Here is a 72,089-nt window from a genome sequence, read left to right on the forward strand (position 1 = left end):
GAGAGGCTGTCTCAAATCCAGGCTGCCTTGAATGATAAAGTATATGTACCTTACCAAAGAGTTAAAGGTTGAGCCCTCAAGAGCAATTTTGGCCCTGTCTTCCTTCCAAATCTGGCAATTTGGCATAACTGATTATTTAATTCTGTGAAGGTAAAGCTTATGGCTAGAAGTCAACAAGCAACAATGCCAACCTAACAGCTTGATGCTGCCACAGAAGGTCTCCCTCCTCCTCTCTCCTTTGTGCTTTCCCTCCACAGTCCCTACCCTGTCACAGTTCTGTCCCCACTGCTTTGTCTCACCCTTTACCTCTTTCCTTGAGCCAACCAGGAGAGAATTATCAAAATTTCTCACAATTTTCTTCCAGATTAGGGAGATGAATTGTCTAATGGAGGCATCTGAAGAACACTTCAGTCAGCAAAAAGTATGTGGCAGTACTGCACTGCCAGGACCACAAGTGGAAAACACGTGGGCAGAGGTGGGATTTATGCTTTCTGTCAGCAATGAGCTGTAAGATCCATCCACCACATCTTGCAAAAGTAGATTACATTGGGTCTGATTCTCTGCTATCATAAAATGTATGTAAGTGATTTTACAAAAACACATGGAAAGGTGCCAACAAGTTGGGGTAGCAGTGTTTTACTTTCTTTCATTTGGATTTCTTCTGTCTCCCTTTACAAGTAATGGAAAATCAGACCAAACATACCAACTCTGTTTCTCTTTAACCCCTTTTGGGAATGTCAGATGGCTTTTGAAGTTTTTTTTTTTTTTTTTTTTTTTAAGTTAAAAAAATAGCACCACAAACAACTAAACATGTCAGAAGTACAACAAATTCCTCTAGTCCATCAGCTGTGGTACAGATAAACATCTCAATGAACATCTCAAAGATGTTTACTATGTACGAGTAAATCCAGATGGTTCTTCTATATGTTTTTCACCAGTGAAGCTGGACAGAGAGTAGAATTCAGCTTTCAGTTGTGTTTTGTTTGCTTTGGCTAATCAAAACTGAAGTTTTACTTCCTACTTTCTCCCGTTTGCCAGGCTTTTTTGTTGTACTGTAAAACTAATTAATGAAAAACTTGTATTTAAAAAAAAAAAAAAAGGTCTGGCATGCTGTCCTTGTCTTACGTATATCATTACATATCATTAATGAATGATAATGATGTAAAATATATCAAAACCATAAATGGATTGGCTCATGCATTTTCTAATAACTAGTATATTTTGACTTTTGAACATCTCTACACAAAAGATTACAAAGACTATCTGTTGCTCTCTCAGAGCAGCAGGGTTGTATTATAGAAGTTACAGCACTTTTGATGATGCATGGAATGTATGTATTTGCAGTTCTAAAGCCTGATTTCACCCTTCTTCACCATGCATGTTCCTGTTTACCCATAGCATTTGCTTGTCTTCCATGAGGGAGACATTTCTCAAAAGTGTGTAGTCATTTGGTTGATATAGTTGGACTGAATTCAACTGTTGGCTTACAGGGGAGAGGGCAAGAGAGCTTCAGCATGAGAACTTAGTGATGTGGTGCACTGTCCTGTGTTATGCGATATAATTGTGACTATATGCCTGTACTATGGTCCTCTGTATGAAGTTCAACAAGGCCAAGTGCTGGATCCTGCACCTGGGGCACAATAACCCCAAGCAGAGCTACAGGCTGGGAGATGAGTGGTTGGAGAGCTGCCAGGCGGAGAAGGACCTGGGAGTGATGGTGGACAGTCGGCTGAATATGAGCCAGCAGTGTGCTCAGGTGGCCAAGAAGGCCAACGACATCCTGGCTTGTATCAGAAACAGTGTGACCAGCAGGGCTAGGGAGGTGATTGTCCCCCTGTACTCAGCTCTGGTGAGGCCGCACCTCAAGTACTGTGTTCAGTTTTGGGCCCCTCGCTACAAGAAGGACATTGAGGTGCTCGAGCGAGTCCAGAGAAGGGCGACGAAGCTGGTGAGGGGTCTGGAGGACAAGTCCTATGAGGAGTGGCTGAGGGAGCTGGGTTTGTTCAGCCTGGAGAAGAGGAGGCTCAGAGGTGACCTTATCGCTTTTTACAAGTACATTAAAGGAGGCTGTAGCGAGGTGGGGGTTGGTCTATTCTCCCACATGCCTGGTGACAGGACAAGGGGGAACAGGCTAAAGTTGTGCCAGGGGTGTTTTAGGTTGGATATTAGGAAAAAATTCTTTACTGAGAAGGTTGTGAGGCATTGGAATGGGCTGCCCAGAGAAGTGGTGGAGTCAGCATCCCTGGAGGTCATTAAAAGACGTTTAGATGTTGAACTTAGTGATATGCTTTAGTGGAGGACTGGTTAGGGTTAGGTCAGAGGTTGGACTTGATGATCTTGAGGTCTCTTCCAACCTAGACAGTTCTGTGATTCTTAATATACACTCTTTGTTCTTCATTACTCAACACTTTTCTCCTTACTCTGAATTGTAAAATATACTGAAAAATTATTCATATAAGGGTTACACAAAGAAAAACTGTGAGGGTAGTAGTTGTGGTTGATGGTAGAGAAAATTAAGAGCCAATATAAATTATTCATTGAAAATTTTCCTGTGTGTTATCCAAAATGCTCTCTACAGTCTTTTTTGTACACCATCTTGTTTTCAGTAACTCCCCTGTTTTCTGCCTTATTTTGCTTCAAGGAGTTTTGTGTCCCTGTAAGCATATCTTCATGTGTAGGGAGAGCAGAGTATCTTGCTTAAGCTCTTCAGCATCATTAGAGGAAGTTTTTACTCTGAGCTTGAAACAGTTCTCCAATAAATAGAAATGAGTCTGAAAATGCCTTTTGAAAATAGTTTGTAATGTATTTTCAGGGGGCTGCTAGGAAGGTAAGACCTCTGATTTTAAACTCTGATGCTCCAAACTCTTTTGTCAAATTTCAGATATTTTTGTAATGGTCTGTGACCAGACAGCATGTGAAGGAATGAAATGATTACTCTCTCTGCATTTCCTTGTTGTATTTTATTTTCCCATTTTTGTATTTTATTTTTTATTTGTATTTACTAATAGAAAAAAAAAAAAGACTGGATTTTATGGTGTCTTCTGTCAAGAAATAGGAAAGTTCTTTGTACATATCACACACAACCAAATTAGCTAAAACTGTAGCTAAACTTTTAGCTAAAACAGGCTGCAACACCTATATGAGGTGACACAAGAAAACTATTAACCAATTTAAATTTAGTAGTAAATAGTTCTTTTGAAGCTGAGGGAATATTTTGTGAGGTAGTTTGTAATTGGAATTGGAAATTCCTGAATTGGAAACTGGCCAGGACACCATGGTTAATATTACATGTGTCATGAAAAACTCCAAGATCTGTTTTTTTCTTAAGTGGTTTTCCTTCTTCTTAAGATTCAAATTCATTTTTGGTTATATTTTTATTTTGTATTCCAAATGTTACTTAACCAGAAACCTGCTTCTTTGAACAATAATCTGGTGACACTTATGTTCTCCCAGGACATGCACCCTGAAATACTGCTTATTTCTGTCATAGACCAATGCCCTGGCAGCCCTTGTGAAGTGCCTTTTGTTTTAGGGAAGGGCTAAAGATTTGCATAATGTGGAAAAAAATACAAGAACTGTTATCTTTGAAACCATAATTTTGTAATTCTCTTGCTCAAGATTTTTCACTCTACCTAGTACACGTGGACTCAAATTCAAACCAAAGAGAGAGTTATTTATTTATTTATTTTTCCCCAGGAATATTAAAAGGTGTGACGTATGAAAACTATGTTCCCACTCCTCTCCAGGAAAGACTTCTACCTTTCTTTACTTCCTATTCTTATCTTTGGCTTCACCACCTCTGGAAACTGTAAAATAAATTGGAGTGAACTGACAATTGTAAAATGAAGCCAACACTGCCCAAAGTAGGCCATAGGGCAAAGTGCATGAATACCCTGTCTATGAGGTCTTCTTTATCACCAGCCCATGCAACTATGATGAGGGAAGATTTCTTTACATCACAAAAGGTCAATTTTCTTCTAAGGAAATTTTTGCCATTCTCTCCAGGCTGGCAGAAAGCCATGCCTAGCCAAACCACAGATGCTCATGTTCCTGTAACAAGGAGAAGGGTAGTCCCATGCCACTGCTTTCTGGAGCCACAGCATCTTTGGGCAGGCGGGTCCCATGGGTGTGCCCTGTGTGTTCCCATGGGTGTGCCATGGCTGGCACAGGGGTCTCTACAGGTGTCCATTCTCCTGGAAGACTCAGCCTTGCTGAAGCTGAAAAGAAAAGGAAAGAGGAGACCCCTGGCCCAGTTTCTTGTCTTTTATGTGATAATCGCACTAAGCTTGCTGGAAAAGAATGAAATTTCTGACTTATGAAGAAGTTACCCAGGATTACCACAGAAAGTGTGAGGCACAGCACATAATATTTTGTCCACTGCTATTTAAATTTGCACCCATTTTTTACAAAGACTTTCTCACCTGTATGCCAAAGGTGAAGGTATTAAATATGTTCTTACAAATGGATTCATACACACTTTATTATCTGCATTTTCCTTTTATTTATGCTGTTTTCCACATAAGTACTTATACAGTAGGGTAGGGTAGATTAGAGTTTATTTTAAGTGGATCAAATATTGTAATGTACACTATATAAGTCTATAGGGTGTTTTCACAGGAAATTGCAGACTTGCCATGAGTAGCATATGAGAGCATCAGGGATTTTGTGTAGCGCTACTTATTTTACCAGGGATATAATGCCAGCAAAGGTCAAAATGATACTTGGAACTTTCACAAAAATGTCCTATGTTTTTTTTTAATTATTTTTTTTTTTTTTTTTTTTGAATTTTCCACCTCTTTCATTCTGTGAATTCTTCTGGATATTTAGGTCTGAAAGCTGATGGTCTTTGTCACCCTTACTGTTTAATACTTGGTCCCCTCACAAATACTTTCATGCTCGGGCTATTAGATCAACTGAAGCTGGTTCTAAGAATGCTCTGTCCACCCTACAATGAACAGTTTGTTCCCATTCAAACCACTAGAAATAAGTATTCGAGGACATGGGAAGATTTTGCACTGGACAAAGTTTTAATTAACTGTTGCATACATATGGACAAGCTCAGGGGGAAAAGTACAGTCAGCCAAGAGCTGTATATGAAGAAAAAGGAAACAGATTTGGGTTAAATGATATTGCTTGCCGATCTGTATTATGGAAGATAAAGAAAGCTACATTCAAGAAGAGTATGATAATAATTTTAGGTATCTTTTCTACTGTTGTCAAGGTTCTCTGTTCATTGATGGTGAACTGTCTGTCAGCATTTTCTGCTACTTAATTGTCAAAAACAGGTCAGAACAATTCTCTGATGAAAAAATCTAAAACGTAGAATATAATTATGTATTTTTTACTGTACAGAAAAAAGACGTTAACCACCACCAGTAAATAAAACAGGCCAGACATTTTCCTTCAGTTCTGAAGCCAAATTGGCTTGACATATCTCACATTCCCATAGCTAATCTCTCCCAGCTACCCAAAACAAGGTGACTGTATTTTAACTACTGGGAATGGTCCCAGGGATTTTACTAGTGATTTAAAATCCCATGTAGCAGTGTTTGGTCCGGGCCCCAAGCCATGCTTAGTTAGCTAATAGAGATGTAACCTAAGGCTTTTTGGGTTCTTAGTCATATATGGTCAAGTGTAACCACTATACACACAGCCAGAATTGCCCTGACCTACAGAGGAGGCTGAAAACCAACAGAAAAATGCTGCTTTAGTAGCCATTTTTGGTACAGTTTGTGTAATAGTTTGATGAAGGGAAACTGATTAGGATGGTCTTGTGCAATGACTTTGAACTTGAACAATTTCCCTGCTATTAATCTGTAACTTCAAATGCCTAGTGGATTAATCCAAATTATGAATGATTACTAGGGGTTTCACCTGAGATATTCAAACAATTTTACCTCTCACAGACATTGGCAGTGCTTTGATACAAGAAAGGTGACAGATGATTCTACCTCTTCAGAGACAGAGAAGGAAAACAGGGTAGTTACCATCAACTTTTAAGAGAAATAAGATTTTTATAAATACATGTAGTGCTTATACAAAGCATCAGTCAGACTGTGTGACATACTTTGGCTTGTTTATTGCTGAAATAAAGGTGAAGCTTATAAATGCAAAGACCTTATTTTTAAACATCACATCACAGTAGATAGTGCAGATGGAAGGTTATGCAAACTTCAATATGCTTTAGTAAAGATACTTTACTGAAGGACTTGCAACTATCTCCATGTATGTATTTTTTCCCCCTCTTTGATCATGTGAGCTGCATGTTCTGCAGATACATTGATGATCAAAGAATTACAGATTCTCTTTCTCTCAAAAATCTGCAGAATGGAAGATTCTTCATGAAATGTAGGAAATCCAGAGCTCTTCCGGAGCTACTCTTTTAAATGAGTTTACTTTCTGACCAAGGAGTAATGTAGACCCCTCTGAAGTCAGTGATAGATACAGGAGAAAGAAAACCCCTGCTGTGTATTATCATGTAAAGAATTAAGTATTTACATACTGCAGTAAACAAACACCTATTTAATATCTATCACATTTAAAATATATTACAAGTAAACCTATAAATCACTAAGGTTATCACAACTATACCTGGCTTTAGAATAGGGAATTTTCACATGTACTTAGATTTTGAAATGCAAAGACAGGCCGTGTAAGAAACTTTAAGAATAAAGTTTAATCTTTTATAGATAAGATTAACTAAAAAGTGCAGGAATATTTCAAGTGATATTACAAAGATGTAATGTAAAGGATGAAGTCTAGTTAGGAGAACTCTCATGAGACTATATTGCGATAATAAAGAGCACAGGTGATAACTTTTGTATCTTTTCAAAACATTTAAATTTCTGTTTGAGAGCAGTAAGATAAAAACAAATAAAGCTGGAAAAACAAAATCTGGAAGAATTAAAACCAGCATGTGTGACAAGGATTTAAAGATAAACATTACTGTGATTTTATAGTCACGAAACTAGGGATAATGATTTTATATGGCTGAAATCCTGCAATTCTTCTTCAGGGGTGTCTCCCTCTGACTTTGGCAAGTTTTTTATACTTGATCTACGAAGGCCTGATCCAGCTCCATGTAGAAATATAATAGAACACTGAATTAATTGCCAAAGAAGAACTGATGCAAGTGGTATGTGTTTTATGAAGGATAGTATAATGTTTTAGATATAGTATAACATAAAATCATATTAGATTTTGTAAATGTAATAGTAACATTAAAGAAAAAATAGGTAGCTAATGTCACAAAAAAGGCAGTTTGTTATTCCTACTGTCCTATAAAACACGAAGGAGAGACAAATTTTGTTTCTAAGCTATCTGTAAATTCAAATAGTATAACTTTATTCTGCAAGAATCTCTTTCATATGATGACTTCAAAGCCATTAGATATATATATATATATATATATATATATATACATATATATATATATATATATATATTTTTTTTTCCTCCTGAGAGATTTATCTGCATTTGTGGAAATTCCTTCACATCAAAAGAGTGCAAATGTCCAGTGCTGCAGCTCACTATTTTACACTGCCAGAAGGCCTCATCGTTTTTAACACCCAGCAGTTGTTTCCTGTTAAGGCTCTAACCACTTTAACAAATCCAACAGGCCTTTTCTGTAGGTCAAAGCATTGAGGGTTGTATGTCCATACTATGCATGTTTTGGAGGAGTTTATTTTGGACTAGCCCTTATCCGCTTTTGTGGACTGAAAACTCATTCTAGTTGCATTATGTTACTTGATCTTCTGAAGCATGACTTTTGGTTTAGTTATGTTGCAGATGAATCCATTTGTTGTGCTCTAAGACCACTCCATAGTATGAAAGGAGGACAGAAAGTGGGGATAGCTGCTGCAAATACATGTCTAAAGTGTGATACTGGTTCCTGAAGCAATACTGCTGTTATATGAAGTTCTCTTGCCAGTCTCATGACTTTTGGGTAGATTTTCATTGACCAGAAGAAAAACCTTTTCTATGTGAGCTGGAAGAGCTGCCTTCCTATGGATCCTATGGATATTTGTAAAAATGTTTGCAGCTCACTGTTCTCCTGGAACAGAAAAACCTCATGATCTTTTCTTTGTCTTCTGAAAGATCTTTTTTCAAACAATGTACCAATTATGGATATGAAGGGCAATAACAGCTACCTTCTGAAGAAATACTCTAAGAAATGTGTGGATAAAACCATGGGACTGGAGCAAATTTTCCAAAAATTAGCCAAGCGGTAATGATGCAATTTACTTTTATAAGACAAATAAAAAGGCAAGGCAAGACAAGAAAAGACACTGTTTTGTGAGTACAAAAATTAAAAAGCCAGATTTCCTGTAGATTTCTGCCTTCTGGTTAGAGATTTTGGCATCTAAAGAGGAGTAGACTCTAGCTGAAGTTTCTCCCATTATAGGGTCATTTACAAGAACACTTGTGGGACCTTTCTGATGTTTGTTCATACTTCTCAGCCAGAGTATCTGTGAAATACATCCTTATGCAAACACAGAGTCTGCCCAAACAACCCTCTTTTTTATGGTAACTTTTAATAACACCCATCCTACAGTGTGAAAATCTTTTTTCAAAAGGATAGGAAAACTGGGGTAATTTTTATTACAGTACTACTAAGCATCCATATTAAGTATATACATATATTTAAATAAACATGTTTCACTTGTGCAAGAAAATGCTAATATTCAGAATGGTTTTTATTCAAGGGAAAAATAAAGACACTTCTGTGAATGTACTTCCTTACCTTCATTTTTCAGAAAGGTGGTAGGCTAATATAATTAAATTAACTTCTGTTGGCTTACTAAAGACAGATGCACTGTGAAGAATTTTGATTGTTCATAAAATGAAACTCCAGAAAAAATAAATGTGTGTGAAAGAAAGTGGCTCTGTAATGGAGATTTTTTGGAATTTGACTGGGAGGGCTGTAAGTGGGAGTAGATTGAAATATTCTCTTTTCCTGGATATGAAGAGGCTATATAAGAAGCTATACCAAATTAGTGGAAGATCCAAGAAGCATAGTTCTCCAGGAAGCATAGTTCCTTTTTCATGTTTACCCTGCAGATGAAGGGCATCTCATACACATGTGCATGCACATATACGTGCATGCACACAGACACATAGTATGTTTCTCTGACTTCATGCAAGAAAGACTGGCTGTTACAATGAGCTGAGGTGTAGCAACAAGTGTGGGGCATAGCTCTTTCCCCCAGCTCCTTTTGCAACCTTATAGCAGGTGGCAGTCAAGGTGTACAAGCTGCTGATGTTCATCAGCTCCTGCTGCCCAGCTCCACATGGACATGGCCACGATGCAACTAGAATGATCCCTGACTCTGTCCAGGATTTTTCCTTATTTTGCTTTGAACTTTAAACAGGCATAGCCATTGCTTTCTGTTATATCCTTTGGTCACAGAATAATTTAAGCTCTGCTGAGGTATGATTTTTTTTTCTCCGCAGGCTGACACATGAAAACATGATTTTCATAAATTCCTAGTACAGCTAAGTGTTAAAAGGTCTTTCTTTCGTTTACTCCTGCTAATACTTGATATTAAAGAGCAATAGCTCCAATAATAGTAGAATTTGACAATGGTAATCACATACTCATTGTTTTCATCTTATCTGTCATTGCTATAAGGCATTGATTCTTATCCATGGTGCAACTTTATTGGTTGTTAACATTATGAGGATGCAAGCCAAGTGAACTTTGTAGCTAACCACACTTTTTCTTCAGGAACATGTTTTTTTAAGAAAATAAATTCTTCCATTTGTTTTTGTTCTCCATAATCAGACTTTTTTTCACTTTTTAATTTCCAAAGGTTTTCCTTTCTTCATTAAAAAAGCTTGAAGAATTTCCTCTAATTAGTTTCTAATGGCAAACAACATCTTGACCTCATTTGTCGGAAAACGCAGAACTGAGCTCTGTATTTAACAAGGGAATACCACACATGTATGATTAATGTATGGCACTTTCCATGACCCGATTTGACTCCCTTTGTGAATATTTAATATATATAGCATTGTGTTTTCAATCTCAGATGACATAAAAGTGAAGAGCTCTTAGCGTACAGTGCTTCGTCTTATCAAATAAGCAATAATAAATGAAAATCAGTTTCAAGATATTTTTACACTAATTACAAAAATAAAATACAAAACATGATGGTAGAAAAGACATATATTCAATCCCTCTATATCCCTCACTCTTGAGCATTCATCTTAAATCTAAACAGAAATATGCTGAGACAAAGAAAAGGTGGGAATGCAGAGAGATGTGCATATAAAAAAAATAAAAATCCCCTTGCAGGCAGACTGGGATGCCCTATTACATCAACAGTAATAATTGAGTTGACCTGAACAAACCCATGTCATTTGGGGCCTCTAATCTATTACTAATTTTCCTGCATCTCTAGGATGGGGTCAGCTTCTCCAGAATATAAAAACTTCACTTGATGGAACAACTTGGATACCGTAAAATATAAATACATACCCCTTTGTCTTCTACAGCATACACTGTTCTGCAGGAGAGTGATATCATTTCATAGTCTTCACCTTTGTGCTCCCCAGCCTTGGAACAAAGCCATGCATGCTAGTCGGACAAAACTCTCATTGAAAGCACTGGAATTTTGCTGGAGTCTAACATTAAGAACCAGCTCTTGTTTTGTCTCAAGTACAAAAGGACAAGGAGGATTCCCACTGTTTTTTATTTAACATGAGGCCACATTATAATGCTCAGACCTATCCATATCCTCCTCTGAGCAGCAGGGAGACTATGCAGTCTCTGTATCCTTTTCGAGGTTCAGTCTTGCCTCCATTGAGCCTGTGCTTTCCAAATGGCTTACGCACCTTCAGGAACGAATAAATAATAATAGGACTGGTGTACGCTTTTGTATTAGCACATAGGTGTCCACACTGTAAGATTGGATTTTCTCTGAAATTTTCTTATTCAAGGACTGGCAAGGCTCTGCTCCCTTCATTCACTTAGTGGATCAAAGCTTCATACACTGGTTTATTTCATCTTAACTCAACATGGTTTAAATATGGGCACTCAATACTCAAATTCAGGTGTAGCTGAAGATCATGCCATTGTCAGTGTAATTTGATGCTAATCAGTAATTTGTTGCTGCATCGGTATAATTTGTTGCCTTGTGGTCATATAAACTGACTCAAAGTCAGAGATACATGATATTTGTACACAGTATTTAATAAAAATTAGATATTACTTTTTATTTTTATATTTTTTTTTTTATTTTTTTCAGTGAACTATAGCAGGAACAAGAACAACGGTAAACAGATAAAATATTGGCTTTGTAGGTGTCAGTGACAAAATTCCCAGTCATTGTAGTATGGTCAAATTTTTTCCAAACATGTAAATTTCATAAAATATGTTTGTAACGATATGCCTGTATCTACCTGCAAGTGTGTTGTTGTTGTTTTTGTTTTAACCTTTTCTCATTCCTATCAGATAATATTTATTTTAAGGCTAAATATCTTCCCCAAATGTAGACTTATTGAAATGAGTAACAACAGAAACATGTGGATCAGAAAAAATAATCAGATAAAACAATGTGTAATGGTTTGAGAAGGCCACTTAATAGATACAGATTTTATTAATGGTTATTTTATCAATGCAATGTGCCTATGGCATAATACATCCTTAACAGCACCGAAGAAAAACTAACTGCATGTTCAGGAAGTGAAATATGAACGTGCTGTTGCAGAGTCATTTTCAACAGCAGTTTGTTACATTTCCACACTTGATTTTTAATATGAATGGTGTTCTGTATTTTGAGGTGTGAAATGTGAACTACAGATGCAATGAGAGACTGAATGATCCATGAGCAAGCTTTGTGCAACTGGATCCTTGTGGCCTTCAGCTGGATTCAGGGGACAGGGCCTCTGGACAGCAATGTGGAAGACTGGGATTAGGTTACCTGACAGGAAAGCTTTAAAATGCATTTTTGGGGGCCATGGAGATCCTATAAGTGCTTGTTCTGGGCACTCATAATAAATCCCTTGTTAGGAAATATTATGTGTCTGTCTCTGACTAAATAAAATCAGTTTTGTGTGGAGAAAGAGCCACTGCAGGCCTTCAAAGTTATAGTGGCACCTACATTTTTAAGCCAGTCTTTGAAAACTGAAAACTTTTAAAACCTTTCACTCTATCTACACTCAGCAATCAGAATTATTACTTATTCTATTACTTACTTTTAGTGTTTCACTGTGGCTTACAGATGTTTATATGCAGGATGCTGCTGCCTCAGAGCTCGCCACTGGAATGGATTTTGTGTAATATGCTGACTTGTAAAATATAAATTCAGAGTAAAGCTGATGCTCCCATATAGACCCAGCATCTAACAGAGAGATCATGCTAACAGAAATGAGAGCAAAATTAATATTTTGCAAAACTCCTTAGACCACCTTGAGTTTTAAATGTTGTAAATCAGCTTTATGTTACATTGTACAAGGAACAACTCCCTAGACATCCTTTTCTGAAATAATCTCTTTTCATGTCAGGATAATGTTAGTTGGTATTTTTTATTATAGATGTGAATAGAAATGTACCTGGTCTCTATTACTGTACTGCTAGGTCAAAATTCAGCTTAGACCAACTCTTCCTGGGTGATTAATGGACACTACAACGACAGATATACTTGAATCGTGTCTCTGACACAGCAGAGTGACAACGGTATGCTGTTAAAGACACATTGCTCCAGAGTATTAAATGACTAACACTTGACACAATATTTATTCACTTGTCGTTTATCATTCCTGAAATGTTTCAGGGAATATCTTGGCATTCAAGAATCTTGCAAGAGATTAGTATTTTAAAGAGATTTCTCACTGAAAGTGGTTCATTTCTGCTTGGGCCTTTTATTCCATCTCTCTGGAGGTCATTACATGGGTTCCATAAGACCTCCTTGCATACATAAAGAGCTTCATGTTGCCTTTCTGCTCTATGATCCCATCAGCTCCAATGGGAGGGGTCTTAAGTACAGACTGTTGATAATCACTATTGAGCTCAGTGGCATGTTGTCACTCCACTCCGCAGCATCAGTATGATGTTGTCTTCATAACACCAATACTAAAGCAACTGAGAATATATTGAGGGTAATAGAGATTTTGCCTCTTGCTTTGAAAGAGTGCCAAAGGGACTAATAAAAAAGTTATGGACTTGTCTCATGCTGCCAGTCTCTCTAATGTGGCCTTGCTCATACTCCTGTTTACAATTTTTCTGTACACAAAGAACTACAGCAATACAGTCTAGTCTTTATATTATTATTATTATTATTATTATTATTATTATTATTATTATTATTATTATTAAATTTTATTTTTCCCCTTACCTGGCTTTTTCTTCCTTTAAAGATACTGTGTGAGGGCTGCAGTGCAAGGACAGCTTGCTGAGGTGGGAGTTGGAAGATTTTTTTCTGACTTGTACCCAAACAGCTTCTCTTAGATAGCCAGTAACCATTTAGGCTGATAAGATCACTGGACGTAGCTGTTTGCTGCTAGCTATTCCTAGTTTTCTTTTATTTCTCTACTACAGTGCCCCAGCCTTTATGTCATCATTTTTTTCCTACCCACAGCAGCTGATTCCTTACTGTATTATTTCAGCCTTGTCTTTACTGAGTTTCTGATTATTTCAAGTAATGAGTAACCTATTTCAAGTGATCAAGACTTCTCCAAATACTCATGTCCATAGTACAATAGTGCCAACTACAGAAATCTTGTTCTAGAATGGAAGTGCAAAATAGCAAAATGGAACAAGACTATTCTTCCTATAAAACTTCCCAGAGATTAGTTTCCTTGGGTTTCTTAGCATGTTGTGGCACTTCCTACAACTTTGAATACTGTGTTCTTTGATTATATTATCATAAAATTTAATTGTTTGATACAACTAATTTAAGAAGATACTAAGGAGGTGTTTGGAAGAGTGCAAAATGAGAGCCAGTTCCAATAGACATATCTCACAATATAAATAGATTCAAGAGAATAATGGCTTCAGCTGTGCTGAGATTCCTTAGTGGGTTAAACAAGCATGACTGTGATGGATTATAGCCTGGGTATGGTAACACTATGTAGAATAACCACTTGGAATAGAATTTAGGAAATCTTCCATAGTTATATATAATATCTTGATTGCCTTGAAGTTTAGGCATAATATGAGAGTAACACTTTTTTATCAGATTTGTCTTGTATGCTAATGTACTGATGACTGTAGAACTTTCAAATACAAAAATGACAAGGGCTATATAGCTAAGGTCTTTGGATAGTTCAAAGCCATTTCCACTTTACTAGAACATTACAGTCCTGTGAGCTGCAGTGATGGCTAATGGATCTTCACATGCCATTACTAGATATTTGGAAAAAAATATATATATATTTGGAGAGAGGAAGAATTTTATGGAGAATGCTTGATTTTTCCTACCAATTTTTCAGAGAACTTTTTATTTAAGTGTATGGGTTCTTACCCTCACTTAATTACACTCTGAGTTGCAAATAAAAACAAAGACAGAATCTCCAGGAGAAACTGCATTATTGTTTTATTTTATTTGTATAAATTACAGAAAAATTAACTGTTTATGTTTTTGAGCCTCAGTGTGACTTTGAAGGTTAAAATCAAAGCTGAAGTCATGTGATTTTATCTCTGGATTTAATGTAGGCGTGCTCAAACCTCTTCTGCAAAAAATCATTGTTCTGGTACAATACCACATACATAATTTAACATCGTAACATGATGCAATACCAGCTTCATGTTGTCATATTTTGGATCAAATATCATACAAACACTATTACGTTAATGTAATAGAAACACTGAATACCAGAGATAATGAGAATACCTCAGGGTATATTTTATGGTAGCAGGATTGTTGTTGTCCTGTTTTAATACTAGCAGTTAACCAAATGTTGCAATTCTTCAGGGTGTTTCTCTTAAAAATAAGGGTAAAGTTGGTGGTAGAACTAGACCTCACTGGTGGATTTAGGTTTACAAGGAATGCACAAATTTCTGCTCCTCCGCCTGCAGGACAATGTAGCCTGTTGTTTCTTGGCACGTGCTCTCACAGTCCTGTAACACCACATTCAGGTGGTGCCTTCAGGCCATTCCCACAGCCCAGTCCCTCTCTGTCTCCTGGGTTGGCTTTTATACTCTCTTTCCCTTTCTTTCACAGACAGTTGAACATAGATAAAAGTATTTGTAGTAAAAGATCTGCTCTCATGTTGTCTTCCTTTTGGGCAGTGGTCCATTACTGTTCTGGGGGGAATACAAGGCTCATTTTCACTACCTTTTTCCCTAAAGTAATTTCAGTAGATTCTTACATTTACTTCTGAAAAGTATGGCAGGTTTACCCACTGTCATCAGTGTCAAGACAGAACAGTATTAATCTTTCTTTCTTAAGGGAGTGACCTAACAGTTCTTAGACAGATGAGCAACTCTTCCAAAATACCAGTCTGACTCATCACTTTCTGCCCACGTAGCCCCCTTCTAGTTTCATTTGGTTTACTGCCATGTTTTACTTCCTGTTTTTTTTTTTTTTTTTTCCTTTTACTTACTGTTCTAAGTTATCGTATATTGTTTCTACAAACTGTAAACAGTGGCAGGGTTTCCACCTAAGAAACTTCTGTGGTGGATGGTACGTAGGGACAGTTTAAGCAAAGCAGGATTTACTCTGGCAAAGGTAAAATAGATTATAGGAGGTTCAAATTAACATCAAAATCCTGCGGGGCCTTTTTTTTTTTTTTTTTTTTTTTTCCCTAGGAAGCATTAAATAAGACTGTCCCCCAAACAGACAGATGGTCATCCCAATTAAGAAGCATATTTCCCTGTTATTTTTACAATACAGTCAAGGCAAATATTCCATCCCTTTCCCCATTTGATTACAGCAGCTCTTTTTCTGTCTTTGTGTCTCATTGCTCTGAGAATGTTCACCTCCCCAGACCACTGTCACAGGCCACTAGTCTGTGACAAAGCTCAGTCTCAATCTCCCACACAGCTGAAAGAGGGAAAGAGAGGGAAAGTCACAAAAGAGCCCAAAAGAGCCCTTTTTTTTTTTTTTTTGGGGGGGGGGGGGGCTTTGCTTTTTTCCTCACCATGGCTGTAATGGGGACTGTGCATAGCACAGGAATGAGTAAGATGAGAGCAGGAGGAAGAAGACAGCAGCAAAGCCTCAACTCAGAATGCCATGGCTGAACACGTCACATCAGGGATGCTCCTGTTGCTTCTACCTTTGCCATTCCTGCCCCATTTGCCTCTCCTGTATTGCTGCCACTTCTTACCCTATCTGCACTGTTTTTTCTTTAATCCACATACTTTCTGAAAAGTGCTGAGGAATTTGTTACAATAAAAAGGATTTTGCTTCTAGCATTTTCTCTGTCTTCACAGTGTCTGTTCTAAATTATTCAGGTATTTTCGTATGGTGTTCATTTACATCTTCTCTTTGGCAGTATGTATTGTCTACACTTTCCTTCTTCTTTCTCTCTGGATTGAAATTTAACTAATATTTGCATGTTTATAATTTGAGGAGAGGAAAGAAAAATGCAGAGGTATCTTAGAGCATTTTGTTTTTCTGCCTTCACACATAAGAGATAGATCCTTAATAAACAACCATGTAAGACCCATTAACACAACTATTTCAGGACTTTTCATTCAAATAGAAGTTATATTTGTCTTTTTTTTTTTCTCCAGTTTTTGGAAATATAACAATAATCAGGAATTATGTTTACAGGAATAATTAACTAAATATTAGAGAATTTTATCCAGATATTTTCAGTGGACTAACACCTCAAAGGTTCTTTAATGCTGATGCTGTAGTTTAAAGGCAGCTAAAACTAATTCGTTACCACTAATTAGACAGCCTGAATTTCATAGGACACTGTGACAGAGTAGAAAATCCACCTGGGAATCTGAGGCTGGGGCTGTTGCCTACACTCACCTTTAGGTTCCTTAGGGGTATTGCTTAGTGACTGATACTTTCACTTGTCATGTTTAGATCTGTGGACCTGTTAATACAGAATTTAGCTGCAGTGAAGACATATTATAGACCAAGTCAGGTCTGTGACAGACCCCAAGAATCAGAGACTTCCAAGTATTCTCACCTCCTTTCCTTCCTCCTATGAAATAGTTACTGACTGTCTTTACTGGCAGAGGGAGATAGGGCTAAATAGTTAAGGTTTGATACAGCTGTGGATGAGAATGCTTCAAATTTTAGATGTCTCTATAGTTTTTCTCTGCAAGTTGATTTGCTGTACTTGCTGAGAACTGCCTCTCTCTCATGCTGCTTGATTGTTGATGCCTATCTCCTCTCTGTATCCCACTGGCATCTCCTGCTGAGCTTCACTGTGGAACTTTACCTGGCAGACATTCATAGAGATCATCTTCCAACAGGGTGAAGCCAGTCACAAGCTTCCAATGGTGTTTGCACATTTATCCTCCCTTTTAAAATGTTATAATGTTACAGCACCCAACAAGGAAGAAGAAAACTGAGATAAACTTCTTTATCTTGTTAATGGTCAGTGGCAGAGTTGTACCAGCATAAATTCAAATGATGGCATTTTTTCGTCAGTTGTGTACTACTGTTTTCCTCAGCCTTCTCTTGTCTTCATGACTAATCATCTTGAGAGACTTCTGGGCTAGGATACCTCAGTGCATCTAATGGGTCCATTGCTGATGATATTCAAAGTGACATCACCTTCATTTGTAGCCATTTCCTTCTAATCAGAAAGATAAAGATACCTTCTTGCTTTGTTCAAGATAGAGAGGCAGGGGAAACAGTCTGTTTCCTTCTTGAAGACAGAATGGGAGAGAGACTAATTTACTTCCGGCTGATGCGTTTGTCTGGGAAAAGCCCCTGTTGATCTTCTGCCTTTCCCCTGCCAAGGACCTTCTCCAATAACAGTTTCATTCAACATTAAGAACAGCTACACACAGACATAGAGTATATCTATTTTATTTTGTCTCTTTAATCAAAGTTTGATTTGTATGTTATTAATCTGATTATTGCCAATTTCCTTATAAGGCAACACAGTTTAAAATTCTAAATGAGATATTTATATTTATCATTCATGCTTTTATATTTAGGAGCTTAAATATGATTAATTTTCTAGATGTTCTTTCTGTACATATACTTCTAGGCTATAGTTTTATGCAGGAAAATATGATCATAATGCATTTATAACCTTAACTTAAGTGAAGCAGTATGTTTTTTGGATAAGTTCTGTTAGTACTTAGCTTTACATGGTGGAGAACATGACTTGTCTAAGTTCTTTTTCTTTTTTTCTTCATAGTTTTATGCAGTTAGTTGAAGTCAGTCCTGGAGTAACTCCATTAAATATAATGAAATTAACTTCGGCATTGGTTTGGCACAGTGTGTTTCTATTTTAAAGTGATAAATTGTCCATAAGAAGCATAATCTTTTATTTTGCATGTGGTTAATTTCACAAGAATGGCAACAATCATTTCTGAGGCTCAGCATCCTTGAAAGTATCTTTGTGGATCATGCTGAGAATGAAAAATATTATGGATACATAGCATCAAAGGCACCAACATAAAGCTATAGTTTAAAAAGTCAGCATTCCTGTGGTATTAAAAGGAATTCATCTGAGGAAAATGGCAGAAATCATTCCTCTGAGAGGAGCAACACTGAACAAATGTACGCATGTTAAAATGTCTAAATGTTTTACTGTTGTCTATAATTGAATTAGGTTCCAAGTGAGTGAAGGGAAAATAAGACTGTTTGAGAAAGAACAATCAATCGTACTAGTCAATGAGGGATCAAAGAAGGAATGTGAAAAACAAATGAGCCTGTGGCTCTAATTCACCTGAAAATAAGGGGACACTGGTCATAATGCCATCAAAGAAGACTTTTTTTCAGAAGAGCATCCAGGGTATTTTTACACGTACAAATGTATCTTTGACAGGGAACTATCATCATTTCTTGTGAGTGCAATGACCAAATCAATAGTTTATTAAAAAGACATAAATAACCTAATTTCACACTGGTGCCTTATGTGGTTTCCTGACCATGCCAAGGAACTCTGTACAGAAATCAGGACATACAATGACATTCCTAAAGGCTAGATTCAGTGCAGAATTAAAATGCTTTAGTAAGTGCTTTTATTTACTGACTGAGCCATGAATTATGGCTCTGTTTTCAACACTCTTTCAACTGAGCAAATAAGGAACAGAGTTGTTAAGCTCCTCTCTTTCCCATTTAACTATTGCAACATGGGCCCTAGGACTTAGACTCTGTGATAAACCCATTGGACATCCTGAACTTACCTTGCTCCTGTGGTAGCTTTGTTCCACTTTGTGAAATTCATTAATAACCATGTAAAGACCACCAAGGCTAATAGTAATAGCTGTCTAGTCCAATGGTTAGTCCATTTCCTAGGGAGATGCAATGCCTGAGTTTCTGTTCTTGGTCCAAAATGTACTTACTGAAAATAGAAATCCAATAGAAGTTGTAAAAGTAAAATAGAATGAAAATGAATAAAAAACAGATATTATAACTATCTTATATGGTTGTTTTTGAGTGGAAGTTTTTTGTTTGGTTGTTTGTTTGTTTTGTTTCCTGAAAAGCATTTCATTAGCTTAGTCTAAAAGGCTGAATGAAATGTTTCTTACAGAAACAAACAATATTTTTGTTTATTTGTTTGGATTCATTCCAAACATTATTTTGTTTTTGATTTATTTTTTTCTAAAACCGTGGACTTCAAAGTCTGTTCTTCACAAGTTCCTATTACAGACAAAATCATTTGATCATAGAATTTAGGTCAAAAGTGACCTCTGGAGGCCATCTAGACTGGTCTCCTGCTTGAAGCAGGACTAACTTCAAAGTTATGTCAGAGTGTTGGGGCCTTATAGCAGTGATTTATCTAGTTAAGCTTTAAAAATCACCAAGAAGAGAGATTCTCCTTAATTGTCCTTAGAAAAGATTATTAGCTCCTAATATCTTTATTCAAATGTTTTGGCCCAATATGTGATATAAAGTTGTAATGATGAGACAGTCTATCTCAGATGGTAGCCATCAAGGATAAGTTTACCTTGAAAATGTTTGGGTCTCTATACAATATGTCCTCTGCCTTGTGCTTCAGGATGGAACACAGACTATCAGCTCTGGGTCATGAAGGAAGTTCCCTCTCTAAGCCTAAAGAACTTCCCTAAGTTTTTAGTTGCCCTCTGATCTTCCACATTTGCAGACTGTTTTTCAAAACAAGCTTGCAGAAAACTTCCTGTTCCATTACTTTGAAGTGTTTTGATTATATTTCTCCTCATACAGGAGTGCTTGTATGACTTTACTGCATGAGTTCATTTTATGCTTACTGTATAAATTAAGATTTGTTTTGATTTTGAGCCAGGTAAGTCACCATTTATTTGCGTGTCACAAAATATTTATCTGTGTTTCCAGAAATTGCATTGTAATCAGCCCCACTGTTTATTTTGAAATTCATTCTTCATTCATTTGTTTGTGACACCAAGAAAACAAAACAAAACTACAACAACAAAAACAACAACAAACATCCAACAACTTATGGGCTTCTGCGAACATTTACCAGGTGAATTGAGTAAGATAATGGTTTGCCTCTGCCTCATAGTCAGAACTTTATTTTTCGATTTCTGTTCTTGAGCAGATTTTGATTTTGATCTTTTTGGAATTTCTACAGAAAATCACATGAACTCTGCAAAAAGGTTACTTTCTTTGCAAGACATGGTTCCCCCCTAACCTGATAACCTTGTGTTGCAACTGCCTCCACATTGATAGTGTCAGCTATTGCAGTCTCTACAGTTTACGTACCTTTATATTCAAAGTTTCTGACTTCATATCCATTTTGTAACAGATATATCTCAGTCCTTGTATTTGCAGAAATTTCAGTTTCCAGTTCCATTTCATTAACACTGAAAACATGGAATGATTTTTTCTGAAAATCAGGTCAATTTCTTACAGTGACATTCTTTTAACATTATATTTCCTAAAATAATTTCATTTTTAATTAAACTCTTTTTAACCTTCACATTCACACTAACTAGTTCAATTGATTAGTTTTGTTAAGTAATGGTCAACAAAGTCAACTGCCTACTCTGCTTTAAAAGGAAATGTGTCTTTCCTTTCTGATTTGCTATTTCTTCTCTTTCCTGGTACCATACAACCTATATGTGAAGTCTCTTCAAAATTTGCCTTTATTTTACCCGGCCAAGGAAATATATCTTCAATCCTCTTGCAGTTCTTGTTTTGAACAATTGGGTCATTCTCCATATGACTTTTCCAACATTTTTTGAATCAGTGAATAGGCCGAACTTTAGGAATAATTTTTCTTGATATTCTTAGTGTCTGCCATCCTAACTTTGAGCCCCACACTAGAGATACCAGAACCTTAAATCCTGTATTTGATTTCTCATGGATTTTGAGTAAACTGTTTTATCTCACATACCATTTACATTTGTTGGCTTCCTGTAATACTTTATAAAGATATTAATTTTATTGCTTCTTATTCTGTCTTTCTCTTCTACTCTGTTCCAGTTCTCAAGTCTAATTGAGAATAATTTTTAATAATAATTGAGAATAATACTTTTGTTGGTCTTGAACATCTGTATGTTGGTCATTCTCAACATATGGCCCAATTTGACAATGGAGAAAATCTAGTAGCTCACTGTCAACACAAAAGAGAGCATCTCTTTATGTTCTTTGGATTCTTAGTGACAGCTCTGTTTCTTAACTTTATGTTTAACAGATTCAGCTGATTAAGTAAGCTGAAAATTATTTTTTTCCCGAGTTAGTTTTCTGTGAATTTATTAATTTGAATTTTCTTGCTGAAATACCAGCTGAGCACTGGATTTGGAGAAAAGGATGTGATAGCATGTAGGAGATGGTGGCAAGTGAAAGAGTCTTCCTCTGCAGCGATAGGGAATTTTTGATCAGACAACGTAAAGGAACTGCAAATTCCACAAATCTTCTCTGAAGATTGACTGTGCTTTTGTCTTAGATTTTTTTTCCCTTTCTAACTCATTGTGTCACTCCATAATTACAATCTGTGAAATAAAAAAAAATTAATTTTGTCCTTCCTTGCTCTCATTCTTTTAGCTTTTTTTTCACCCACAGTTATCTTTCAAAATTCCTTCTCAAATGTTAATCTTACATCCCTTCCACCATGACATACAAAACCTTTTTTTTTTTTTTTTTAAATTTTAAAAGTCTTTTGCTTTTTTTTATTTGTGTTTGGTTTTGTTTATCATGTCCCTCAACAGAATGTAGATTTCAATTCTGGAGGCAACTAGCCCTTGATGTATGTTTGCTCTCTGTCATTTTCCACAATATTGATCATATTACCCATTAAATAACTTTTATAGTCTCTTCTTCAGCTATTCTTATCTCCTCTCTCATAGTCTTCTTTATATGAGTATCCTCTGCAATTTTAATGATACATTTTAAAGTTTCAAGCCTGTTAATCTGCTAAAACAGTCCTTATTTTGTCTGTCTTTGATATCTTATAACTGACTCAAGTCTTTTTTATGTGGTTCATGCATGTTGCAACTCACTTTTTCACTCTTACTTGCTCTTACAAAACAGTGGCCTAAGTCACAATTGGCTTCCATGAGACTTTCAACAGTCTGAAAACTCCCATCTCTTGAATCCATAAATATACTGAGTTGATCATAACACTTAAATTTTTCTTCATTGACTTTGTTTAGCAATTTTAGATCTCAAGTGAGTTTATTGACTCCAGTTTCTGATCAATAAAATGTGCTTCCAGGAAAATCTGGAAGTGTTACAGTCATCTCTACCACTCTGCCACGTTCTTCCCCCATAAGACTTTCAAGGATATTTTTCCGTACAGTTGTTCTCATTCATTTTTCTTAGGTACCATGCAAGGCAGATATGATAAGTGTTACTCCGAGGAGAGAGTTCTGTGTTTCTTGGCCATGTTTCTTCTGACCTGACGTGTGCCAGTAAGGTTACCAAATCTAATATTCCCTCATCATATGACAGGCATCAGCATTGACTTGAAACAAATGGTTACTAGCTGAATGTAGTTCTTGACAACTTTTGATTTAATAAGTGAAAAACCATTTTTTTTTTCATTCATTGTAGTAAAACAGAAGATGAACTCTTTTTTTTTTCTTTTTTTCTTTTTCTTTTTCTATTTTCTTCTCTTTTTCCTTTTTCTCTTTTGGTGTCCATTGGGGTTTTATGTAAGTCATTGCAATTTAGTATTAATTAATATCCACTTATAGCAAAGTGTTGACAATAACTTTCCAGAACTGTGAATATGACATTTAGCAGCATCATTTAACAGAGCAAGAGGAGCTTTCCAAACTACAGTTGAAAGTAAATTAACTGTGATATAAATGTTTATAACTTTAGTCACTTACTGAGTGGCTAAGGAAGCTTTTGTTACGGCTAGAGATTTCCACATGGATGACATGAGATACTTCCTCTCCAGTTACCTTGCCAGACATTATGCTTTGCCTAAAGTATTTCTGTTTAAAAGGCTCATTATTTTAGTTTGCACAGTTGGAACTAAAATTCTGTGCACCAGGGCCAGTGTGCTCTAGCAGATTCTCTGTTTATTTCAAATATTTTATCAACTGGCTACTGCTTTAATTCATAGCCGACACTGAAGGGATCCAAAGCAAAACACTTGGGGATACTGGAGATGATACTCATCCAGCAAGTATCTGCCACCACTGGTCCTTGTGGTCATTTACTAAGTCAAAAATGTGACTGTAACTGCTGTAGTACCCTTAATTTATTTACCAAATGGCTGAATCCTCATCATGTATTTATTTTTTAGTATACTCACAGAGAAGCTTATGGCCTGATTGCTGAAGAATCTCTTGAAATAGTATTTGCCTGAGCTATGAAGATCCTCCAAGGAGTTCATTCTGTAGAAAAGAGATTCAATCCTTTTTATTGACTGAGGGACTGGTCTTTTCCTAACACATTCCAGGGAGGGGAACATGCTTCAGACATTTGTCTTTTTCCACCCGCATCAGTATTTGAAGTGGTATGAGGCAATAATTGCTCTGTTAAGGCATTCCCTGATGTCTGTAAACAAGAGAAGACTCCACAGTTACACTAAGTGATTCAGTGGGAAACTGCCAACACTTGTTTGATGAAATCCGTAAGGTCATTGGTAAGGCAATGTATAACTTAGTGTACAGATGAACAGTCATGAGCTTCAGACTGGAAAGTAGATCACATGTATTCTTGCATCTTTCAGTACAGGTGTTAGCTAAGAAAGTAATTAAATTAATCTCCTCGTTATTTCATTCTAGGCAACAAAATGTGGACTGTTATATTTACAAAATGACAAGGAGGTGAACTCAAAAATGTCCACTTTGATTTAAGAAGAGCACATGTATGATATAGCTGTGTTTATGATGATGTCCTGTAGCAAGCAAGATTTGTCTTTTCATCATCACCAGGACATGGAAACCTTCCCTTCCCTTCCCTTCCCTTCCCTTCCCTTCCCTTCCCTTCCCTTCCCTTCCCTTCCCTTCCCTTCCCTTCCCTTCCCTTCCCTTCCCTTCCCTTCCCTTCCCTTCCCTTCCCTTCCCTTCCCTTCCCTTCCCTTCCCTTCCCTTCCCTTCCCTTCCCTTCCCTTCCCTTCCCTTCCCTTCCCTTCCCTTCCCTTCCCTTCCCTTCCCTTCCCTTCCCTTCCCTTCCCTTCCCTTCCCTTCCCTTCCCTTCCCTTCCCTTCCCTTCCCTTCCCTTCCCTTCCCTTCCCTTCCCTTCCCTTCCCTTCCCTTCCCTTCCCTTCCCTTCCCTTCCCTTCCCTTCCCTTCCCCTGTTTCCAATTAGAAAAAAAGTTTCCAATATAGGTTAGAAAAAAATCAGCTATGAGAGATACATTTATAAGGTAGCCTTTTCTGCAACCCTTCTCCAGTCAACCAGCACCCACTCCACTCTGCTTGGAGAAGGGAGCATGACAGAAGTGTGTCATGTACTTCAGTTCTTCCAGTGCATTGCAGAGTTAATTAGCTCTTTTCCATGAATTGCCTGTTTGTCCAGGGGTAAGAAAATGACCCCTTATCAGGAACTCATGGCTCTTTAACAGTGGAATGTGCAGATCGACTGCAACTTGGGATTTATCTGGCGATTCTGCTTCCATGGAATGTTTCTTTTCTGCCCATAAAGCTGTCCCTCCCTCCCCACGCCCTGGAATCCCTCCACTTGGTAAATGGCTGTGGAGTCCCCTGAGTTTGTGATTTACTGCGTTTTTTGGAAACAGGAAGGCTAAAGTTATTTGCAAGTATAAAATTGCATTCATGTCAGAGTTAGGAAATGATTTTTATTTTTCCTTCTCAGCTACTTCTTTTTTTTTTTTTGGTTTTATTTTCCTCTGTTTTATGCACAGATTTTTGTAGGCATGCTGTTATAGACAAAATGCCTTCAGAACATATTTGATGAAAATCAAATTGCAAATTCTATGCTATGTAATTTTCATATCAAATGAAAATCACAACCCTCTAGCTCCCTTTCCATCCAGGTAAACCTCACAGACTGCCTGATCTCCATGCCTGTCATTCTCTAGACTTGGCTATTGGGGTATCAGTGGCATGAAAAGAATTTTATCACACAATAGCAGATCTTTATATCTCTGGGGATATCTTTTAATGAGTCTGTTCTGGTGATTGTTAGGTATAAACCTCATATGCAGAATGCTTCACCAATGATTAATTTGACTCTCCTCCTTTGAACATTTGTTTGCTTTACAGAGACAATGCCTGGTAGACAAATATTTCCATCATTTGGTTATATCAGATGTGTTATCAGAACTATTCAGGTATCATTGAATAATCATGGAAAAGAATGCTGAAGGATTTAAGACAAGTTGCAGTGGAAATAAGAAAAAAAGATGAAGCATGTGTGATAGAATAAGTAAAAGCCTTTATAATGTATAAAATATTTTTTATCACTAGGAGAAGTGAAATTCTGAGTTATTATCAGGAGTGGAAGCCATTCTTGAACCTGTCCTCACATCTTTTTCTCTTTCCCTTTTTCTTTATTTTACATCCCTCTTGAAGAAATGTGTGAATGCATTGCATTGGTCGTGTGTAATGCACATTACTTACCTCCTGCATTTGCAAGTTATGTCTGTGTGCTGCTGTTCAACAGCAAGGGCAGTTGTCCAGTGTGCCTGCACGATCCTAGCAGTTCTATATGAACAAATGAGAGATTTCACTTTAGTTAGAAACTGACATTGGAAATGTAGTCCTTACCTATTTCATCTTTTCTAATCAGTATCTGTGAAGGCATGCACATATTCAGTGATCATGGCTTATCTAAGACCTCATCATTACATGCTGTTCCTTAGTTTGTGCTGGTTTGTTCTGCCCATGTCCTTAGTGGTATTCTCACAAGGGGTGTCAGACATCCATCCATCTAGTAATGTCCCAAAGCTACATCCAAAAGCTGAATATTTCATCATTTCATTAATGCTTTCTACCTACTGCCTATGCCAGATTTTTACAAGACAGAAAGAAATAAGGCATGACAATGAAATGTTTGGCATTTGGTGTGTCAGACCTACAACTTGTACAAGATAAGAACTATTTAGTATGTGTGCCATGAAGCTGAGGCTTCTGGGGAACTGCAGTCCCCCATGTGTTTGTTGTGGAGTTGATCTCTGCATGCGCAGTAAATCTGGTGTTCCCTGGGAACTCCCGGCTCACCCTGCATGCACTGAAGGCTGATGCATCTGTGTGCAGGGTCTGTATCCTGAATCTCTGCTGCATAGCCAGCAATCCCAAACAAGTACAACAAATTCTGCCTAGACAGAATTTCTCAACATAAAAAGGAAAAAGACAGGAGAACCGTGTGACATGGTAACCCTTGTACTCAAAAGAGCTACCCACCTCATTGCATCTCTGCTGTTATGGGTCATTGTGCATCCCTCCTGTGGGTGAAGGCTGTGTCTGTACTTGAGCCTGCATAACCTCGTGTAGTGCTATCAGCATCAGCGGGGTGTGTTGTTTTAATTCTGCTCCTGATTTGGCCCCATTCCCTGGCTTTTTATTAATGATTGCTTTTTTTTTTTTTTTTAATGTATTTTTTTTTCTAACAGTCACAGAGTGGTAAATGATAATAATAGATTACTGCATGGATGGGTGTATCAGCATATGTTTGGGGGGTGATGTGAGAGACTGAACTGTGGGACGACCTCCCTGACATTCTCCAAAGCCGTTTTTTCTTTTCCCAGGCTTTTTTGGAGGGTGCTTGTCGGGGGGTGGGGAGATGTTCATTAGGTATGCCAGGGAAAAGAGTTCATATATTTTCTTGCAGATCCTTATAGCCTTTATGGAGAGGGATGCATGGTTCCCATAAATATGTGATAATAATCATTTGGAGTGTGAATGTTAATTTGTGTAATGGGTTCCCAAAATATGGGCCATGTGCCTGCTGAGTATGTTTTATTTTAAAATAAATGTGCATACATAATACACACACAGACACATGCTGCCTGCATATTCATCCATAATTAAAACATCTAAAATTATAATTTGTTTTTGAAGGAGACAAAGCAGCAGCTCCCACAGTACACTAGTAACCGTTGAGCAGGAGCCCAGCCGTCATGATGGTTTTGTTAGCCCTGCCGGAGATCACAGTCCCACACGGACAGCTGCAGCTACAAAGCACCCCAGTGACCTAGATTCAGCTGTAGATTACTGTCTGCTTTGGCCTGTGCCTCCCAGAGCTGCACCAGGAGTCTGATTTTGTTGCACAAGCTAACTTGCTTACTGCTCTGACCCATTTTACCATAGCAACCTGGTTTGCTGTACTAGAGGCTAGAAAAAGCACGCAGGCAACTTTTTAAGGATTCCAAGATTAAGTTCTCTCTCTGCTCTTTTTTTCTTCTCCTCCCCACCCCCAGCCCTATGCCCTGAATGTGCTTAGCAGACATGATGAAGATGAACTGACAGTTTCCAACAGCACTGGAAGCCAGGAAAAGATTTAGGCAAGGTACTACTTATGCACTTCTAATATATTGTTTATCATAATATGTGTTTTTGACTTATTATTCCATTCTTGGCAAAATTAGCTAGATGCTTCTCTTGCCTAAATGTCTCATTGCTGATTTCATCTCATACATCCCCATCCACTGTCCTCAATAACATGATCATTACCCTTTCATAAGTATATTTCATTATGTCTTCTTGTTTTTTATTTTCTGATAATGCATGCATAAATACAATTAGACGTTGAGGAGTCAAACTTCTCACTGTAGTTTGTTAGTTGCTGTCTCTATATTTGTATGCTTACATGTGTGTGTATGTTAGAAACAGGAGAAAGTAGTTCTTTTCATACGTTAATTTAGTCTTTGTAGACATGATTCTGTCTGGGAAGAAAAGTAAAAGATAATCCAAAACACTAAGGATTATCATAGTGAAATATTAGAAAATAAAATGTTGATTATTTTTTAGGACTTTGTATCTTTTATTTATGTGCTTAATGTTGTTGAAGGAACCCTTCATATTTGTTAAACTTTGAGACGTACACATAATCATATGCAAAACCAAAGAAAATTTCAGGAAAGTCACAAAGAAAGACATTTTACAAAAGAAATTAGCTCTTCTTTCCATGTCTCATATATTTCTGAGATATTCTTAAAACACCTGAGCACTTTTGCTAGTCAGCCAAAGGAAATTTTCTCAGCACCTCCCAAACCCAGCTGTGACTGCTCATGGGTGCTGGGAGAGGCACAGTCAGGCTTCAAGACTGGCAGGGATCAAAGGTGTCTTTTATTTTCCAAAATATTTTGGGAATCTGTTTTGCAACTCACAGAGAGAGTCCCAGATATTTACAGGTCACCACACTTTTGAATTTGCTGGTGGCAGTGCTGCTCCAGGTGAATGGTTTGTTTTAGGCTCATTTTTGTTTTAGACAGCTCCTGGTTGTGTTGGTTCATTTATTTTTAGCTTCTAGAACCAGTAAGCAGGTTCTTATTTTGCTAATCAGTGCTGGTATTGTATAAGGCTTAAGCTGCATATCTCTCCCAGCTGGCTAGTAAAACAAGGTACAGAAGTGGTACTCTGTAAGACTCTCAAAAAATAGTGCCTAAATGCTTCTGATATAATTGAGAAGTGCATCTCTCTACATTCCTCTTTCAAAAGGACTGTCCTTATCTGCAGGAACGTAGATGTTTGAGCTGTTTGAGTTGAGTGCCCTTTCAAACATTTCAGCTCTCCTACAAGGAGGTTTCTTATTCAGCCCATGACCAACACCTTGAACTGCATCTGAAGCTGGTGGTCAGAGCAAGCCATCTGATACCTCTTGTGAAAGCACCACTAAGCATATGGACAGAAGAACAAATCAGCACAAATTAAGGAACAGTGTGCATTTGCAAGGTCGTAGATACACCATGAACACTTCTTGTGTTCCTGCCTTTAATACAAACTGAATGGGAATCCATCCATCAGTCCTGTGAGTGCAGCTCTCCTTGCCAATGTATTGCAAAGTCATATCTGGGCTTACCTCAGGGTAGAGTATTGCCCCATATCTTCAGAATGTAATGAGACCTTGAATCCTATGTAAATGCTTTTCCTAAGATGTTTCAAAATGTAATTGCAAGCAGATCATACATGAGCAATCCACTCTGGAGAGTGGAGAGAGACAAAGATGAAAGCAACCGTGGTCTATTAAATTCATGAAGTTGCAGACTTCATTAAAGATTAAAAATAAATAAATAAATCATAAATAATAGAATCATAGAATATCCTGAGTTGGAAGAAACCCACAAGGATCATCAAGTCCAACTCCTGGCTCTACACAGGTCTACCCAAAAATTCAGACCATGTGACTAAGTGCACAGTACAAATGCTTCTTAAACTCTGACAGACTTGGTGCAGTGATTACATGTATGTTCCTGGGGAGACTGTTCCAGTGCATGACAACCCTCTCGGTGAAAAACATTTCCCTGATATCCAGCCTGACTCCCCCCCCACCCCCCCGTTGCAGCTTGACACCATTTCCTTGGGTCCTATTACTGGCCACTAAAGAGAATAGATTGGTGCCTGCTCTTCCAGTGCACCTCATGAGGAAATCACTGCTATCATTTAACCCTCAAAAATGACCCAAGCCCTCAGATTGTACTTTTTTTTTTTTTTGACAATTCCTCCCTAAAGAAAGTTACAACTTATTTTGAAAGAAACTATGACAACTACTTCTTCCTCAACTCAGATAACTACTTCTTCAACTCAACACCTGGGTATTTGCTCTAATTTCCATTCATTGGACTGAAAGTTTTCGCTAGTCCTTATCCAGAGGATATACATGTAGGCTTTTGGCTCAGATAAGTCTGATGTTTGCCAGGGCTAGGAGACTGTTTTTGGTGGGCAGCAGTCCTATCATAGAATCATAGAAAAATTAAGGTTGGAAAAGACCTTCAATATCATCTGATCCAATGATCACCCTATTATCAATGTCACCCACAAAACCATGTCCCTAAACACCATGTCCAACCTTTCCTTGAACACCCCCAGGTATAGTGACTCAACCACTTCCCTGGACAACCTGTTCCAATGCCTGACAACTCTTTCTGAGAAGAAATGACTCCTAATTATTTTAATTGTTGAAGAGTAGTGCTCTTTGTTCAATTATTTGATTCAATTCCTGAAGAGTAGGGGCATGACATTTCCATTTTTCCACTCAACAGGGACATCTCCAAAATGCTAGGACTTTTCAGCAGTGATGGAGAGAGGCTTGACAACTACATCAGCCAGTTCCCTCAGGACCCTGGGATTCATGTCATCAGGTCCCATAGACTTGTACCTGTTTAAATTCATCAGGTGGTCTTGAACCTGCTCTTTATATATATCGGGTGGGACTTTGATCCCCCAGCTTCCATCTATGGGTTCAGGGAAATTAAAGACTTGGGAAACCCATCTACCAGTGCAGACAGAGGCAAAGAAGTTGTTGAGTACCTCAGCCTTCTCTATTTCTGTCATTGCCAATTACCCAGATACAGAAACTCTCTCCTAATATAGGAAATAAGCCACCTATAATTGGTTACACACTGCTATTTTCACCCCTCAGTCTATTTTCACAAATGTTAAAGGTGCATGGTGGCCCTTGGGGACAACTCCTGTCACCCCAGCTCAGCAGCCCAAAGGAAGCTGGGTCTTCTCTTGCGCTCCTCCTCGAGGCTCTGTGTAGAAGGGCTGCCACCTCTCATACAAGGGCTGGGGGATGGGAAAGAAGCACTCACACAACCCCTGAGAATGAGCAACAGAGTTCTTTATTGCCAGGACATCTTGCAGGTGAGCCTGCTGTATGTCCATGGTGTTTGGCGGCTCTAGCTAATGCTTGGGATGGAGCCTGTGTGACATGTAGGGAGCTCGCCGGGCACTGCTGCAACACTGTTGGTGGGCTCGGATGTCAGAGAGTGAAGACATGCCAGGGTAGCTGCAGGTCTGATCCGGCCGAGGTGGATCTACTTCCATTGGTTCCTTCATGTCTGCTGGTGGATCCACCTCCATGGGCCCCACAATGTTTGGCAGAAGGACAAGCCACTCCTTGCCTGGGACTGCCCAAATGGGACGCCTTCCAACTGGAATGTTTACAGGCCAAACCAGGGGCTTGTCCACTTCCACCCCTAGGTCCCATGCCACTGTCTGGCTGATTCCCATTTGTAGGTTTGATGCTTCCGTCTGGTTTATGGCCACGGCTGGGTCCCACACTGTGTTCCAGACTATGGGCAGGTGTCTGCTCCCTGTGGCTGTCTGCCTGACGCTCCTGCCTTCGCCCCATGCTGCCGTTGTGCCACTGGGAAGGACCAGGCCCCCTGTCACTGTGTGGCTGAGGGGGCGGCCTGTTCTCCACGTCGTTGCGGTGCCAGTGGTACCACCTGTAAGTGACTGTGGGCTGTGTGTCAGAGGTACCTCGGGCACTGGTGTCAGTTGTGCCACAGGTGCTACCCCTCTGCCCATGACACTTCTCGTTAGGTGCCTTCATTCTCGGTGCTTCCTTGGACTGCATTGCTGTTCTCTCACACCGAGGAGGCCTGCCTCTCGCTTTACTGCTTCTGGACTTCTTCCTGCCACACAAGCTGGCTGTCAGAGTGCTTTGAAGCTCAGAGAATGGTGGGCCAGCTGCAGGGGTCCTGTTTTTTAGGGACTGGAGCAAAGGTGGGGCAGTGGTGGCCACTGTGACCACAGCAAGCCTCTGTGATGGAGTGACCCACACGTGGCCAAAGGCAGCTGTGTTGGGAGCAGCCTGGAAGATGACCTCACGTGGAAGAAAGAGGAGGGTTGGGGAGGCTGGCTCCCCTGGGTCATTTGGCTTGCCAGAGAGAAAGGCTGCCCTTCGGCCACAGGGACTGCCCTCCACCTCCCATCCTGTGTCCCGGGTTTATTTTTAACACCGTTTTTTAGGTAATTAAAATTAATTTTTGGAAAAGAATGGAGTCAAGGTGCATCTTCAGCCCTAGTTCCCATGTGCGCTTTGTGCTCTGAGTGAATCTAAATCTCCCCTCCATTTGTTCAAAGCCATCATTCCTTGTTTCATCGCTACACTCCCTGATAGAGTCCCTCTCCAGCTTTCTTTTAGGCCAATTTTATGGGTTAGGTTAGGTGGCAAAACTGCAGGACCTTGCAAATTGCAGCCTTACCTACCTTATTCCACATATTCTACACGATGCTTTCCAGCTCAGGCTCTATCCTCTCATCATTGTAACATAGAATCATAGAATCATTCAGGTTGGAAAAGACCTCCAAGATTATCTGGCTCAACCACCCCCCTACTGCCAATGTCACCCACTAAACCCTAAGCACCATGTCCAACCTTTCCTTCCCAGGGACAGTGTCTACCATGATCCCCAATACCTTTTCTGCAAACATCACTTCCAGCCACCTGGCTTCCAGCATCTACTAGTACAGGAGATTTCTCTTCTCCAGGTACAGGTCTCAGTATTTGCTTTTGTTGAACTGCATGATGTTCCTGTCAGCTCATTTCTCCAGCATGACATATTGAGATTATTTAATTTCCATAATGATTAAAATTTATTATTGCTGAAGAGTCACTGCAAAACACATGAATTACTTAACATGATTTAAAGCTTTCTCTTAAGTACAAAGAGATGTCTTAAATGGGCTTATAATATTTTACTGTTATTATATAAGATACATGAACATGAAGGCAGGTATCATCAGTCTTAAAGACTTATTCTGAAGAATTAATTTAAGTCTTTAAGAATTCTATCTCCAGAAGTACAAAATATTCTCACCTCCAAAAATGGTAATAAGGATAGCTAATTCCTTGCTAGATAAGGCTAGGGCTAGCTTTGTGACTCAAGGTCACACAGGCTATATGCATTCAGATGTCTGGACCAGCTCTACATCTTCCTCCTCTCCCATGTCCTTTGTCAGACCTTGCTGTGCATAGTCCTGTCAGAAGAATATACTACTCACTTTTGAGGAAAACAAATCTATCTTTTCATTATTGGAACAAACCTCCAAGGGAAAGCCCCATGCAACCCTAACCTTAACTAAGCATGTGTGAAGTCAGATTGTGACAGGGCTTCAATAGAAATGGAAAAGAGACTCATAGCTGACAGTCATTACTACATTAATGGTAATGTAATACTAAATTTTCATTTCTGCTTTGGATCAGCCTAACCTACATGGTAAACAGAGTCAACAAGAAAGTAAGCTATAATGCTTAAGGCATGAAAATCGCAAAGACAGATTGATCCTCTCTCAAAGATTTCAGAGACCAAAAAGCCCTACATTTATACTGATTAATTTTGTTTTATAAAGATTGCACCAGAGTGTCGTTTTTTCTGGTCTTCCTAAAGTATTTCAAAAGCCATCACGTGTAAAGAGAGATTATTTTCCACATTTCCACTGCCATATGTTGTTCAGTTATTTCATGGACTGTGTAGGATTCATTAACCAGTCTTGTGGATGGAATCACTGCAGTGAACTGATCATTTCTGTATTGCTGCCTGGGGCCATGATGTTCTTAATCATAGTCACTATTTGATTTTTTTCAAGATGAAGAACCACCAAAAGTGTAGTCCAATAAATGTGTGTTTTGAAGAAAGAAAGAGTATATAACCCAAGAATTATTTCATTGGTCAATGGCACCAAAGGCTTTGTCACTGTGCAGGAAACTGAGGTTGGTATAATTTGCAGAGGTACAGCAGAAATATTACAAAAAGACTAAAAATCGAAAACAGTACCTTTACTATTATTATTATTATTATTATTATTATTATTATTATTATTATTATTATTATTATTATTATTATTATTATTATTATTATTATTATTTTCTCTGAAAACTGAACTGAGCCTCTTTTTCTGACTATCTATTGAGGGGTTAAGTTATAAACTGTAGATGCTAATTTCTGAATGTTAATTTAAATCTTCTCACACACTGTAGACAATTGCTGCAATCTAAATTCCCCAGTACACACCACCTTTGATTTGGTGGTCTTTTAACTAAGCTTCCCCATTCCTGTTCATGTCTAGAAGTAAATGGGTTTAACTTACTATTTTTGCATTTCTTTACTTATTATCCCAAGTACACTGCCAAAGTACCTAGAGGATCTAGGTAATGCCAAGAACATACAAATGAAGTTTTCAATTTCTTTGTCATATGCTGGTGAAGAATAGATGGTCCTTTTGGCCTTTTCTAAACACGTAGTTAGAATTTGGTAAACATTAACTGGATACAAAGTGCAGATGGTTTAGTTAATTAGAAAAATGAAGAAAAGACTATAGAACTGTGGAAAGAGATGGCAACAAGAAATGGAGAATATGGCAAGCAGAAATAAATGAAGCGGGCGCAAGAGTACTAGAAAGAGAAAGGTGGGAGGGGATGGAAACACAGGCCTCAAGAGCATGAGGAGGAGGCTCCTCAGCTGGGAAAAAATGAAGCCAGAGTTGGAAAACACCACTAGTGTCCAGTGCCTATGAAGATGTGCAGCTGCTTCTGCTTTGGCTGAATCTTTTATGCAGCTGTTGGCTCTGCCTAGGAATGCCTTCTGCCTCTGAGGCCATATGATACACATCTGTATTGGAAAGAGATAGAACACTAGCACGACTTTATTTCCATACCAAATTGTGTTGTCACATTGGATGAATATATAAATGAATAATAATTTTAAATAAGTATGATTATATTTCAGTTTAATTAATTAAAGATTCCCTGCTTATTTTTATTCATGTCCACTGTCTCCAGCTTCATCTGAATCTTCTCACTTTTCCCAAAAGTCCTTCCACAGTAGGTATGACTATACTCAGACAGGTACATTTAAAAACACACAGTAAGAATAGTTTCCTTGTCTAATATTCATCCTCCAAAGGCCCAGGAGAAAATAAAAATAAAAAAAAAAATAAAAATAAAAATAAAAATAAAGGTCATTTGCAAAAGCAGTGCATCTGGACAGGTGCTATAAGATTATTCATTTTAGTGCACCAGGAATTAGTTCTTGGGACCTGGCTGGTGCTTCCAGCTGGAGAGAAAGCAGTGGAAAAAGGAGTGAAGATGGGACAGAGCCTTGAAGCACAGTATTTTCTTTTGCTGCTGCTCCTGAGAGGGTGTGAGAGATGGTGATTTTCCCCACTCTCCCTGCTTGCAATTGCTTTGCTCTTCCTCATCTCTGTAATACTGACAATAATGAGTGATTCTGCTTTTGCTTAGAAGAGTGTGTGCAGACACTCCAGAAATTTTTGGATTAAATTTCAATAAAACATTCCTGTTTTAAAGTCTCTCTGTTCTTTCTGTCATAGCTGCAGCATCAGCACCTGGCCTGATGTATCCCACTGCATAAGAGAAAGATGGACTGGCTTTTTAAAGGCAAAGATGGGGTATGTATAAGACGAGGAAAGAAGAATGGAAGCACCAAAACAGCCTTTGTGGAGTGGAATGAAAAAGAAGCAAAGATTTTTTTTTTTTTCCTGGGGTCAAGGTAGAGTTGATGGAGAAAATGCAAATGAATTTAACCATTCATGCATCTCTTCTCATTAATTAATCCCTTATGGGGTGCATACTTTTCCAGACACAACAGGACTATCTGTCTGTACTGTTGTACTGAATACCTGTGAAAAATGAGACATGACATCCCATTAGAAAGAAGATTCCCATTCTCCCAGAGTTGTACCAGATTATTCATAGAGTTGTAAGCTACCAACATAATCGGCTTTACACTTTACCTTTTGTGTTACAGGAAGTTATCTCTGGGCAAACAAATGCTTCTGATTTTATAGGTGAAGGATATGCTGCTATTTAAAGCTTTCCAGAGCTCATGCATGTGACCCTTGTATGTTAAATTTTATACAGAAACAACAAAGATGTAGAATTTTTTCACATTTAATAGTTCTGTGCATGTAGTATAAAAAGTAGTCTGGTCAAATAAGACCAATATTGGAGGCTTTTAGACCCCTGTAAATCAGATGAAGCTGTGTTAACTACACAGTCAATAAAAATTCAGTCTGATAGCTACAGTCCTGTCCAATGCTTTCTAGTAGAAGAAATACTTAGAGAAAAAGTAAGGTATTAAAATGTGGCAGAAATACATAAACAAAGCTATGCAAATTGTTTTCATCTGCCTATGGTAGAAGATGCCAATGCTTTAAGTTAATATTACTTAACTGCCATGGGCATTTTTCCCCATCAGGCTACCTTTAGACTATCTAAACTCAAGTATATAAAGCTGTGGTGCCTGAAAGTAATGAAGGTTTTCATTAATAAGTAGATATTCAGTCTTCATTAAGGCTTATGATGACATTAGCAAGCATGCAATCTTGTTGGAACAGATCTGTAGAATGAACAGAATGGACAGAATTCTGACTACCAGTGCCTGCACCATACATTTTTGCAGTGGGGATTACTTTGAATTAGCTATTTTCTGGTCCTATGGATCAATTTAATTTATAGTATAGAAAGCAAGAGGAATTCCTGAAGAACATCTTTTGTCTTAGCTTCATCCATAAGCAAATCTAGTTTAGATGTTCTGCGACTGCTCAGTGCAAACCAAGGCATGCGTTGTAAGTAAGGATACACAAGCAGAGTCTTTTTAAAAACCACTGGCATGCTTTTTTAGGTGCATCCTGTTTTACTGAACATTAGAAAATCTGTTTTGTGACACAAGAATCCAAGAAATTCAGTTTTTTAAATTATTCTTAAAGCTCAAGTAAGAAAGCTCCATCCCACTGTAGGTGTAATGAAGCTGTCATGCATACAGAACATGTAAGACAAGCTCCAAATAACAGTATTGTTGGTTACATGGTCTTGGATTATCAATTTTTAATTTGTAGTTTGAAGTGACTAGGCATACCTTCCAGAGCTGAAGATGTGCCATGCTCTGCATAATCTGGTCTCATTTACAATACTCTAGTATGTTCTTCATCATAATTATTCTGAGGTTAGAGGTCTGGTCTCTAGAGATGACTGCAGTTTAATTATGTTTGGTTACCAGCGAGTCACCTTCTGAAATTCATTTCAGCACAGAAAGCGGTATAAAGATATTATTTTATTTTTCCACTTCATTAAAAGAAATCTTAAAATAATTTAGGTTTGATGGATCTCAGAAGGCCATCTGGACTAGGCCCTGTTCAAAGCAGGGATAACTTCAAGTCTGCTTCATAATCGTAAATCTTCTTCCAGTAGTTTAAGGAAATCTTTTCCCACTTCCTTTCAGAGTGGATGCCTACCATCACATCCCTCACCTCTGATCATAATTTATAATCTCTCATTCTGTCCCTCAGCTTGTCCACAGTGCATCTCCATATAGCTGCTCCTTTGTGTAGAGTGAACTCTTCCTTATTTCACTTGTTTCTCCTTCCTGAGGACATGTGTAGTCACAGGACCACTCCAATCATGTGAGCTATTCCACCATGTCTCTGTGATCCCATTGAGGTAATGGCTCTGCTGAGGTAAGAGCCATTTATTTTCATCCTCAGAGCCACATGCCCACTCTTGGCATACGTGAGAGCCTCAACAGTCTCTCTACCGTATCTCACACACACCTTGCTTTCTACAAGCAATGAACTTTCCAAGACAGCAAATCTGCACCTGCAGTTGGAGAAAGAGCTTTCTTCCTCTTATTGAGTCCATAAGCTTCCAAAATTCATTATCATTGAGTCTCACATCTTCACTGCCTCTAGCCTGACTGTCCCCTCTTCTGTGAAATGAAGAGTGTATCATCTTACCCCTACAATGTTTTAGCAAAGAACCTGTTGTTCTCCTGTTCATCCTGCCTTGCACTGTATAAGCTGGCCACCTCCATTCTTAGATCTTTCATCAGACAGCTAGGCAATTTGACCAAAAAACATCTTCCACTGACGAGGCAACTTTCTAGAACAGCCTGTAAAAGCAGCCTAAAGCATCCTATGAAAGGCCATATGACATTAGAACTACTGATGCTGAAGGAAATGCAAATTATAAGCAAAATATGATATTTAAAAATATCATTGTCTCTGTGAGAGGATAATTTAAATTATTTTGCATTTTATACAGGCCTTTATGCAGTTCAAGCCTAGATGTAGAAATAATTTCTGTTTATTTGAATAAGGATTTTAAAGACAAGAAAAAAAGTCAAACACAGGAACAGTCTTTGAGATAATCATCCTCGGTGTGTAAAATGTTGACTTTTCAGATATTTTCTCTGTGGTTCCTGGCTTTCACAGGGTTGTTTTAAGTTTCTTGTCTTCATGTCTCCAGCTGTATACTACTGTAAGCACAATCGAAGGTACTTGGATACTTGGAGGTTGCAAAGGGTCTCTGACTTTGAGTGCTGGCTCTGCAAGCACTCAACATGCCAAGTTTTTTCTTTTCTTTTTTTTTTTTTTTTGGTGGTCTCAGCTTTACTAATTATCACTGCCTCTATTTACACAAAAGCAGTTCTGTAAGAAGGAGAATTTTTATTTTATTTATTTATTTTATTTTATTTTATTTTATTTTATTTTATTTTATTTTATTTTATTTTATTTTATTTTATTTTATTATTTTATTTTATTTTATTTTATTTTATTTTATTTTATTTTATTATTTTATTTTATTTTATTTTACTTTATTTTTTATTTACTTGAAGCTAGATTCTTTTTGTGTACTCAACAAAACAAACATAATAAACTTCTTAAACCTAAAACAATCTACATAACAAATTAGACAAAAAACCAACCAACCAACCAAACAAACAAAAGTACGGCTATGAGACAGTTAAAACTACTTTGGTGGATAAATAGCCTATGATGGTTTTGGCTGTCAGGAGGAGGATGCACTTAGGAGTTTATGTAGTTAAGAGAGAAATTAGAATCAAGTCATCTTTACAGAGAAAGACGGGAGGAGAGTTAAAGACAACCTCTGCCTCAGAAGCAGTTTCACTTCCAGAGTTTTTTTCTTTTACATGAAAATTGAAAACTGCTCATGGCTTTAGCAACAGGCTTTCGGGGGTTTTGTGTGAGCCTTTTCATATGATAATTGGTAGATTCTATGGCAACCATTGAAAACGGAGGCCTGAAAACAAAAGCTGCAGCAGAAGAGGATCAGTACATATTCACTGTGTCTGCAGGAATAACGGCAGAGACTCTCTTCAGAAAGGTATCTGATGGCAGCCTGTCAAAGGCAGGGGTTTGTTTTAAGTCAGGCAGAGTTAACTCAGTCTGTAATTAATGCCGGATTTTATTACTCTGATTTTCACTCTACGATTTTTTATTTATATTATTTTTTTATTTTTTTTTCCCCCACAAAACCACATCTAGAGCAGACGTTCAGGTAATGAGTGGTTAATACTGGTCTGATCATACTTGGGAGTGAACAACTGAAGTGAGAGACCGAAAAGAACAAGTTTAGAGCCAAATGCTGTGACTTTCCTCGACTAGCTGCAGTCTTAAAAGAGACCTCACATGTAAGTTGTGCAAGCAGGATTTGACCTATAAGGGGCTGAAGTCATGTGAAATCAATGCTTAATTAAAGATTAAAGGTATGTATCCATTGATATAAAACAACAGTGTCATATGAGCAAATGGAGTTATGAAATATCAAGCCCAGTTGTTTGCAGAACAGCAAATTACAGTTTTTGAGATTGTATGTTTCCCACAAAGATAGAATTAGCAAATCATGTAGCATCATGTAACATGATGTTGACAGCCATGAAATACTCTGTAGGACAGACTAGCAAAAGCATTGCTGTTATTGACTGTGGGAAGAATATATGTTCGAATCAAGCTCGGCCTTGCAAGAAAACAAGCAAGCAAACAAAACCAACAAAAATCTATGAAGTGAGAAGTGATACAAAGTACAAAACAAACTGAAGAGGAAATAAAAAGATACCTCTTCATATCTGCTTTGTGATGTCACTATTTCTGTACTATTTAGTCTAGAAACCATTAAAATGCAGTGACACATAAAACTGGCAATTGTGGGTGGTCTTGCTATTCTTATTTTGAAAGTTTTGGTTTTCCCATGCCCATATCACAAGCTTTAAACAAATTAGTTTACACAAACCTCAAAAAAAAAAAATCATAGCAGAGGGTGAAAAAATTCCACTAATGAACATGGTGATACTTTCTCTGTTTGAAGTAATGCTGGGACTTTATTACCACAGGTTGTCAAAATAATGTTGTATTATAAGAACAGCACTACAAAAACAAACAAACAAAAACCAACAAAAGTATAAACAACAATCCCCACCCACCAACTTCATCACTTTTCTATTATTAATAACAGTAATAAGATGGAGAATGGTATGCCAGTTGTTGAAAATTATTAGTCTAGATAATTTTCCTAAGGCACTTGTTTTACAGAGCACAGGTTAACCATTGTATTTATAAATAAATGAGGAAAACCTCAATGAATGAGTACACAGCTCCTAAATCAAAACCAGGGTAGGATTAAGTTCAGATTCATTGACAATTGCTTTTGAAAACTTCAGATCCGCTTACGCAGAATCCAGGTGAAAAGAGAAAAAAAGAATTGAAAAAGAAGGTTGAAATTATCAAGAAGAGTGCTGTGAATAACAAGGTTCCATTATCAAAGAAGGATGATTCACACTGCAGGTTTATTTCTCAAATTAACTAGTTTATTTTAATATTTCTTCTCATACTAGTATGATTGTAAGCTTTCACACAAGTCACATTAATAGCTGTGAACATAGACTTTTCTCCTCTTTTTGTGGGATTGTGTCTTTGCTGTTCTGGATACAAGTTCTTTCCAGTCTGTTAGCCCTTTGTGGAATGGTGATCACAGAATTCTATAAAATAACAGGGCTCAGGGTTCCCACGACTCAGGCTTCTACATATGCCTCAACAACTAGAGCTCACCTCTCCTGTATCCTTTCCATTCAAGATCTCATGAATGGTCTGTGATGGAGTTGAAGTAAACAGGTCCATTTTGTAAAGGTTCCAGAATAAATATTAATTTTATTTTTATTTTAACATGAAGAATATGTAAATGCATTTAAACCACAAAAACTTCCCAAACTTCCCTGGGTCATGTTCCTGATTACTCTCTAGCTTTCCTCAAACTAAAGGAAACTTTAGCTGTCCAATCATCCTCTTTCTGCATTGGCTTTCTTTACACTGAATTATCTCCCTCTTCCTGACCCCTCTCTTCTAGTCCCTCTGAAACCTCTTATTAATGACTGTGGAGAAACTTTTCTTCCCTTCAAACTCACCTTTTCTTTTATAAAGTCATTCCTGACTAGCTTCATCATAGGAGTCAAACTCTGTTCTTCTTCCTCTAAGATATTTTACTTAATTACATCTTCCTAACTTCAGACTTAATAATAAAGCAAACAATCAAACAAAAATTACAGCCTGTATTTTATTTGCAGAGATTCTCCACTGAATGGATGGACATCAGAAAGTCTCAGTCCACTCATGTTAATGCTCACATAGGTGTAAACATTTCCTCTGTCAATTCTAGTGAAGATTATTTCAGTAGAGAGATGAGGAATGGGGTTGCAAAATGGGCCTTGGGAAGTATCATTGTATTTTGGTGCTAAAAATCCCACGTCAAACTGAATTCTCAAGCTGAACATAGTCAAAATCATTATTTAAGGTAAATTATGTTCTGGCCTATCTTTTTTATGGCAAAACATAATCAGCAAAGGAACTCTGTTTGAAACCTGGCACAGCGGAAAGGTGAGCTAAACAGCGTACTGTACTGTACAGCTAAGCTAACATGTTCGTAGCTGATTTTTTTAGTTATCCTGTTTATCTTCTCTACTCATTTAATTTCTCCTCTTTTTAGCTGTTCCATTCCCTCTTTTATTCTGGTTTGGATACCAAGGTGAGAGGTGTTGCTGAAAGACTAATTTGGATCTTTTCACAGTACAGTTGCTGTATTGGTGATGACTAAAGTGACTTCTGAGTTCTACAGTCACAGAATACAAGAATGGTTGAAGTTAAAAGAGACCACTGGAGGTCATCTGGTCCAACCTCCCCTGCTTAAGCAAGGACACCTAGGGCAATCAGACTAAATTTCTGAAGAATTTACAGAATTCATTATAAAATAATTTCACCAAAAGGAATCTGGAGAGAAAAAAAATAAAAATTTGAGACTGATCATTTACTTTAATATATCTATATATATAATTTTATTTTTCCTTCAAAAATGTCATGGTTTGAACTTCAGATTGTGGAAATTCCACTTTTTCTCTCTTCCTTTTCTCATGTTGTTTAGTGGATTTCCCCAAATACACTTCTGAAATACAAAAGCAGAAGTGATGAGTGGGGATTTGTGATGAATTCTGACATAAATATGAAGGAAAATAGTTTGCCATTTATTTACTAAGAAAGATGAGCTATTGTCTATTCCTCTGTGTGTAATTCCCTGTGGTGGTTTTCAGCCTTCTGGGCAGATGAACACCACAACTGCTCTTTCACTCCCCTCCTCAAAGGAAGAGTGGGAGAAAATACCAGGTAAAAGGACTCAAGGGCTGAGGTAAGGACAAGGAGATCACTCACTGATTACTGTCATGGGAAAACCAGATTCAGCATCAGGAGATAAATATAATTTATTGCTTATTAGTAACAGGCTAGAGCAGTGAGAAACTAAAAACAAAATACATACTCCCCCACCCCCATCGACCTTATTCAATGTCCTCCCCCCAAGAGGTGCAGGGGAATGGGGAATGGGGGCTGCAGTCAGTCACTAACACTTAATCTCTGCCACTCCTTCTCGGTCACTCTCTGCCCCTGCTACACGTGGCTCTCCATGGGCCTCACCTTCCTCCAGGCCACATCCACTTGCTCCACCAGGGGCTCCTTCACAGGCTGCAGCATGGAGATTTGCTCCATGTGGGACTCATGGGCTGCAGGGGGACAGCCTGCTCCACCAGGGGCCTCTCCACAGGTGCAGGGAAACTTCTGCTGTGTGCCTGGAGTACCTCCTGCCCTCCTTCTGCACTGACCTTGGGGTCTGTGGGGCTGCTTCTCTCATTTTCTCATTCCTTTCTCCCAGCTAATGTTGTACATCATCTTTTACTTTCTTAAATGTACTTTCACAGAGGTACAACCAGCATCACTTGCTTTGCTCAGATCTGGCCAGCAGTGGGGGTCCCTTTTGGAGCCAGCTGGAGCAGGCTCTTATCTGACATTGGGCAGTGTCTGTAACCTCCTCAAAGAGGCCACCCCTGCAGACCTTTTGCTACCAAAACCTTACACTGTAAACCCAATATATTCCCCTACAGGTTTGAACTTAAACTGCTAATTTACAGATTTCGTAGAAGGTTGTTCCTCTGTCAGTAACAGCAGATATAAGCACGGTCATGTCACCAAAGATTTTTTCATCCCAGACTTGTTCTTTATTCCTTGCGAGTAGTTTACATTTCTGTTGAGTTAGAGAGACCTTATGAAACAATATGGCCTTGATATAATTTTCATGTAAGTGTGATAGATATGTTTAAATAGCTCATGCCAAATCTGGTCATTAGTAACTGAATATGAATATAAAGGTCTTAGGTATCTACTATCATTGGGGATGCTCAAGACTGTAGAATATTATGTTCTTCTTTGCTTCTATTTCTTTGTCCCAAAGCATACGGCTTTCCTGTAAGATGTGTGCCACTTCTGATAACTCATCTTTGAAATAACATAGCATGTCTCAGACAGAACTAGATTACTATTATTTTTATACCTTTTATTGAAATAGATCAAAGAATGTTAGAGAACTTTCCTGGACACTGAGACCCCATCCTCTGTACTGCTAAAAACTTGTCACAGGCATGGAATGGCTCACACCTGCTACCATCCCCTAAATAAAACTTGGGCTAGATTTGGCATTTAGAAATAGATGAGAACAATTTCAATAAGCATTTTAAGCATTTGGATGTTGACAATATATTTTGGCGGGTAAATATGTTTTACACAATGGATGCACACTCCATATTTGCTATTTCATCTCAGTGCCAGGGAATGGTCCTTTGCTCTTTTAATCTACTAGTATAGACATTTCCAAAGCCTACTACTGTAAAGCCAATCAGAAATACTTCGGACAAGTTTGACCCAGCTGACACTGGACAGTGATTTGTATCATGTGGTTATGGTACTTTTGATGTGGTATGATGACTTCCAAAGCCAAAATGACTCTGTGATTGAAGGATATCCAAACTAAGTTAAGAGCATATTTCTCCACCCAGAGTGGGCATGTTTTTAGCATTACAAAACAGCAACCATATCCAAGGTGGGCAAATTGTGCTGATTCAGCTAAACTGACATAGGTATAGATTTAGTGGAACCAGTACCACTGCAGTACGCAAACACTTCCATTTAGGTTGTAACATATGCTATTTTCACTTAATGGAGGTGAAATTCTTACTGCCTTCACTCAGCTAATTTTTATTTTTATTTTTTAAAGTGATTTCCTACTGAACATTGTTATATATTTATATCATGCATATGAATTCTTCTCTACAGGTTTACTAAGGACTGAAAGTAGGCAAAGTGACTGCTGGCTTTCCTTGTTCTATTTTAAAGTTAGCTTGCATACATACACATCTTTAATTCATGCCGTAGATACCTTGTACTTCTTTTAGGGTCTAGATGAGCAGAATGTTTTTTTCAGCCAAGTTTCTGTCTACTCATTGGAATATTAAAAATGAGAAACATTCACATGTTGCTAAATCACAAAATCTATACTCAGCACAAGAAATATGACCGCACCAAAAATGCAGCTGTTCATTTGTGTTTTTATATTCTCCATGTAAAGCTCAAATAATGGCAACAACATTGAAGAGAAAAATTTCATTTTGGAGGATGTTCTGTGGAAAATTTCCTGCTTGTCTTCTGCAATGGGATGGAAGCATGATGTGATCAGCAAATGAGCAAACAGAGCAAACATCCAAAAAAAAAAAAAAAAAAAAAAAGCTTCTTTGTAGTAATAATGAACTATCTATCAAACTCTGCCTCTTTTACTCATGTTAAATACTGTGTCATTCTGTCCTACTGCTAAAGCAGAGATTTTCTGTCAGTGAACAGAATACCCTGCAGCAAAGGAATGATCAGAACTGGGCCTTTCTACCCCTGGAAGGAAATAATTAGTAGCAGAAAAAAAAAATAAAAAAAATTGATTTTACTTTTTAGAAGGGTCATTGATTATATTAAAACATGTTAAAGATTATGGCAAAAGGCCAAAAAATGCTGCATTTATAAGCATTGATCTTGCAGAGTCCTTCTCCTAGTCTGGTAGAGTTGAACTTTTTTAATTCTGATCCATCTTACTCTGAGCTCTATAATGTTCCTCTGTTGAGTGCTTGGCCACAGTCCACACCGGTGTATAAAAAATGATATTACGACACAGTTGCTAGGAAGAATTGTTCCTGAAAATGGAAGATGCCCTACTTAGTTTCATCTTAAAAGGAATTTTGCTGGGTTGAGGAGAAGATACAACATGTATGGAGGGCAGAGAGAAAGAAAAAGCTATCTTGTAGACAAAAAAATGAGAAGCATTCACATTTAGCAAAAACTGATAACAATATTAATGAAGAGAAAAAGGAGAAATGAAACTATCCTAGTGTTATGTTAACTTATGTTAGTATCTGTTTACTTTGTGAGAAAGACTGCCACGAGGCATTCTATCATAAGGGGGAGGATAAAACATTAATCATCCTAGAAAATCAGATCAGATCCTCTTTAAGACAACAGCATCCCTGTATGGAAGAAAAAGTTCAGTTTTCTCATTTCACAAGTTGAGAGACCAACTGTTGATTGAAATGGATGGTGTTTGTTATGGTTAAGTATTATTAAATGAATGTTGCCATGATACAAAAGTATAATTTTCTTATGTAACTGTGCATACACTACATTCCAAACAACCAAAAAATCAATGAAAAAAATACTTAAAACAAAAACCCCATTGAACTGAATATAGCCTAATAAAATATCTTAAGTTTTGCTTTACAAACATCCATACTGTACCCTTGGACAAGGTAAAAGGTAGAGTGAAGGAGATACTTTTGGGTGCTCTGATTTGACTGCTAAAGGTTGAAAATACCTCGACTTTGAACCCTTCTCTGTGAGTTAACCGAGAGCCTGCATGTCACTGTACCTTGGATACCAGGGCAAAGAGGCACAAGGTCAAAAAATGTATTGTAACCTTATTACAGGCAACATGGCTGGACTATCTTGTCCAACAACTATCCTGTTCCATGTTTTTAGTGAAAGCTTTCTAGCCCAAATGTGTCTATTGACCTTAGTCTGAAAGTCTTAAAAAAACCTTGTTAGATAATTGTGTCTTCTGGCTAACAGAAATAAAAGCACATTCACTTTCTCCCCTTTGGTCTGTATATTTCTATTTTATTTTTTAAATGTACCATATCTGCAGGCATCTTGTGTGGGCATTCAGAACCCCCATCAGTAAACGTAACTGTTTGGGGAGAAATTATTGCCTGGGTAAATTTACCTGGTTCTTTTCCCAACAGTCAAATGGCAATAGAGTTGAAAGTCTTTGTGCTGATGTCCATTCTGTGTGTATGTGTCTAACCTTCATTGACATAAGATTCTGTGGAACAGGAGCCTACAAGAAAGGTTGGGAGGGGAGAAGGGGGAAGGGTTGGGGTGGGGGAGGGGAAGGTAAGAAATAAATTATAAAGAAGGTTAACTAAAAACAATACTGTGTCCAAAGATATTGCCTCATATCTATGTTTTCACAGGACTGGTTGTTCTCTTCATATGGTACTTCATATAATAAAAAACTGATGCCAACATGTGCCTCGCCTTAGGAACGTAAATATTCCTCTCCAGATAGGAATTTTCAACTATTCAAGGTTAAGCATGTGTTTAAATGCTCTACTGGATGAGGACCGTCCTATTCTCTTAAAAGTACCTTTCTGTACTGACTTGATTCTAAAGGCCTTATTCCAGAACAGGAATGTGGAAATTTGCTCATACAGTCAATTGACAATAACTTTCTGATAGTGAAACTCTGATGTATTGATTGAAAATTTTGGCTATTCTCCCACAAAACTTCTGTTTTTCACTTCATTTCACTTCATTTCACTTCATTTTCCTAGGTCTGTGTGAGTGAAAAAGCAAAATGTAGTGTCAAATCACACTGCTCTGTGTTTTGTTGTTGTTGGCTTTGTTTGTTTGTTTTGTTTTAGTTTTTAGCCCAGGTCTCTGTACCATTGAATTCAAGTTAATTCTCTAATGGAAGGAAATGGAAACAATATTTGTAAACATTTGCAAAGCCTGAGCACATTTCAACAGTTTTTCACAGGTTTGCAATCAGTAAGTAAAGACGATTGTCAAATCATCTTTGTGCACCTTCATGAAAAAAATCAAATTATATTAACATCAGTATTATGCAACATTCAAGAAAAAATATGCAGATCTTTTTTTTCCCTTGCACACTGTGACTACTGCAGAGGTATTACAATCAACTGCATCGCTGATGGAGACGATAACAGTTAAGCATCAGATAGAGCCCAATCTGAGTCTCAGGTCACTACATGATTTCACAGGACTGATGGTTAAAAAATTATTTGCCAGTAAATGTGGTATGGCTGTTTCTAAGACTAAAATGGGATTCTATGAATTAGCTCTGACTCCTCACAACAATATTAGAACACTGATATTGTTCACAGAGCATGTGAGATAAAACTCATCTGTGAATGTTCATGCAAGTAGAGTGTATGGGAAAAGAGGCATGAACATAAAAAAGCCAATTAATTTTTAAATTCAAAGGAATATATGCAGACCATTTCTTTTTTTCTCCCAGCATTTTCACAGCCCTGAATAACACTATTCTAATGACAAAATTTAGCATTTTTATACTCCTGTAACTGATCTCTCCCATACACATGTTGCAACAGAAAATTCCCTGTGGATTATTTCCTACCTGTTATATCTATTTCTGGAACCTGAAAAAAAAAAAAAAAAAAAAAAAGTCATTATGCACCTCTTTTAGAAATAAGCACATAAGCTTTGAATTTTGTCACTACCTTTTAATGAACTGTCCTTTGGAGAAAGAGTCCTTGGAAGAGAGCCATTATAAAATACAGTAAAAATACAATTCCAGCTTGTTCTACAGATTGGAATGGGGGACTCTACTAGAAGAAACCTGTTAGATTTTACTGATCATCTGTTTTGACACATATTGACTTATTTTCACAGTCCCTGGCATTGAAATTGCCATGCAGCCAATACAGGAGCAATTTGAAATGTGAGGTGATCCATTACTCTGATTGCAACTAGGCAGGCAGCTCTGTGGACACTGGCAACTAAGTAATAGAGCCAAGGCTAGAGATTATCGTACAAAATAAAAATACAGCAAATAAAAATGAAAAGAAAGAAATAAACTCCAAAGGAAGTAAAGAGAACTATGAGAACATGTTCATAGCTAATAAAGCCTCTGTGAAATCAGAAGATTTTTTCTTAATTGATTTTGATGTGATTTGGACTGTACTGCAGAGGTAAACACATGAAACTCTGAATGAAGAGTTATTTAATAAACAGTGCCATAACTATTTACAGTAGTGTACTGGAAGACAGAAGGGGACTGGGAACCAGACTGCTGGACTTACAAGGAAATCTTCAGCTGTAAAGAAATTGCAGAGTTGTATTGAAAGTTGGCCTGGATGAAGCATGCTCTTGGGAGCCTGTATACAAGCTAAATATAGAAAGCTATTACTAAAAGTGGGAAAGTACTGTTTTTCTACCTCTCCACGATGAATAGTATTTGATACTATGTTCATAAGTGCTTTGTCCAGCTGAGGTCAAAGTGACTCCATCATAGGGTCTTTCCACTCCTCAGGAAAATTAATTCCTAGTAAGAGAGAACTGACTGCTGTGTGTCTTAATGTTACCCAGAGTCTGCCCTAAAATAGAAACTAATAGTGAATGGAGGATGTAAACACAGCATAAAACCTTATTTTGACCCAAAGGCCCTGGGCAACCTTGATCTACTGGGTGGCAACCCTGGCCATGGCAGGGGAGTTGGAACTAGGTGACCTTTAAGGTCCCTTCCTACCTGAGCCATTCTATGATTCCATGATTCTATGATCTCCGTTCTGTTTAGCTCCCATGAATGGGACAGCAGATATTTAGGAGACACTTTGCAACCTTTTCCAAAGCATCTTGTCTTACCTTGTGGTATATAATATATATATTATATATATATATATATATATATATATATATATATATATATATATATATATATATATATATATATATATATATATATATAATATATAATATAATATATATAATATATATATTTTTATAATATATATAATATATATATATATTTTTTTCTTTTCTGTGGTGACTGGTTTATCAGAGCATCAGGGACAGCTTTAATCTATTAATTAGAACTCACTAATCATAATAAAGACCATTTGATTTAAATTTGATGTATTTTGAAATTATTTATATTAGCGACTTCTCAGCCATTTTATATTGGTAGTAATGATATATAGCAAAACAACTTCTGTTTTCCAGAAAGATTTTGAATAAAGCATTTTTTAATGTAAAATGCCAAATTAGGGATTCTTTACTAATGACATTCAGTCATCTAGCATTAGCCTATGTCTACATGTGGGTGACTGAGACTGTGCTTCAAGTAACCTTTTGCACACTCAGTAGAGTTCTCATGCAACCAAGACATGCTCACATCCCTCCAAAAGAGAGAAGTCAGGAGAAGAAGCCCTTGCAGCTGTGTTTCCAGCACTGCCTGCTCCCCTTGTTAACCTTGTGGGTGGGTTATAAGAAGCCCCGCTCCTCCACTGGGGAACTTGGAAGACCATTTGCCCTTTCTTCTCAGACATGTAGCAAGCCTGGGTCAGCACACCACTTCTCTGAATGCCTGTGAGAGTCACCGTGCTTGTCAGAAGCATAATATGTCTTGGCATTTGTTCCTTAATATAGCTCAGCCTCACTGGAAACTGACATGTGGCTTGCTGTGCTAAATAGGCTGCATTTCCCTCAAACACTTTCATTTCTGTAATCCTACGTGTGCGATGTGCTGCCCTCAAGGAACCTTACCTCTATCACTTTGCTTCAAATTGGGCTGCTACAGCAAAATACCTTCCAGGAGAGAGGGTTAGGTTAAAGGCTTAGGCTTGTGAAAGAACCACTTTTTAATGGGTACACAGTTAGGCCTTCCAGATGCTGCTTCAAAGCTGGGAAACATTACCAGTAATGGGGAAATGGGGATACCACACAGGAAATGTTGGGTGATCTGGATAGAAAGTGGGATGGAAATTATCATTACAGTAGACAAGGTCATGTACTGAAGGACTACTAACTACTAAGGCTTTGAGATGTCATCGGTGGTAAGTAAGAGGAAAAGAAACTGGGTGCCTTAGTTGGCTACAGGATGACTGTTAAGCATACTGAGAAAGAAGCAAAGATTACCCTGGAATGAAAACTGAAGAAGGTTTTTCTGGAAGAGGTAAGAAAATATTACTGCCCTGTGGAGGACCCTTGGGTGGCCCTCACCTGAGAATTGTGCAGTTTTAGTCAGCTAAGTTCCAGCATGATAAATTGAAACTGGAATGAGTGGAGAGAATGGATAATTTATCAGGCAGGTGGAGCATATATGCTACAAGAGAAATCTAAAAACATGAATTTCATTAGATGAAATCTTCCTATTAGTAGGTCAGAGTGGGATAAACACAATGCAGGTGAAAGAAAATTTTTACATAAATAACAGTGTTGGCACAAGACCATAAACGTGCACTAATTCCTTGCAGTGTGGTGGAGAAACAGCTGAGCTAATCCTGAGAGCGGTGCCCACCAAACTAGTAGGCTCAAACCAAACAACCCAAGTGTCTCTTGACTAGGCACCTTCAGAATCTGTGGAGTTCCCTCCTATAGGTTTTCATGAGTTTAAGAATCAATCTAGTTAATCCAGGGAGGAAAAAAAAAAAATCCAATGAGATCTATTAAATCCAAAAACACGACTTTTGGCTAAGGAAGTCCCTAAGTTGGGAATGAACTAGAAAATCCTTGAGCTAGGGAGTTGTGATAGTTTCTGGAGGTTGTAGACACATTAACTCCATTGTTATTCAATTGGACTTTCACAGCTAAAGACAGAGGAACATAGAGAGGTTAGACAAAGTTTTACTATGAGCTTGATTGGCCCATTTTATGTTTCTACATAGCTTCAGCTAGCTCAGTTCTTGGGAGTGCTCTTACTATGTGCCAAAAACTCAGCATATGCTAACCCACCTGTTTTCTTGGCAAAATATATGGAAAGCATACAGTTTACAACACTGGTTCCAGAAAAAAAAAAAAAAAAAAAAAAAAGGAAACAAAAAAACAATAACAACAAAAAAAAACAAAACATACATTTTCCCATAAAGCAAGAACAAAGAAAAAAAGAAAATGCTAACCTAAAAACAAACCAAACCAAAACAACAACAAACTATTTTTGTTGCTGCTAAATAGAAGTTCATTGGATATTTCTCATGAGGAGCTTCTTTCCTGACTCTGGTCTCCAGAAAACAGGAATATTTGTCAACTCACTAGACAATGACTTCAGTGTGTAAGGAGAGGCTGTTTTAAAAGGTATGATGAGAAGAGCAGAAAGCAGAGGCTTTATGACACAAATAACCTTGGTGCAGAGGGTATCCAAGATGCTATGGAGTAAGTCAAGATGAAGCAGTATATTAGACCTTAACAGTGAAACTGGCCATTTTCAAGGGCTGAAAATGGACAGCTATAGCAGAAATTATTTTGGCATCTTTGCTACAAAAGTGACAACTGCAACACAACAAATGAACACAATGGTGGATGAGACTTGTGGATATGAAATGTATCTAGGAATCAATTTAGTAACATGAGTAAGTGATCGATCTCAAATCTTCATCTCCTCCCCTAGGGGACACCTATCCATTTCTGTATAACTAGTTCTTTTCCAAGCACACATTGAACAGAAGTGAATGTTTGAGGAGTTAATAGATTGTCTATTTTATTTTTTATTTTTTTAAATTTATGTATTTAGTTTTAATCATAGGAAGAAGGGACCTAGTTAGTGCTGTATGACACTGTACCCAAAAGAGAGAAAATGTGTTTGACATGAACAATTAAAGAATTACCAGTCTTCAAAAAAAAAAAAAAAAGTTCCTCTTTACCCTCTTGACCTGTTTTTGGTTGGGATAGAGTTAATTTTCTTCTTAGTAGATGGCATGGTGCTGTGTTTTGGACTTAGGAGAAAAATAATGCTGATAACAGGGGAAGTCTCAGTTGCTGCAGAGCAGTACTTACACAGAGCCAAGGCCTTTCCTTTTCCTGGTTCTGCGTGGCCAGCAATGAGGCTGGGGGTGCCCCAGGAGCTGGGAAGGGACACAGCCAGGACAGCTGGCACAGGCTGCCCAAAGGGATGTCTCACACTGTGTGGCGCTGTGCTGAACAAAATAAATAAATAAATATGGGGGGAAAAGTGCTGCTTGGGAAGAGCTTGGGCAGGTGGTGAGCAATTGCATTGTTCATCTCTTGTTTTTTATATATATATATGTATAATTTAATACATTATTATTAATTTCCACCTCCTTTTCTATCCTATTAAACTGTCTCAACTTCTATCTTAACTCTTGAGTTTTACTTATTGAGTTTTATTTATTTCCTCCCCCCCCCCCAATTCTTTCCCCCATCCCACTGGGGGAAGGAGGGGAGTGAGCAGACAGCTTTGTGGTGCTTAGCTGTCTGCCACATTAAACCTCAACACCTCTGTTATTGGATATATATATAGGATAAATACATATAGTATATATAGGATATATATAGGATATATATAGGATATATATAGGTTATGTACATATATATATTCAACTTTATATTTTATTGTTTACTACTGTAATTCTAGATGTTCTATTTATTTATGCACTAAATATTAATTCCCTTCAGAAGTTATTTGTCTTAACATCACACAAAACAGTAGCAAGAACACCCACACATTTCACTTTTTATTGGTTATGAATGTTTCACTGCTCATTGCAAAGGCACTTTCCTTGTACATGCTAAGGAGAGAAAAATTCTGAAGCCATTCTGCTTTCTGCTGACTCTGACTCTGCCTGCTTTCATCAAGCTTTATGTTTTTATTTCTTCTCAGAGAGGAGAACTTCACATCTCAGAGAGAACTGAACTTCACATCTTCACATGTTAATTCTTCTGTGCACTAACACTGACTATGGCTTTCCTACTTCTTCATGTAGTCCAGTCTAGGTGAAATAGCACCACATTTAATGCAGCAGTATTTTTTTTTCTTACTTTTTCTCTTTCCTGTGCTTTCTAAATCCTAATGCTATGGGTGGTTAGCTGACTATCACTATTTGTAGAGCAAAGATCTTCACTGATCTGCCACAGTCAAGCCCAAGTCCTTTTTATGACTTGAGGCAGAGGATGCAAAATTCTTTGGCCTATGAGACCTGGAGCATGCTGTCTGCCTCCTGATTACATGTCAGGACCACCGCGCTCCCCCAGGAGGAAACCTGGAGTCATGGACCAAATCTGAGGCTGGTAGAAGAAGGCACCTTGGGGACCACCTCCACCCACTTTACACACAGCCAGTGAGGTGTTGAAGCAGCATGAGTGGTTCCAGCCTTGGCGTCACCAAAAGTCCCTTCTTCCCACGTGTTGAAGGACAATACATTCCAGGAATCAAGGTGCCTCTTGAATCTTCTTATCCAGAAGGCTTTGCAGAGATGGGAGAGAGAGGAGAAGAAAGGAAGACAGAAACAAGAGGATCCAGGAGCTTGTGGCAGAGATTACTTTAAGTGGCTGTGCCCATCACAGGAAACACCAGTCCCAATGAGGCTTACAGCAGAATTTGTTATCTTAACTATAGATGGCATTACTTGTTCCCCATGTTCTACCTCAAAAGGTATTCTTTTTCTATGGAAAAAGAATAACAAGATAAATATGAAAAAATACGTTAACATTTTCTTCTGTATTACTTTGATTTCGATAATTGACTCCTTTTAACTTTTGTTTGATTCATTCTTTGGAGAGTTTTTCATCAGTAAACTATCTGTAAGATAACAGAAGTTCTTCAGTTAGAATATATTTTTATCAGGCCATTATGGTTATTAATTATTTTGATGGTGAATTAGTATCTTGAGAGGGTAAAAACTATTGTATTTTGAAAATATCAAAAAGTCATGCTGCAGATATGTTTATTTATTAAGAATTTCTTAGAATTTTAACATTTTAAATGTTATTTTTTTTTTTTATTTTTCTTTGATTAATTATTTTTAATAAACATGTCCAGGTCTCAGTAAATGTTTGAGATTCCATTTAAAGATACTCCCTGCTCTAGTTTTTATATTAAAAATATCAATTCATTTTATAAAACTTTTTTTCATTACAATGACATAAAAATACATTTCAGGCAGGTCCCATGTTTTCTGACCTGTAAATCACAAATGGGAAAACCTTGTGGATTATTATTTTTTTTAAACATTTTCTTATTCGGTGATTTCTAATTATACATAACAACATACTCTCTCTGGAGAGCAGTCCAGTATGGTGTCTTTTTTATATTATTTGGAAAATCATCCATTATTGGACTTGTATTCAATTAATGTTTATTTTCATTTACATTAAGAAATTATGTAGGGGATTCTTAATGTTTTTGTCTTTGGTCACATGACTTTCTGGGTCTACTTTAAAGTTGTTTCACCTGAAAGAAAAATAAAATCTTTAACTCCACATTTCATTTTTATTTTATTTTATATCTATTAATTTCTTCCTCCTTTTATTTTTTATTGATGGGAGTTAGTGACTTTGGCTCAGGGAAGAGCTATTGAAATTATATACAAAGATGAAAAAAAAAATCTGTTTTATACTTAAAACATAAATTGCTTCATTCTACCCCTGCTCTGCAATCCCTTTTCCTTTAGCCTGCTGTGTGTCTCCGAATATATTCATTTTTGGAACAGTTAATTGACATACCAGATTCTTATTTAAAATGTAAGAGCTTTCAAACAAAATAAGTTCCATCTTCAGGCATCAGCAGCAAACAGCATCTGGATAGCAGAGCCAAGCTGGAGATGTGCAGCAGTACAAATCCTGGCCAAACATTTTTGAGAAAAATGATTTGATTCTCCTCTCTTGTCTCCAATCTGAGTGCTGCAGCTGTATTGTGCCTTGCACTGCGGATGTGTGACATAGTGCAAAGGTTGACACAATGCTGGGAAAGCTGAAAAAAAGTGAATGGGACTGTAAAACTCCCTCTCTTGGCTCAGTGGGGAGTCTTCAGAGTTTACTTCTGCAGAGAGGAGCTCGTTTTGAGTATTCCTTAAACAAAGCAACACAGTAAGAGGAGCAAAACTGCCTCCTCTCCTTTTGTTTGTGTCTTTTTTACTTTAATCACTCTCTTAGCATGAATATTGTACAGTTTCTCATCCCTTGAATGTAAACAAAGCTGCTACTCTCCTTGTTTCCTACAGGGCAACCCTGTGGAGGATTTCTAGCTCTCTTTAATATTTTCCTATTAATGATTGCATCTCTCAGAACATTATTCAATTGTTCCCACAAACTGCATGTGTGTACAAATACACTTTTAGAAGAGAATGTCTCTGCTGCAAATCATAGAAGTAATTAAAAGCTACAGGAATCTCAGTTACTCTGTCCAAATAGCCCTAGGCACATCCATAATTTGTACCTACACTCTTTTATGTTAATGATATTTTATTTCACCATCACACTTTCCTAGTACATGGGGCCCTAAATTGCCCTCCTAATAACCTTCAGCCCCTATTATCACAGATAAGAAATGTTCTGTATCTTGAGAGACATATGCTGTGGCCTTGAAGGATGTGTGTATAGATGGCACTTTTTACTAACATCTCTTTATGTAAAGTCTTCTAAATCATCTTGTGCAATTATAAAATATGATCCCTAACATCTTGAAAAAATAGGTTTAGCCTTGAAAACTGTATTGAAAACACTGTATGATTCTTTTTTGCTAGTAAATTTTGAATGCAAGTAGCCACATGTTACTTTAAAATCCCCACCCCTGTTTACCGAGCACTGTTGATTTGGCCAAAAGGAAGAAATTACTCATGACTACAGGAAGTGTTGATCTATTGAGCCATCCAGTATTATCCATGATGCTAGTCCTAAACATACTGGAATTCAGGTGAAAAATTTCTCATGACCCCAAGAGCCTTAGGTTTTAAGCCTGCTCTTTTCACTGTATCTTTGCATGCTTTTGGGAATGCAGGACAACAGATGAACCACTTTTCTATTCAAGTCAAAATGTTTATCACACTCACTGGTTCAAACCAAACAATCATTTTCCTATTAGCATTTAGCACCATGCATTACAGGTTACATAAGAAATATGGTGTACCCAAAAAATCAGTAGAGGTTGATAGAAGGAAAAGCAAAGTTATGCCTTGATTTTTATGATTTACAAGCAGTAGCAATCTATATGGCTTGCAAACAGACAAGATTTCACTTAAAACAGATCACAACTGGGACAGATAGCTTAAAGAAAAAACAAGGCATTGCAGCCTCCTGGAGGAGTTCATGGGTAGGAACAGTAGACACCAGAAAAGGAGTAAAAGAATTTGTCCTTTTTGCAGGTAACACTTGTGTGCTCAGGTTTAAGCATATTCTAGCTCCATTAAACATCTCAAGACTCTCCACATGCTTACAGTCATGCACACATTCTAGCACATGGCTGGTGCTGATGAAGAACACATTCCTCACATTGCCACTGAATTATCATGCAAAATTGTGGGTAAATGAAGAACTTCTTGGACAAATCTTCCTATCAATAAAATGGCATTCAATCTCACCAATCTGAGTGAAATCTCACTCAGATTGTTTCTACTGTACCCTGAATCACAGATCACAGAATCACAGAATTGCCTAGGTTGGAAGAGACCTCAAGATCATCAAGTCCAACCTCTGACCTAACACTAACCAGTCCTCCACTAAACCATATCACTAAGTTCAACATCTAAACGTCTTTTAAAGACCTCCAGGGATGGTGACTCCACCACTTCTCTGGGCAGCCCATTCCAATGCCTCACAACCTTCTCAGTAAAGAATTTTTTCCTAATATCCAACCTAAAACACCCCTGGCACAACTTTAGCCTGTTCCCCCTTGTCCTGTCACCAGGCATGTGGGAGAATAGACCAACCCTCACCTCGCTACAGCCTCCTTTAATGTACTTACAAAGAGCGATAAGGTCGCCCCTGAGCCTCTTCTTCTCCAGGCTGAACAATCCCAGCTCCCTCAGCCGCTCCTCATCGGACTTGTTCTCCAGACCCCTCACCAGCTTCGTCGCCCTTCTCTGGACTCGCTCAAGCACCTCGATGTCCTTCTTGTAGCGAGGGGCCCAAAACTGAACACAGTACTCGAGGTGTGTCCTCACCAGAGCTGAGTACAGGGGGACAATCACTTCCCTAGCCCTGCTGGCCACACTGCTTCTTGTGCAAGCCAGGATGTTGTTGGCCTTCTTGACCACCTGAGCACACTGCTGGCTCATATTCAGCTGACTGTCCACCATCACTCCCAGGTCCTTCTCTGCCAGGCAGCTTTCCAGCCAATGAAACAAACTGTGGGCCATGTGTAGACACAAAAGATGTAGAGGTACAGGGCTAAGCTGTGGGCTTGATTACCTGTCCTGCTTAAATGTTACCATGGTTTTGGGCAGTTTTGATGTGTTTTGAGCAGCTCTTTCACAGACAGTGCTCAGGCATGGTCAGGAGACAGATCCAGGTATGTTCCCAACAGACAATGGGATGTGGGGTAAAGCATCATCTGATGGGGCAGCTGTGCCATGACACAGGCTAGTGGACAGCCCCCCAGTCTCTTTGTTTACTAGTGTATTTGTAGACAAAATATAGTCTGAGGGTGGAGGATTTTGTGTGAGCTAATCTTCAGATTATTTGAAGAGATTACCTGCTTATCAGAGCTGCTGGAGCTGGTGAAGCTGAAACCCTTGGCACAAAGCTGTCTCCACTGCAACCCTCATGCCCAACCTGACTAAGCTCACTGTCACTCTCAGCTCCTCTTTTCCACTCAGCAACTGGGCAACAGACTAACTTGGCTAGAACTGGAGAGGCACAGATGGTACAAGGGTACCATCTCCAAATATACCAGATGCTTTAAACCCTGGAGTTTTTGTCAGTGTCTCCAAAACAGCTCTGTTAACAGTTTATGCAGTGGAAAAAATGAAAGAGATGTGAGAGACACTGAGTTCTCAAGTTGCTAATATTAAGCCAGTGCAACTTTCTTTCTTTCTTTCTTTCTTTTTTTTTTTTTTTTTTAAATAAATATATAAATAAAATCAGTAGATTCCCAAATTCCCAACAGCTTTCCTCTGAGCTGCACATTAAAACTGAGCTTACTGAAAGAAAATATTAAAAAAAAAAAAAAAAAAAAAGATAACTGACATTCTGTCTTGAATTAAAATTTGGTTGAATGATTAAGAAAAGAAAATATGTGGCAACAACTGAGGTCTTTCTAAGACATCTGGGATTTGTAAACAATGAGATAAAGTAATCAGAAAGCAGACGTGAAGCTCTTCCCAGCTTTGAAAGCCCATATATTCCACTGGGTATGGTGTCCTGCTCTTTCCCCCATTTCTTGTATCTTTGTTCCTGAGAAACACAAGTTTATACAGCATCCAGTATTCAGGCTGAAGAAAATGAAAATTTCATGTCGTCCAGAAGCCCAAAAAGAAAAAAAAAAAAAAAAGAAAAAAGTACTGTTTTTAACCTAATTAAGTAACGATGGTCTTTATATTTTCCACAGTTAACTCTTACATATTAAGTATATAATCATAGATCAGGTTAAGATTTGTCCTACATTAAGAAAGATTAGTTAATTAATTATTTTATTTTATTTATTTATTTTTCTGTTAATGTCCATGATTTTGCTCCTGTCTACATTCCTGAGATACAGCATGAACCTCGGATCCAAAAGTTATTTTCCTGATCTACTATTATTGCAACTACATTAAGAAATATGGTATAGAAAGTAAAGGATGTATGCAGTTCACTCCTACTACAGCTAAGTAAGTATAGTGTATTTTCCAGTATATACAATTAGAACATAACTTTATTGTGGCAGAAAAACAAACAAACAAACAAATAAAAACAACAGTAAAACACATTCTCTGGTTATGAGCACACTATACATTCTGTCTGTGAAAATGTAAGCAATAGAAAAAAAAAAGGTACTATTTTAATATTTCACTATTATACTTCAGTAGTAAAAATGTTACTTTATTCTCTGTTATTAAATGATGATTCATTCACACACTTCACATTACGAGTATACAAATAAACAAACAAACAAAATCAGGGAACTTAGCATGTTCTTTTTTTATAATAATTGATTTGCTAATTGGTTTCAATGTAAACTACCATATCTATCAACCTAAGTAAGCATACATCCACCTATGCTTCTTACGTGCTTTATTTTGTGTTGCTTCCAAAAACATGGAAAATGAAAAGGACTGATTTTGTTCTGTTCATAAAATGTCTCTAGCAAAGCCTCCTATAAGAATTTCATTTCACATGTAGAACAAGTAATCTACAATACTCAGCCACAGGTTCATAGGCATAGACACTACTATTTATTTATGTGTCTTAGGGTCAGATTCAAATAATGTTAAGGGATGCTTACTCCTGGGAGCAATCTTAAATCATTTGGCTTCCTTTCCCAGCTAATGGGTACTTTTGTGAGCAAGTGCTGCACTATCTAGCTCTGAAGTTCCTGATGATGTTGAAATGATACGATGCACTCAGGCCTTGTAAATCACAGTGTTGGCCTGTTAATTCAGTGATTAGCCTGGTGTAGGATATAAAGAAAGTTGGCAGTTTGACTGAAAGACAACTGATAAAACCGAATGGATAGAGAAATTTTGGCCTGGGTTACTTAATTTCTTGCCAATGTGCTATGGGTGTGATACTGCCCTTCTGTACAGCTTTGCTGTGAGAACAGTCATCCAGCAACTTTTTAACCTCATTTGAGGGGAACTGGAGGAGTGGGTAAAATGGAATAAAAAGCAGTGTTCAGACAATTTGGGAGAACATATGAAGAGTGCTGAAATAATTGGATTCAATATTTCTTTTGCTTGGTAAATGCAAATGTAAAAACACAGCAATAAAAGTATTCACATTTTTCTTGGGTAAGTACTACCAGGGAAGTAACATTTAAATGGAAGGAGGTTTGTACTTTCTGAAATGGGTAACCTGATCTGTGATGATCTGCCAGTATAAGTCACAACTCTTAGCGTGGAAAATCATTGAAAATGAACAAAAACCTTCCATATGCACAAATAAGAATAAGAATTTACGTGTTTAGATTTAAAATGGCCTAAATTGTACATAGTTTTCCCAAACACTAATGGGAATGTGTGTGAGAAAATGTCATGAAGTCATGAAGTGGCATACAAATAAAATAATATATATACATAATTATATGTATATATAACATATATATAACATATAGTTATATATAGATATCTATAGTTTTAAGTAAAACAACAAAATAAAACAGGAAAGTAATCATAAAACGTTTTTTAGACAGTTTTCCTTATTGCTCAAAAGTTGGAAATGTAGAATAGTTCACTTAAAAGTCTTTTATGATATTTCTAGTATGATTTCCCAAATTCAGGAAGTATGGATGAACAGTTTCCCTGTCTTGTGGTTTATCTGAGTAGATATTAACAGTCAGTGATGGATACACACCAACCACAGGAATGAGTCAAACAGAGGAAATTAATTCATCATTAAATAAGATGAACTCACTTGAGACATCTTAGCAATCAAGACAGGTTAAAATATGCTGTTGTTGCCAAAGAGGAAATATGCATAAGTAGGCATGGGAATAATGCCTGTATTTTGCTGGCTCTAGGAAGTTATTACAGAAGAACTAAACTTACTTCTGTGCTAAGAATTTCAGATACAGTCAGCTGGGAATGACCATAAAAAGTATAAACCATTCCTCATTATTGAAGGGTAAATTCCAAACAGAATTAATATCTGGAAATCCCCTGAGTTTTTAACATCTCTTTTTATGTTTAATGTGAAATGCATTTTGTATAGCTGATAGGGAATAAAGCAGCCAAGGTAACCAGGCTATAAAAGTATTTATTAATGCGTCATGAAGAGGAAGTTCAGCTTTGGTCTCTAATATTAAACCACAACATCCTTGGTGGTTTGTTCCCGAAAACCGTAAGGTGTATATCTCCTGTTTTGTCCTGCAGCATTTTAAAGGGGAAATACACTGAAATACAGTTTGTGAAGCACTACAGAGTACAAATCTTATCAGGATCATTGTGGTTCAAAGGAGAACAAGACCCTCTGTTACCTCCATCCACAGGTGAGGTTGTAATTTTGGCATTTGCTTTGTTCTGAGTTCAACCTCTGATCTAACACTAACAAGTCCTTCACTAAACTATATCACTAAGGTCTAAATCTAAACGTCTTAAACGTGACTGAACCACTTCCCTGGGCAGCCTATTCCAATGCCCAACAACCCTTTCAGCAAATAAGTTCTTCCTAATATCCAACCTAAACCTCCCCTGGTGCAACTTTCAGGGAATTAAAATAGTTCAGAAATGTTGACATGAACTATTTTGAGCAAAGCAAAACACTGTACTATTCCCAAATGTAAATGTGACTTAGGTTAGTTAGCTAATTGTTGCTAAGTTTTGGCAAACATGACTGGAAATGAGAAATTATGTTGGATTCTGTACCTTGCTGTTAAAAGTAAAGTCTAAGAGTATGTTAGGATGACCAGGTAGGAAAGGACTATGTGGGTCTACAATTCTAATGATTATAACAGCTATTTTTTAAATCTAATTTCCAGACTAATTTTAGTCATAGCTAATTTATAACCATTTAGCCTTGGGTCAAAATCATCTGCTGGTTAAAACAGTTTGTTTCCAGGCCTGCTGTTTGTTTTATATGTAACACAAATAATAATTCTCCCTCAGTTTCCCATTTTATTGGACTAGGTAGCTTTGATGTTTTTGCCATTTCTCATAACATAAACTCTGCATTTCCATCATGTGGTTGTATCTCACCTGTACATCTGCTCAACTCTCGAAACAGGTGACTGTGATGGACTGGAACACCCGGATTTTATTCTTCCTTTATATTCCAGTATCACCCAGCATATTGCACCATTTAGTGGTATGATAGAATCATACAATGTCTTGGGTTGGAAGGGACCTGAAAGACCATCTAATGTCAACCCCCTGTCATGGGCAGGGACACTTCCCACTGGAACAAGTTACCGAAAGCCCCATTCAGCCTAGCCTTGAACACCTCCAGGGATGGGGCATCCAAAGCTTCTCTGGGCAACCTGTGCCAGTGTCTCACCACCCTCATAGTAAAGAATTTCTTCCTAATATCTAATCTACATCTACCCTCTTTTAGTTTAAAGCCATCCCCCCTTGTCCTATCACTACACTCCCTGATAAAGAGTCCCTCCACAGATTTCCTGTAGGCCCTTGTTAGGTACTGCAAGGCTGCTATAAGGCCTCCCTGGAGCCTTCTCCAGCCTGAACAACCTCAACTCTCTCAGCCTGTCTTCACAGGAGAGTAGCTCTAGCCCCTTCATCATCCTCATGGCCCTCCTCTGGACTCATCCTAATACTTCCATGTCCTTCTTGTGTTGGGGAATCCAGGGCTGAACACAGTGCCCTAAGTGGGGTCTCAGGAAAGCAGAGAATAAGGGGAGAGCCACCTCCCTTGACCTGCTGGCCATGCTTCTTTTGAAAGCCAGTTGGCTTTCTGGGCTGCAAACACACATTGCCAGATGATGTTGAGCTTCTTGTCAACCACATCATTCTCCTCAGGGCTGCTCTCAGTCCATTCTTTGCCCAGCCTGTATTTGTGCTTGGGATTGCCCTGGCCCAAATGCAGGACCTTGCACTTGGCCTTGCTGAACCTCATGAAGTTCTCACAGGCCCACATCTCAAGACTATCAAGGTCCCTCAGGATGGCATCCCTTCCCTGCAGCATGTCAACTGTACTACACAGCTTGGTGTCATCAGCAAACTTGCTGAGAGTGCTCTCAATTTCACTGTCCTTGCCATTGGCAAAGAAGTTAAACAGTGCCAGTTCCAATACTGACCCCTGAGGAACACCATTTGTTATAGATCTCCGCATAGACATTGAGCTATTGACTGCAACTCTTTGAGTGCGACCATTCCTTACCCACCAAGTGGTCCATCCATCAAATCCATGCCTCTCCAATTTAGAGACAAGGATATCATAAGCTTTACTACTTTTCAGCATTCCCTAAACTTAGCACAGACACAGAGCTGGACTCCATTATTGGTGCAGTTTCAAGCTTATCTCAAAGATGGGGCTTTAGAGCCACAGCTGAAGTATAAGTGCACTTTTTATTTTCAGAAAGGTTGGGGGTGACCAACAGAAATTTTGCACTCAGCCTTATGTCCTCTGGCTAGCACACAAAAAATAAACCATTTGGCCTTTTCTCTGTCTTACAGCTAGTATTTCTTACCCACTCAATATTGAGTCAACACACAGAGTAGAGTGACTGCTGACTGTCAACAAGTTACTTTAAACACTTTTTTAAATGTGACTTTCTTATTGCTTCTCAGTGTGTGGGCTCATAATAAAGTGTATTTTTTGTGTGTAAGTGTATGCCTACACTTGGAGGTGAACCAGGCAGTGGTGGACTCCATGCTCCTGTGTCTAGACTATGCCTTGTCTGCAAGATGACCAACTTACTCAGGAGCGTCTGAATTATCCAGAGGTAACTTCAGGAGTCACTGTGCAGTCATGCCCAGCACTAAGAGCCCAGGAGAATTTAAAGAGAGAAGAAAAATCAGTACCTTCCAGTTGTCTGCTTCTTAATAGTGCATAACATACCAGACAGCATAGCCTGATGTTTTTAACTGTAAGATGTAACTTGAACTGCCTTGTTTTGACATATGAATATTTCTAGGTCTCTGAAAAACAGACTTCGCACAGAATGAATGGTGGTGTTCTGTCAGCTGTCTTCAACACTGTCTGTACCTGTTTGGACATTAAAAAGTTGCTGTGGCTCAAGGCCTGAGCATGTCCATGTCCTGGTCACCCTCTGACCAGACAAATGCAAAAAAGCACTGCCACACCACTACCTGCAGGCAGTGGTGGCTCTTCAGATACTTGATTAGCATGGATTCACTGAAAGTGAGTATATTTGTCTGTACGGTAATATTCAGTTTTCACAGATAAGCTTATATAGAAAGACTTTTTTTTTTTTTTTTTTTTTTTTTTTTTTTTTTTGAGACAAAAGGTGCACATAAACTTGTATGTCCACCTAGAGTGAAAAACAGCCTATTAGATTTTGTGTTTATTACCATGGCAAGGAGAAATCCATAGCCAGCACTCTAGGTACCTTTTTCTCCGCTAACGCACTGGGGACAAGCAGTACATTTCCACTAGGAAATCATTATAACAAGAGAGAGGTTGCACTCCAGCAAGTACTGATCTTTCTTTTGCTCACACACAAAAGTGTTACAGTTCACAACATATCTGAGCTTGCTCTGTTGGTAGAGAGCTCGTCACGGAAAAAAAAAACTGTCACCACTGAGGACTGAAATAGAGGCCACAGCAATTACTGATACTATGCTGGAATACTCCAAAAGTACACTTATGAAAATGATCCGTAGGCAAAACAATGATGTAAAACTTCAAGGAAAAGTAACTTTCTTATATCCTATTTCATTTCACTATTATCTCATGGAAAGATTTTCTATGGTCAAATATTCTGGCCTGTCCAAAACTCCTGTGTAAAAGTTCTCCCAAGCTTCATTGTCACCTGTGTATTGTGTACACAGTTACGTGCTTCCACAACTGCCCACAGCAGCTCTGTTAAACAATGCTAAACATTAAGTCGGGCCATATAGCACATTGGTAATTTTCTTCTGAGTGCCACCCAAATGCACGTAAAGAAAAGCCAGACTATTTCCTTCATAAGAAATCACAAAATAAATTTTAATTCATATTTCCTAGTGACATGTAGATAAATTACTGGAGAAAAACCTTTAAGAACAATAACAACAAAAAGATTACCACAAAGAAAATGCTCTTAAATCTCATGAAGAGAGATCCTTACACTTTTTGTCCCTTGATAAGATTAAAAAATGTGGGTGCAAGAACGAAGATCATCCTCAGTGCTTGAAGAGAGACACTCAGGCTGTCAATATTTATTTGCTATATCCTTATTTGATCTTTCTATGACTAGAAGAATGTCTTGAATACCTTGCAATATGTGCCTTGTGGAAAAAAAAACAAAAACAAACCAAAACAAAAAGCTATTGTTATTTTTGTGGCCACACAGAGACAGAAAAGAGCTGCTGGGGATGGCAGTTCTCCTGGCACGTGCAGCTGCTCTGGGAATCTGGGGGTCTCTGCATGCTTGGGCTTGGGGCAGCTTGTGCCACCTCTTTTGGGGCAAGCTGGCAAAATCTGGGGAGGGGCTGAGTTCCTGCATGCCTGCTGTGCTCTGACCTGCAGGGCCAGAATGCTGGGGCAGCTGGACGGGGAAGAGAAGAGAAAATAAAAGCTCCATTGAGAGCAACAGGAGCACAGTCTTTCTACTGCTATGCTGGGCTAGCACAGCTTCATAACAAGCCAGGATGTGATGCTAGACAAGTGGCATAATACTTTATTATTACTATTATTGTTGTTGTTGTTGTTGTTATCTTTTTGAAAAGAAACAGGGAGAATTTCAGCCTTTAATGGATGTCTTTAAAAAACACCTTTCTTCTCATGAGAGTCTGGCACAGCCCTCCCACACCCTTTGCTGTCCAAATAAACTTTACAAGGGAATGTTCTTTACATTCCCCGTTGAGCATGTATAGAAAAGACCGCTTTGGTACAGCCTGCTCTGTGTTGACGACAAAGTTTCCTGTTATTGTGAAGGAGTCACAGGCCTGCCTCCATTTTGGATCTGTGGAGCAGTGGTGCCACAGATGTTTTTTCAGGTGTAACATTCCTGTTGGCCACACAGGCCGTTCACACAGGATAAAAACAGCATCTTCAGCTTGGCTCGGCGTGTCTGTTTGCTCAACACAGGGCTGAAGCAGCACCTCCACTTGTGGCAGGGATGAAGCTAGGCAATGTGGAAGGGAGCTTAAAACCCTTCCTGTTGTAATAGGAAATGTTCTGAAAACCTGAGATTTCACTTTTTGTACTCATTGTAGGTCAGCTAGGGCAGAATGAGAGGGACAGGGAACTGTGAGTTCAAGGACTGCACGATAGGAAAGGTTTTCCTTTTGCTGAAAGAATGTGGCTGAACTTTCTCCCTGTAGAAGATTTATCCTGTTGTGATTTCAAGGACCCTTAAAAAAACAGCATTTGAGAGCCACCCACGCAAGATAGTAGCATAGCAGCTGCAAAACAACACTAACATGGTTAATGGCTGTAAATACAGTGTAGTATTATGAAAAGGTCACTGTGAGAGGGTATCCTGCTGTGCTAGAGCTTGTGCAGGTGCTGTGGGTGTAGCCATAATAATATCATATCACTGATGGCTGGGAATTATTAGATACAAACCTTCCTTGTGTCAGAGAACTCTGCATTCCATAAACTTATTTAACCCCAGCATAAGAACTTTTATGGTACAGTAGCTGCCTTATCTAGTAAGAAACTCATCTCATTGTCACTTTGATGTACTGTCAGAAATGTGTTTTTCTTTTTCTTTCCAGTTCAAAATTGTTCTTTCTTCATAAGCGTTCTTTTTGCATTAGGTAGATAAGAACACTTTTCCTTCTTAGAATTATTGTTTTGATGAAATGTAGATTTGCTTACTATTACTTTTCCAGTAAAATGTGATGAGGAAAACTATGGTCTGCTGTAAGAGTGAAAAATCATTGCTGAAACAATTTTGTTTTGAAGGAAAGATGTAAAGCCTGGGACCTGCTATTGCTGAGGGCAGTCTAAGAGTTCAGCTGATCCATTTTTTCATTCTTTCACTTGATTGTTTCTTAACAATAGTTCTTCTGTTTGCTGGAGACATTCCTGAAGCTGACAGAACAGTCAATACTTCGTATTAAGAAGCTGTTGTTAAATATTGCACATGGGAAAATACATGGTTATTCAGCATGTTTCTAAAATGTCATCAACTCTTCTCTGCTATTCAGCATGCATCGTTCTTTAGTGAATTCATATGAACAAAGGTCTAAGATCAATGCACAACCCCAGAAAGATATGAAGGAATGCTGAAAAGACTCATGCCATTTTCCAAACTTTATCCATGCTTACCTCCCATTTTGAAATTTCAACACACATTTTGAGCAACTATATGGCTATGGGAAAGAGGTTATGATGAGAGTGTAGTCATACTCATCCATACTTTTTGTAATATTCTTTCCATATATATAAATATATATATATATATATATATATTTTTTTTTTTTTTTCACAGAGAAAAAAATATCACTGGAGGAACAATGTCCTGGGTTCTCTGTCTGATTCATCAGAAAAGTCACCTGTATGTTATTCAGATACAGCAATTCTCAACTCACACATATGCACACAGACGTACACACAAATAGATGTAGGTCCATGTATATGTATTTATGAATAACTGACACTAACAGGAGACTTTGTCTCCTCAAGAGATAACAAGTGAAGAGGCCAGATCAGATTGAGCTGGTCACGCAATGAAACACTTTATTTTTATACATCATCTTTCATGCAAACATATCACAAAATTCTTCAAAGCCAGTTTATCTACACATGCCTGAATGGTACAACGAAACTGCTCAGTTTTACAGGAAGCATCTGTAGATTTTGCAGGGCAAGGGTGAAGATGGAAACAATGGCCAAGTTTCAGGAGAATGATTAAGTACTGGAAAACTGGGAAGTTCAGGCAATGGGATATGCACTTTTTTAAGCAGCTGAAGAGGCTCTGCCCACTGAGCAGATGACTCCTGAAAGGAATTTGAAGAGAATTAGTGGGAATGGCTATTTCAGATGGCAAAGGAATCAAAATAGAAAGCCAGTTCCTTAGGCCTGAACTGTCTCCTTTCAAGTCTGAAACATATTTCCTCTTTCTCTTGGATCTTTTGTATCCAAGAGCTCTTTATCCTGCTATGGTTTAACTGCCCAGAAGGAATGCTCCAGGGGAAGAAAATGAAGAGCACTCTGCTCACGACACCGCCATCACTGAGGTAGAGGTGGACATGACTTGCAAATTTTCTGTCTATTGTGGATTTATTCTGCTTGGCTATTTCCTCAGCCTATCCCAACATACACCTCAAGCTCCCCATCTGCTCTCCTGCAGCAGCATTCTGCCTGCTAAGGGATCCTCCAGCTCATGAACATGTACCACTTCAGCATTTGCTACTACAAGCAGAAAGAATACTAACAAATTTAAGATGATAAATACTAGAAGTACATCAGAATGGACTTTGGACACTAACAAATTGACTTTATTTCTGTTTAAAGCACTAGTAGGCACATATTCACATGATAAATATCAGAAAACATTACATGACTTGACAAAAGACATTCTATGGAACTAAGTAAAAATAAATTAATAGAAGTTTGCATTTTAGTTATTCTCATTATAACACCCCTTGTAAGTATTAAGTAAAACTGCAGGCACAATACATATTCAAAAGATGGGAGGTGGGGGAGATATGAAAATTTGCTATTTCCACTTGAAGATAATAGGTACAGCAAATGTTTGAGCTACACACTTTAAGATTGCTCTGAGGAGTTTAACCCCTACATATAAAACTCAGTTTTGAATCACATAGAAATCCTGTTAGTTTAATTCTGGCAAAATTCATATTGTGATCTTGCCATTTCATAAATTTGCTCTATTTTTTAGGCTGTGATCCCCTTTATTTTTTATTGTCTTTTGTACAGTTTTCCATTTGCTCCAATTTATATTTGAATCCACAGTAATGTATTATTGTTTGTAATTATTCCACAGGATATATGACATAGCTACTGCATTTGTAGTTAAAATAAAAAAAAATAAATAAAATAAAATAAAATAAATAAAATAAAACAAAACAAAAAAATAAACAAAACAATAAACCTAAAACAAACAAACACCCAATGACATGTGAATGCAAAAATCTTCAATTTAAATTCTCATAAACAGAAATGATAATGATATAAACTGGATTTGTTGGATTTCAGCATCACCAAAAATCAGCAGCTCTAATTAAGAACTTAGATATAGAAACAGATCTCTCAGCTTGAATCATTAGTGACTTTCATATTTAGCTGTGGAAGGGAAGGGAAGGGAAGGGAAGGGAAGGGAAGGGAAGGGAAGGGAAGGGAAGGGAAGGGAAGGGAAGGGAAGGGAAGGGAAGGGAAGGGAAGGGAAGGGAAGGGAAGGGAAGGGAAGGGAAGGGAAGGGAAGGGAAGGGAAGGGAAGGGAAGGGAAGGGAAGGGAAGGGAAGGGAAGGGAAGGGAAGGGAAGGGAAGGGAAGGGAAGGGAAGGGAAGGGAAGGGAAGGGAAGGGACTAGAGAGGTCTTTGATCTGCTGTGTCTTTTGGCTGGCTGCATTAGGTGTTCAGGAATGCAGGTATCAGCTGGGGCATTCTTTCGGTATCAGTGGCCGTACCTAGCTACAGGCAAAAAGCAAGGGACATTATTGTAAAGCAAGGTATATGCTTTATGGTTTTAGAACGAGTAAGTAGTCACCTAGTTGGTGCTTAATAAGTCTGGGAGCTTGGGAGTGATAAATTGAATTTCCAGTTATCTATTCAGAAACAGATGGTCACATTTCAAAACACTTTATTGCCACCATGCTAGCTTGAAAGGTCACACAGTGCTCTCAGCTGAGGTTTTCTATTGTTTGCAATTTCTGCTTGCAGGCTAAGAGCAATATCCTGTGCGTTTTTTTAGCCTGTGTTACTAGTCACTTTAATCTGACAAAAGTGTGGCCTGCCACTCCCAATTGGATGTTCTTCTTCCTCCTTTGGGTGGGCATGACTATACATGCAGCTGCATGGCAATCTGACTCACCCTACAAATGCTAACTCTGGTACTGTGATGGTGGTGGGAATAGGCAACCTGGGGGAAAACAGGACCTGCTTTCTGGCAGCAGGCAGCATTTGCATCAGATCAAAGTATCTAAAAGGGCCTTGAACTAAAACCTCCTTTAGCTTCATGGATTATTTTGAAATATTTGGTAGCTTTGAATGCAACAATACTCTTATGCATGTATTTTACATTACTGCCAAATCTAATCAAATCTCTAGAAGAAATTTCACAGCATGCAATTCTAAATCAGATGAACCAAGCTGTGACATCCCTAGCAAAACTGTACTAGTTCTTCTGGAAAAGGCTGTTTACTTTAGCAGATGATCAAATGCTAAACAGGAGAATTTGGAGATGCTTCAGGTTAATTGTTCTCATTGGTTTCCTTGCCAAGGCAGCAATGAAGATAATTAACTCTTCACATCTAAACTTAAGTCGAAGGGGTGAAAGAACGTGAGTAATAAATCTGTTTCAATCTTCTGTCTGTTTTTAACCTCCCAACACACCTACGCATATCTTAAAATGAAGATTTATATAGTAACAGAGAGGTTTGCAATAAAGAGACTTTTTATGTAGTTATTTGTTCCAACCACCAATTCTCATTGCTCATTTCTACTCCATCACACAAATTTTAGTTGTTCAGATTTCTCTAGATAATTCTTCTTGCCTCTTCTTATTTTTGTATACAATTACTGTAGCATTCTTTGTCACCTGATTTCTCAAGTTCTCTCCATAAGGCTCAGGTTTCCTCCCCTTGTCAATGTTTAATTATTCTTTTCAATCTTTTTGCTTAAAGAGTGCTCAGATACACAGAAAAGAAGCCTCTACCAGCTGCAATGACCTACAGTACCTGAGCGTTTCATTTACTTTCTCAGCATCTGCTTCGAGGGACATGCACACACTGATTGCAGAGGTAAAGCCATTTAGGTTGTAACCTCCAAAGAATTTACTGTAGCTGATGGTAGAGATGAAAGAAAAAGCTCCCATGAAGCATCTCAGATAAAGAGTTTCTGTTGCGTGGTCAGTAACATGATTTTTCCTCTTTCATAAACAACTTGATAGATCCTTTTTTTTAGGTGCTGTTAGTTATACACAAGTGATCTTTGATTGCCAGAAGAGGATTCTGCAGCAACAGAAGTTGCTTCAGTTTTTCCCCTCATTTCTAAGGGATCTTTTTTGTTTGTTTATTTTTAAATTATTAATATTAATATTAAATTATTTGTATTTTATTTACCAAGTCTTTTGTTAGCAAACAGAATATTGATTTCTTCTAGCTGAAATAGGATTGCCTGTAATCAGCAGTGCTAGAATTAATTGTTTAGCCATGCTAAGAACCACTGCAATGCTATTTGCTTCCTCTCACCAAAAAAAAAAAAACACCAACACAAAACAATAACAAAAACAACCAACCAATAAACCATTCATATCCCTCTGGGGATCCTATATTCCATGCTACCATGTACAAGCCCTCTCAGACTTCAAAGGACTCTCAGGGTTTCTCCTCCTCACTATGTTCCGTGGCAACAAAGACATAGGTTTTTGCATCTAATGGACCTCATTGAGGTGTCTGTCCAAAGAGGGTTTGTTTGTGTATGTTAGTGAATGTGCACATGTATACATAATACAGGAGACATCACCCACTTCTCCTATTTTCCTTCCCAGAGTAAACATCTGAATCCTTGAAATGATCTCAATGGATGACATTTCTTCA

General features: G+C 38.0%; 2 long non-coding RNA genes across 3 annotated transcripts; one reads left to right on the forward strand and one right to left on the reverse strand.

The window, feature by feature from the left end:
- Window positions 1-15,516: 15,516 nt before the first annotated feature.
- LOC137854364 (uncharacterized) lies at window positions 15,517-26,956 on the reverse strand. Its single transcript, XR_011095107.1, has 6 exons — window positions 26,849-26,956; window positions 26,066-26,149; window positions 23,791-23,872; window positions 20,787-20,887; window positions 19,271-19,428; window positions 15,517-18,490 (listed from the first exon to the last, which is right to left on the reverse strand). It is a non-coding gene; the product is annotated as an uncharacterized lncRNA (long non-coding RNA).
- Window positions 26,957-27,603: 647 nt separating this feature from the next.
- On the forward strand, window positions 27,604-38,773 carry LOC137854365 (uncharacterized). Of its 2 annotated transcripts, none has more exons than XR_011095108.1 (5): window positions 27,604-27,953; window positions 30,646-30,810; window positions 32,785-32,884; window positions 33,983-34,106; window positions 35,726-38,773. It is a non-coding gene; the product is annotated as an uncharacterized lncRNA (long non-coding RNA). The 2 variants fall into 2 exon arrangements; XR_011095109.1 differs by having other exon boundaries at window positions 30,646-30,744.
- The last annotated feature ends 33,316 nt before the right edge of the window (window positions 38,774-72,089 follow it).

The sequence above is a fragment of the Anas acuta genome, chromosome 3, assembly GCF_963932015.1.
Source record: "Anas acuta chromosome 3, bAnaAcu1.1, whole genome shotgun sequence".
Lineage (NCBI taxonomy): Eukaryota > Metazoa > Chordata > Aves > Anseriformes > Anatidae > Anas > Anas acuta.